Source organism: Delphinapterus leucas, chromosome 1, assembly GCF_059928025.1.
Source record: "Delphinapterus leucas isolate spDelLeu-1000000601 "Yukka" chromosome 1, BTC_Dleu_Yukka2, whole genome shotgun sequence".
NCBI classification, from domain to species: Eukaryota; Metazoa; Chordata; class Mammalia; order Artiodactyla; family Monodontidae; genus Delphinapterus; species Delphinapterus leucas.
In genome coordinates this window covers 40,941,218-40,994,393 of record NC_143129.1, presented here as the reverse complement: position 1 = coordinate 40,994,393, position 53,176 = coordinate 40,941,218, and the positions used below count along the sequence as shown (strand labels likewise).

General features: G+C 42.7%; 2 protein-coding genes and 1 long non-coding RNA gene across 3 annotated transcripts; 2 read left to right on the top strand and 1 right to left on the bottom strand.

Annotated features, from left to right (window-relative positions):
- Positions 1–2,173: 2,173 nt before the first annotated feature.
- On the bottom strand, positions 2,174–12,377 carry LOC149750482 (uncharacterized). The gene is made up of 4 exons (XM_089919274.1): positions 11,633–12,377; positions 3,121–3,279; positions 2,593–2,645; positions 2,174–2,332 (listed from the first exon to the last, which is right to left on the bottom strand). Exons 1-4 carry the CDS (start codon positions 11,874–11,876, stop codon positions 2,174–2,176), a joined length of 615 nt encoding a protein of 204 aa, XP_089775400.1. The 5' UTR covers positions 11,877–12,377.
- Positions 8,795–9,962, top strand: LOC149750483 (uncharacterized). The gene is made up of 2 exons (XR_016392563.1): positions 8,795–9,174; positions 9,796–9,962. It is a non-coding gene; the product is annotated as an uncharacterized LOC149750483 (long non-coding RNA).
- A 26,962-nt stretch (positions 12,378–39,339) lies between the features above and the next one.
- Positions 39,340–48,683, top strand: CTSE (cathepsin E). The gene is given in 7 exon segments (XM_022593276.2): positions 39,340–39,354; positions 42,623–42,819; positions 45,142–45,264; positions 46,439–46,479; positions 46,482–46,578; positions 46,617–46,716; positions 48,443–48,683. Coding segments are annotated over 7 exon segments (735 nt in total). The 3' UTR covers positions 48,605–48,683.
- The last annotated feature ends 4,493 nt before the right edge of the window (positions 48,684–53,176 follow it).

Here is a 53,176-nt window from a genome sequence, read left to right as displayed (position 1 = left end):
AGTCCCCAACAAACCAGGGTGTGTGGTCACCCTACATCTGTGCTATAACAAAGGACTCTCTGCCCTTGGACTTGCCCAGTATCAACAGAAAAGAGGGCAGAGGCTTAGAAATCTTTGTGTTTCCTTTCTACTTCCTCCTCCCCTCTCCACTCTCTATGAGTGGAAGGAGCCATAAAGAATGTGTTTTCTTACTGATGTGAACCAGTATGGCATACCCTCCTTCGAAGACAGAAGTGGCTTCTATCATGTTTGGTTTTAAATGAAAAATTATTTTTCTCCATTACTCTTTACTTATTCATTATTTCCCAAACTTATCTGGTCATAGATCTCACCTACTCTCTACATCCCAACATCCATTAACATCTCTCATAACTGGAAGAACACACTTTGGGAAACTTTAAGCTCAAAGGTAGGGAGGATCATCTACACTGCCACGAAATAACCTTGAGTGATGACAGGATCAGGGTGGAGCAGAGACCAGGAGTCCCCTATAAATGAGGAGAATATCTGGAGATTAACAAATGTGAGCAGCGGGAGTAGAGAGAGTGGTGCAGCCAGAGGCATGATCCCCAAAGGACCAGGGGTCCCTGTACTCCCACTGCATGGAGTATGCTGTGGGAAACACTGCCTTAGACCACTGATTCCCAAACTCAGGTGCTGATTTGTTGCACACACCTCATCTCCCCATACTGCCCCCGCCCCCACCCCGGCCAACTCCAGACACACTAACATCCTCGATATTCTTTGACCATGTAAAGTATACTTCCACCTCAGGGCCTTTGCACTTGCTGTCCCTTCTGCCTGACATGCTCTTCCCCATTTATCCTCAGGTCTCACTTTCTCACTGCCTTCAGGTCAAATGTCAGCAAGCCTGTACCTGACCATCTAATACAAAATAGCAACCCACTCCCACCTGGTGTGTCCCTACCTTCCAGGACTTGCTTTATTTTGGTCCATAGCACATGCTACCATGTGACAGTCTGTGTACTTTCTTGTTTATTTGTTCACTGCCCCCCTCCTAGAAGGTAAGCTCCATGAGAATAAGGTTTTGTCTGTTGGATTCACTGCTGTATTCCCAGGGTCTAGAATATGGTGGTGTTTAATGCATGTTTTATTTATTTTTTTTTTTTTTTAGGATTTTTTTTTTTTTTTTAATTTTTGGCTGCATTGGGTCTTTGTTGCTGCGTGCGGGCTTTCTCTAGTTGTGGCAAGCGGGGCTACTCTTTGTTGTGGTGCGCAGGCTTCTCACTGCAGTGGCTTCTCTTGTTGCAGAACACAGGCTCTAGGTGCACGGGCTTCAGTAGTTGGGGCACGCGAGCTCAGTAGTTGGGGCTCGCTGGCTCTAGAGCACAGGCTCAGTAGTTGTGGTGCACGGGTTTAGTTGCTCCGCGGCACGTGTCCAGGACCAGGGCTCAAACCCGTGTCGCCTGCCTTGGCAGGCGGATTCTTAACCACTGTGCCACCAGGGAAGCCCTAATGCATGTTTTTAAATGAAGGAAAGAAGGAATGAATCAGTTGCAAAGTTCCAGACATCTTCCGAAGTTCCCACGGAGCAGACACTTGTTGGTGGTGACATGTACCCACTTCCACCAGGTGATCCTTCCCCAGCTCCTGTCCCAGGTGGTCCCGAATTCTCTGCGTTCACTCCCTCAGGAAGAAGACTTTACACATACTTGTAGCTCTCCCATGCCTCCTCTCCCCACACTTGGTACATAGTCCAGCAAAGCTGCTGTGAAGACATAGACACAGCAATCAGCCATTCACGTCTCCAGACGTGAGTGTGACTCATGAATTAACCTCTACAGGGTGTCAATTCCTGACAGGGCAGAACAAGAGAGACAAAATACAGAAGCTGGTCCTTGAGTGGTGCGAGCCCCACTCCTCAGCCCTTGCCTCAGGAAGGGCAAGGGCAAGAAAGGGCCGGAGAGAAATGGCTGGAATGATTGTGTCCCTTGTCTCTCAGATGTCATTCCTTTCCATTATAACTGCACTTTGTTTCCAATAAATTAGAAGAAATACCCAGTCGTTTACCTCCATCAGAATATGGTTTATGCACTTTAAACACACACACACACACACATACACACACACACATCTAAAGGAAAAGCCGTTTCAGGATCTAGCTGGGGCACAGGTCTGACTTTCCTCTCTGAAGCATCTCACTGGCTTCCCATCAGTGGAATACAATGGAGGCATATTCCACTTGGTCTGGTGATGTCCTTCTGGGGCGATTGAAAGGGGGCATGTTGGCATAGACAGCGAAGTCGTCCGCTTTCCTGGGGGCCAAGTTGATCACGTTGGAATATATGGCATCAGCATGGCAGTAAAGCTCCTTTAGAGATAGGACACAGGTTAGAAGTACCAGCCACTTCCAAAGATAAAACCAGCTACTGGGGCCCCTATAGGACAGCAAGTGGAACATTGGGTTTTTGCTGAGCAAGCCCTAGATCTGCCTTGATTTTCGAGAACATTTCTTTCAGGGCTGTTCTCTGCCTTATCACCACCCCTGTATGGGGTCTACCTAGGAACAGCATGAAATCCTGGCAGAGATAACCAGGAGCCCCTCTAGGTATGACTCCACTATTTCCTTACCAAGGATTTGTGGAGAAGGTTGGTCTGATGCTTCAGTTGTTTCTTAGATAGTCCTCGAAAAATTAATAAATTCAGAGTCAGCCTGAGTTGAGGTAGTAACCATCTCTCCTTGATTGATTACTGGGCTTAGGGTTGGACTTCAGAATGCAAAATCCACCATGTTCAACCCATTGGGCCTCTGAGACTGAGCTAAGTGCCCAGGAAGAGGCAGGGAGAGTAAGCACTGTTGGTATACTTTATAATTTTGGTTAGTATTTAGATGAGCTTGGCATCTATATTTATTTTAGTTGATGCATATAAACCATATCTATACAGATTGCTTATGTATGGCTTTTAGCATAAAGAATTTGTACCATAAATAAATCTTGTTGCTATGTGCTGAGTCCCTGGCAACTCCAGAGAACAGACCCTATAGCCTGCCCTCTTCTACCCTCCCCCAAGGCTGCCCCATAGGAAAGACATCCCATCTCTGCCCTTGGTTTCTCCTCTTTCCTGGTTCCCAGCTCCAGGGCCAGCCGTTCAACTCACTCTCATGCCTCCGTTTCTTCAGAGTCATGGACAAGAGCCCCACCAGCAGCAAGATGAGGGCCACGGCACCGATGGAGCTAGAAACAGCTGTGGCTGCTGTGCCTAAGCTGAGGGAAGCAAACAAGACAATGAGGATGGCCCCAGCTGGCTGCGGTGATCATCCACAAAATTGCCCTGGGGCCTCCCCGCTTCTGTGGGAGCTCTCTCACCTCTGGGCTTCCACATCCCCAGTAGCCAACCATCCCCTGCCCCCATTTTGAGCCTCTCTCCTCTGCCCCAACCTCCATGGCCATGGTCCCACCCACACCAGTCCACAAATGGGGGCCAAGCAGACCGTCTTCCAAGATCCCTGATACTCCTGCATGGGCCACCCCTTCTCTCACCCACCTGCTGAGTTCTTTAGGGTCAGTGCCTGTCTTCAGGGTGGTGATGTTCTCTGCAGAAAGGGATAGAGAAGTTCTTTTATTTTGTTTTGTTTTGTTAGTTATTTCTGAGATATACATTTTAAAGTAATAACTAGAATTATGACTTATAACATTATACCAGAAGATATAAGATTTTTAGAAATTTCATGTAATGTCTGAAACATTTATATTAACATATCTCCATACAAATAACCCAAAGAAAGTTTAGTATTAGTTGTTTTTTTCTGTTTCTTTGTTTGTTTTTTTATACTGCAGGTTCTTATTAGTCATCAATTTTATACACATCAGTGTATACATGTCAATCCCAATCGCCCAATTCAGCACACCACCATCCCCACCACACCGTGGTTTTTCCCCCTTGGTGTCCACACATTTGTCCTCTACATCTGTGTCTCAACTTCTGCCATGCAAACCGGTTCATCTGTACAATTTTTCTAGGTTCCACATACATGCGTTAATATACGATATTTGTTTTTCTCTTTCTGCCTTACTTCACTCTACATGACAGTCTCTAGATCCATCCATGTCTCAACAAATGACTCAATTTCGTTCCTTTTTATGGCTGAGTAATATTCCATTGTATATATGTACTACATCTTCTTTATCCATTCGTCTGTTGATGGGCATTTAGGTTGCTTCCATGACCTGGCTATTGTAAATAGTGCTGCAATGAACATTGCAGTGCATAAGTCTTTTTGAATTATGGTTTTCTCTGGGTATATGCCCAGTAGAGGGATTGCTGGATCATATGGTAATTCTATTTTTAGTTTTTTAAGGAACCTCCACACTGTTCTCCATAGTGGCTGTATCAATTTACATTCCCACCAACAGTGCAAGAGGGTTCCCTTTTCTCCACACCCTCTCCAGCATTTGTTGTTTGTAGATTTTCTGATGATGCCCATTCTAACTGGTGTGAGTACCTCATTGTAGTTTTGATTTGCATTTCTCTAATAATTAGTGATGTTGAGCAGCTTTTCATGTACCTCTCGGCCATCTGTATGTCTTCTTTGGAGAAATGTCTATTTAGGTCTTCTGCCCATTTTTGGATTGAGTTATTTGTTTCTTTAATATTGAGCTGCATGAGCTGTTTATATAATTGTGAGACTGATCCTTTGTCCATTGATTCGTTTGCAAATATTTTCTCCCATTCTGAGGTTTGTCTTTTCGTCTTGTTTATGGTTTCGTTTGCTGTGCAAAAGCTTTGAACTTTCATTAGGTCCCATTTGTTTATTTTTGTTTTTATTTCCATTACTCTAGGAGGTGGATCAAAAATGATCTTGCTGTGATTTATGTCAAAGAGTGTTCTTCCTATGTTTTCCTCTAAGAGTTTTATTGTGTCCGATCTTACATTTAGGTATCAAATCCATTTTGAGTTTATTTTTGTGTATGGTGTTAGGGAGTGTTCTAATTTCATTCTTTTACATGTAGCTGTCCAGTTTTCCAAGCACCACTTACTGAAGGGACTGTCTTTTCTCCATTGTATATCTTTGCCTCCTTTGTCGTAGATTAGTTGACCATAGGTGCATGGGTTTATCTCTGGGCTTTCTATCTTGTTCCATTGATCTACGTTTCTGTTTTTGTGCCAGTACCATATTGTCTTGATTACTGTAGCTTTGTAGTATAGTCTGAAGTCAGGGAGTCTGATTCCTCCAGCTCCATTTTTTTCCCTCAAGACTGCTTTGGCTATTCGGGGTCTTTTGTGTCTCCATACAAATTTTAAGATTATTTGTTCTAGTTCCATAAAAAATGCCATTGGTGATTTGATAGGGATTGCATTGAATCTGTAGATTGCTTTGGGTAGTATAGTCATTTTCACAATATTGATTCTTCCAATCCAAGAACATGGTATATCTCTCCATCTGCTGGTATCATCTTTAATTTCTTTCATCAGTGTCTTATAGTTTTCTGCATATAGGTCTTTTGTCTCCCTAGGTAGGTTTATTCCTAGGTATTTTATTCTTTTTGTTGCAATGGTAAATGGGAGTGTTTCCTTAATTTCTCTTTCAGATTTTTCATCATTAGTGTAGAGGAATGCAAGAGATTTCTGTGCATTAATTTTGTATCCTGCAACTTTACCAAATTCACTGATTAGCTCTAGTAGTTTTCTGGTGGCATTTTTAGGATTCTCTATGTATAGTATCATGTCATCTGCAAACGGTGACAGTTTTACTTCTTCTTTTCCAATTTGTATCCCTTTTATTTCTTTTTCTTCTCTGATTGCCTTGGCTAGGACTTCCAAAACTATGTTGAATAATAGTGGTGACAGTGGACATCCTTGTCTTGTTCCTGATCTTAGAGGAAATGCTTTCAGCTTTTCACCACTGAGAATGATGTTTGCTGTGGGTTTGTCATATATGGCCTTTATTATATTGAGGTAGGTTCCCTCTATGCCCACTTTCTGGAGAGATTTTATCATAGATGGGTGTTGAATTTTGGCAAAAGCTTTTTCTGCATCTATTGAGATGATCATATGGTTTTTATTCTTCAATTTGTTAATATGGTGTATCACATTGATTGATTTGCATATATTGAAGAATCCTTGCATCCTTGGGATAAATCCCACTTGATCGTGGTGTATGATCCTTTTAATGTGCTGTTGGATTCTGTTTGCTAGTATTTTGTTGAGGATTTTTGCATCTATATTCATCAGTGATATTGGTCTGTAATTTTCTTTTTTTGTAGTATCTTTGTCTGGTTTTGGTATCAGGTTGATGGTGGCCTCATAGAATGAGTTTGGGAGTGTTCCTTCCTCTGCAGTTTTTTGGAAGAGTTTGAGAAGGATGGGTGTTAGCTCTTCTCTAAATGTTTGATAGAATTCACCTGTGAAGCCATCTGGTCCTGCACTTTTGTTTGTTGGAAGATTTTTAATCACAGTTTTAATTTCATTCCTTGTGATTGATCTGTTCATATTTTCTGTTTCTTCCTGGTTCAGTCTTGGAAGGCTATACCTTTCTAAGAATTTGTCCATTTCTTCCAGGTTGTCCATTTTATTGGCATAGATTTGCTTGTAGTAGTCTCTTAGGATGCTTTGTATTTCTGTGGTGTCTGTTGTAACTTCTCCTTTTTCACTTCTAATTTTATTGATTTGAGTCCTCTCTCTTTTTCTTGATGAGTCTGGCTAATGGTTTATCAATTTTGTTTATCTTCTCAAAGAACCAGCTTTTAGTTTTATTGATCTTTGCCATTGCTTTCTTTGTTTATATTTCATTTATTTCTGCTCTGATCTTTATGATTTCTTTCCTTCTGCTAACTTTGGGTTTTGTTTGTTCTTCTTTCTCTGGTTCCTTTAGGTGTAAGGTTAGATTGTTTATTTGAGATTTTTGTTGTTTCTTGAGGTAGGCTTGTATAGCTATAAACTTCCCTCTTAGAACTGTTTTTGCTGCATCCCAAAGGTTTTGGCTCATTGTGTTTTCATTGTCATTTGTCTCTAGGTAATTTTTGATTTCCTCTTTGATTTCTTCAGTGATCTCTTGGTTATTTAGTAACATATTGTTTAGCCTCCATGTGTTTGTGTTTTTTACATTTTTTTCCCTGTAATTGATTTCTAATCTCATAGCGTTGTGGTCAGAAAAGATGTTTGATATGATTTCAATTTTCTTAAATTTACTGAGGCTTGCTTTGTGACCCAAGATGTGATCTATCCTGGAGAATGTTCCATGTGCACTTGAGAAGAAAATGTAATCTGTTGTTTTTGGATTGAATGTCCTATAAATATCAATTAAATCTATCTGGTCTATTGTGTCATTTGAAGCTTCTGTTTCCTTATTAATTTTCATTTTGGATGATCTGTCCATTGGTATAAATGAGGTGTTAAAAGTCCTCCACTATTATTGTGTTACTGTCAATTTCCTCTTTTAGAGATGTTAGCAGTTGCCTTATGTATTGAGGTGCTCCTATGTTGGGTACGTATATATTTATAATTGTTATATTTTTTTCTTGGATTGATCCCTTGATCATTAGGTAGTGTCCTTCCTTGTCTCTTGTAACATTCTTTATTTTAAAGTCTATTTTACCTGATATGAGTATTGCTACTCCAGCTTTCTTTTGATTTCCATTTGCATGGAATATCTTTTTCCATCCTCTCACTTTCAGTCTGTATGTGTCCCTAGGTCTGAAGTGGGTCTCTTGTAGACAGCATATATATGGGTCTTGTTTTTGTATCCATTCAGCAAGTCTGTGTCTTTTTGTTGGAGCATTTAATCCATTCACGTTTAAGGTAATTATCAGTATGTATGTTCCTATGGCCATTTTCTTAATTGTTTTGGGTTTGTTTTTGTAGGTCCTTTTCTTTTCTAGTGTTTCCCACTTAGAGAAGTTTCTTTATATTTGTTGTAGAGCTGGTTTGGTGGTGCTGAATTCTCTTAGCTTTTGCTTGTCTGTAAAGCTTTTGATTTCTCCATCGAATCTGAATGAGATCCTTGCTGGGTAGAGTAATCTTGGTTGTAGGTTCTTCCCTTTCATCACTTTAAGTATATCATGCCACTCCCTTCTGGCTTGTAGAGTTTCTGCTGAGAAATCAGCTCTTAACCTTCTGGGAGTTCCCTTGTATGTTATTTTTCATTTTTCCCTTGCTGCTTTTAATAATTTTTCTTTGTCTTTAATTTTTGTCAATTTGATTACTATGTGTCTAGGTGTGTTTCTCCTTGGGTTTATCCTGTATGGGACTGGCTGTGCTTCCTGGACTTGGGTGGCTATTTCCTTTCCCATGTTAGGGAAGTTTTCGACTATAATTTCTTCAAATATTTTCTCTGGCCATTTCTCTCTCTCTTCTCCTTCTGGGACCCCTATAATGAGAATGTTGTTGCGTTTAATGTTGTCCCAGAGGTCTCTTAGGCTGTGTTCATTTCTTTTCATTCTTTTTTCTTTATTCTCTCCCACAGCAGTGAATTCCACCACTCTGTCTTCCAGGTCACTTATCTGTTCTTCTGCCTCAATTATTCTGCTATTGATTCCTTCTAGTGTAGTTTTCACTTTAGTTATTGTATTGTTCATATCTGTTTGTTTGTTCTTTAATTCTTCTAGGTCTTTGTTAAACATTTCTTGCATCTTATCGATCTTTGCCTCCATTCTTTTTCTGAGGTCCTAGATCATCGTCACTATCATTATTCTGAATTCTTTTTCTGGAAGATTGCCTATCTCCACTTCATTTAGTTGTTTTTCTGGGGCTTTATCTTGTTCCTTCATCTGGTACATAGCCCTCTGCCTTTTCATCTTGCCTATACTTCTGTGAATGTGGTTTTTGTTCCACAGGCTGCAGGACTGTAGTTCTTCTTGTTTCTGCTGTCTGCCCTCTGGTGGTTGAGGCTATCTAAGAGGCTTGTGCAAGCTTCCTGGTAGGAGGGACTGGTGGTGGGTAGAGCTGGCTGTTGCTCTGTTGTTCTAGTGGGCAGAGCTCAGTAAAACTTTAATCCTCTTGACTGTTGATGGATGGGGCTCGGTTCCCTCCCTGTTGGTTGTTTGGCTTGAAGCAACCCAACACTGGAGCCTACATGGGCTCTTTGGTGGGGCTAATGACAGGCTCTGGGAGGGCTCACACCAAGGAGTACTTTCCAGAACTTCTGCTGCCTTGTACCCACAGTGAGCCACAGCCCCCCCCCCACCTCTGCAGGAGACCCTCCAACACCAGCAGGTAGGTCTGGTTCAGTCTCCCCTGGGGTCACTGCTTCTTCCCCTGGGTCCCGATGTGCACACTACTTTGTGTGTGCCCTCCAAGAGTGGAGTCTCTTTTCTCCCAGTCCTGTCGAAGGCCTGCAGTCAGTTCCCGCTAGGCTTCAAAGTCTGATTCTCTAGGAATTCCTCCTCCCGTTGCCGGACGCCCAGGTTGGGAAGCCTCACGTGGGGCTCAGAACCTTCACTCCAGTGGGTGGGTTTCTGTGGTATAAGTGTTCTTCAGTCTGTGAGTCACCCACCCACCAGTTATGGGATTTGATTTTACTGTGATTGCACCCCTCCTACCATCTCATTGTGCCTTCTCGTTTGTCTTTGGATATAGGATATCTTTTTTGGTGAGTTCCAGTGTCTTCCTGTTGATGATTGTCCAGCAGCTACTTGTGATTCTGGTGTTCTCACAAGAGGGTGTGAGAGCCGAGAGTAATTCTTTAACACATGCTGTAGACTGAATGTTTGTGTGCTGCCAAAATTCATATGTTAAATCCTAACCCCAAGGTGATGGTATTTGGAGACGGGGTCTTTGGGAGGTGAGTAGGTCAAGAGGGTGGAGCCCTCATGTATGGGATTACTTCTTTTATAGAAGACTCCAGAGGGTCTCCTCATGCCCTTCCAACCTGCGAGGACACAGCAAGAAGACAGCCATCTAAGAACAAGAAGTGGGCTCTCACCAGACACCGAATGTGCCAGTGCCTTAATCTTGGACTTTCCAGCATCCAGAACTATGAGAAATAAATTGTTTATAAATCACCCAGTCAAACAGTAATTTGTTATAGCAGCCTAAACTGACCAAGACAACACATATACAAATGAGCTCTACAGGATCCTAAGCAGTAATATTAGCTGCCTTACACTGGGGACTTAATATATGCCAGGCACATTCATTATCTTATTTAAGCTTCATAAACAGGCAATAAGGTAGGAACAATTATTATTCCCACCTTACAGTAAGGAAACCAACTCTCAGGGATCAGGCTTGCTCAAGGTCATAGAGCTAGATAGTGGCAGAAATCAGACTTGAACCTGCATCTCTCCAACTTTAAATTGTGTGTTTATGAATACTACATTTTGTTGCCATTGTGCCATCATTTTACTCTTGAGTTCTGCCATTCTTACAAAGAAGTAAGGGTTACCAGACATGACAGGATATCCAGAAAAAAGACAACCAGGAGGGTGCAGGTGATCCATCCCCAGGGAGGGGCATGTGAGGGGGTGAGGAGTGGTCAGGATACCAGGTAATTGGGCTGGAACTAGGCAGAGGTGGCAGCTGTGAGAACCTGCCCATGCTCAAGTGAGGAGGTGATGGTGATATTATCCACACTGAAAAAAATTCTCCTACATCAAGGGATGAAGACCCCAAGCCCATCCCCTATCCAGCCATAATCTGTCCCTGGATTCTCAGGGTTAGAAGCAATCTTAAAAAACATTTCTAACCCAACCCTCTTTCTGTATAGATATTTAGGGTCAGCCACTGGCCCCTGCTGAGTGCTGGAGCCAGGACTGGAGTTTTCAATTCTAAACCCGAAGCGCTCTTGCCTACACTCGGGCCTCTTCCTATTCCTTCCCTCTTAAAATGGAGGTGAATGATTCAGCCCCTATAGCAGGTGGCACGTTCCAGACACACCTTGGGAGCTGGCTACTCAGACACCCGAACGCAGAGACTGCTGCTAGGGTGGGGTGGAGGGAACCTAGTGGATCACTAGGGCAATTTAATACCCACTGACGATACATAATATCTGAAAGTGGAAGTACCAATTACAGCCTCTTGGGGCACCAAGGCCAGTTGGAATTGTGTCAAGCACCTCAATGGCTCACTTCCTCTCTGCCTTCTTTCAAGTAAGATAGCTGACCTCACTAAGTTTTTCTTTAACAGCTCCTGCCCAACTTCTGGGCAAAGGGTAGGGAGGGGACTCGGAAACCAGATCTTTCTAGTGCCCATGGCACCAGCAGGGAATTACCCAAGATGAGGTACCAAGTCACAGGGCTTGGTGTTTTGTGGTGTTTTGCGCTCCAAAAGCCTGGAGCAATGAGACGGGAGCCTGGGGCTCTGGCTGGGGGTTGCTGGCCGGGGGTTGCTGAGAACAGGCCACACCTGTTCTCAGCAAGGATGACAGACAGCATGAGGGTGTCTACCTAGGGTCAGAAAGACAAGGGCCTATCCTGAAAAAGCAGAGGAGGGTTGGTGGGGGTGAGGAGAACAAGCATGAAGGATGATATCATGAAAGAGCCTGAGCTTTAGGGTCCCATGACCCAGTCTCAGGTACTTCTAACTGTGTGATCTTAAGACAGTCACATAATCTCATCTGTGAGATGGACATAGTATTCAACCCATAGGGTTTTTAAAGAACTAAATGGTGAGACAATTATTTAACAGTAATTAGTAGTCACTTTGCCCAGGGCTCACTTTCAGCTAATCTTACCCAAGCTGAACAACTGTGTGGTGTTGTCTAAGACGTCACCACTGGCTCTGGAATCCTGGAACCTATAGTTGGTCCAATTCATCTTGCCAAGGGGTCTACCCAGGAGGTTCTTGTCCCATGTACCGAGGTTCCCAGGATAGGTGGTCCTCGTTAGCTGGAAGCAGATTTTCTCAGAGGTACTTAGCAGCCGGCAGACTGGGAAGCCCAGGGAACTGGAACCTCTCTTCTCCTCCCTGTCTTTCATCCCTCCACGGGAACCTGTTGGGTGCAGAGAATGTTAGACTCTCACCGCTGGAAAGGAGGGCCTCAAAAGGCATTGAGATAGCATTTCCCTCTTAAAGAAGTCATCTTCAGATTGGTCTTCCCCAAGCACACGGTCCAAAGTTGGCTTCCCAACCTCTCTGCCACATCACCCTCTGATCTCTTAATTAATATGTGAATTTACCTCAACCATCTATTTGTTTGCTTGTTTATTGTCAGTTTCTCATCACACGAACGTAAGCTCCACAAGAACAGAAACCTTCTCATCACTGTATCCCCAGGGCCTAGAATAGTGCCTCACCAACAAATAGGTTCAACATACACTCGTCGAGTGAATGGAATAAATGCCAAAAACTCCTTCAGAGCACCCTGACCATGTTCTGTCAGAACCGTGGGGAGTCTCCACCACAGGATTTGAATCCCTTAGTTGATGACAAACCTTTATCCTTTGAAGGAGAAGTCGATTTTAAAAAGCCCACAGTCATCTGAACCAACCAAATTGTGTGACAGTTAGGTGACAATTGATCTGGGAAGTGCCAATTGTGGAAATAGAGGCATTATGCCAACCGAACACCAAGAGCAATGTCCTGGCAGAGCCTGGAGGGGGATGCTATACCTGGGCACATGGGGAGCCCTGGGGAAGAGAGTGAGGACGACGTAGCCCTGCCAGCCACCATCAGAGGCACATGTATCTTGCCTGGGCCTCCAGCCCCTGCTTCGGGTGGGAAGTGAGGAGAGAGGTGTGTTTAGGACCACGTGAAAGAGGATCTATCATCCTCTGTCCCCCACTCACTGCCACATCCCCACAGAGATTTGCAGGAGCTGTCAGGAAATCCCCTAATAAGGCGAGAGCTGGAACCCAGAGCCCAGATGACATAGATGAATCATTAAGCTCCCCTGGAATCAGTTTTCCTATTTGTGAAACAGGGCAAGGGTGAAAAAATTAAGGCATGACTATAAAAATGACCAGTTCTTTTCACAAATGTATCTCGTCCCTTTCTAGCGTCCTCTTCGCATATGCCCCCGTGTACATTGTGTATTTTTTCTGATAATCATTCTATTGCTCAAGCAATTCTAAGAACTCATTTATGGAGTATAGCCTTTGTAAGTGTTAAGAATTGTTTTTATTTTTAATTTTGGAAGAAGGAGGGAATGTCATAATATTTTCAGTTTGGGGCTTCTAAATTTTCTATTTTATTAGGTAACATTCATATGGTTTCAAACTTAAAAGGATAATCGTTGAAAAGCTGCTTTTCTACCCTTCACCCCAAGCAGCTAGTTCCTCTCCCTGGAGGCAACCAGCATTCTCAGTTTGCTGTATACCTTACGTATACATGAGCAAACACACAGACACACAGGCATATAGACACACACACACGATACAGTTTTTTTTTTTTTCTGTGGATGACAGCATACTATATATATTGATCTGTCTCTTCCCTTTTTACTTAATATACTTCGGAGTTAATTTGTAATCAATACGTATAGAACTTTCTCATTCTTCTTTTCAGCTGCCAAGTGTTCTATCCCGTGGGTGCCCATGGTTTATTGAACTGGTCTCCTAGTTGTGGGCACTAAGATTTTGTTTCCAATTTTTACTCTTCAAAGGATGATGCAATTATTAAACGTATTCAAACATCATTTGCACATGTGTGAATATACATGTAGAATTAGGGGAATGCTTGTTAAAGTAGCTTTGCAATCCAAATTTTAAGAAGTCAGTGTTACTTTTTAGAACTCCAAAAATGCAGTGCTACCCAATTGACTACCCAAATAATTAACAAGATTTCCCTCCACATAGCCTTAGGCTATTTCCAAGCATCAAACTGCTCCTAAAAGAACAAAGATCTGAGACCACTGAGGGTATTCCACAGAATTGCATCACCTCTGGAGGCTGCCTTCTGTAAGAATCCAAATGCCATCCGCAGCAGTAGCACTAGATGAAGTAGAGTGTTTCCCAGGGTGACTGTGAGGGTGGGATAACTCTCAATGACATAGATATTTCCAAGTATTTCAAACAAGATTTACTGGGTCCCAATCCATAGTCTGCTTAAAATAATGATGAACAGGGAATGGGCTTGCCATCAAGAAACCGATGGCCTAAGGCGGCAGGCAGTTCTCAAAGTGTGGTCTAGGGACCTCCTGGGGGTTCCAGAGATCCTTTCAGAGATTTGGTGAGGTCAAAACTCTTTCATAACAGTGCTGAGATGCTAGTTGCCATTTTCGCTCTCTGCCTTTCTCAAGGTCCAGTGGAGTTTTCCAAAGGCTACGTGATGTGTGATATGGCAACAGACTGAATGCAGAAGCAGATCTGAGAATCTAGCTCTCTTTTATCAAGCCAGGTATTAATAAGGAGATTGGCAAAAACATAAAGCAGCACCTTTCTTCTCACTAAATTTTTCATGATTTGGAAAATATGGTTATTTTTTATAAAAGCATGTTAATTATATTAATATGTAATAGTTATAGTACCATTTAAAAATTAGTTAAATACATATCTTTAAATTGTCTTAGTTTTAATCCCTAATGTGGTAAATATAAATAGATATAGCCTACATAAGCAATAGCTCTTTGGGTTCCTTAATAATTTTTTAAAATTAATTAATTTATTTATTTTGGGCTGCGTTGTGTCTTCGTTGCTGCACCCGGACAACCTCTAGTTGCTGCGAGCCGGGGTTACTCTTCGTTGCGGTGCGCGGGCTTCTCATTGCTGTGGCTTCTTTTGTTGCAGAGCATGGGCTCTAGGCGTGCGGGCTTCAGTAGTTGCAATGCGTGGGCTCAGCAGTTGTGGCTCGCGGTCTCTAGAGCGCAGGCTCTGTAGTTGTGATGCAAGGGCTTAGTTGCTCCACGGCATGTGGGATCTTCCTGGACCAGGGATCAAACCCGTTTCCCCTGCATTGGCAGGCGGATTCTTAACTACTGCGCCACTAGGGAAGTCCTCCTTAATAATTTTTAAGAGTATAAGGGGGCGCTGAGACCAAAAAATTTGAGAACTGCTGGGCTAAGTAATTTCTTCACCACAGGGTAGGTGAGGGGCACTTCACCAAGGGTGTAATCAAGCAGCACAAACCAAAAGACGCAGGAGAAACAGAAATGGGCATCTCAAATGGCAGTATATGTCAAGGAGAACAGGTAATCTCTTGGAAGCAAGAACTCTCTGGGGCCTCCTGGCTGGCAACATGGCAGCTGTAGACAGGCTCTGCCAGAGAGGACAGAGCCCAGATGTTGGGGAACAGGCTCTGAGGTGGAGGGAGTGGGGGGAGGAAGCAGAAATCCTGTGCCAGACCAAGCTGCTGACTGCCTCCCCCTTGGATTCCAAGGGCCACCTGCCCTGCCCCCAAACAAATCCACCCTGGCTGCTGGTGCCTAAAACTCCAGTGAAGTGTTTCATCCTCTTGGCCAAACGGCAAGTTCAATCCCAAACAATGCCAAGGGTTCAAGCCTACACGAATATGGTTACTTAGATGCATTAGAAGGTTGCATTTTATTAAAACAAGAGTGTGTATCAATGGCAGGGTGGGGTGGTTGGGGGCAGGGGGTGGGGAATAGGTATGGAGACCAAAAAATATTAAATATATAGACCATAAGAGCTATGCATGGACCCATGATGGCAGAGCGCCACCAACAGATGAGTTTGATCAAGCTAATTCTGGGCAACTAACATCAAAGAAAAAAATCCAATCCAGCCAAATTGTTTTTAGTGTTTGGTATGTATCCAGCAGCATAAGGCAGGCTGCTGGGGTAGAGAGGAATTAGACATGAGCCCTGGGCTCGGAGAGTGGTATCCCCTGTCCTCCCAGTCCAATCTGGCAGAAAAGGTCTCCACTGACCCCCAACAGCTGTAAGAAAAGGCAGGTGTGTGGTCAGTGCTAAAATGATGTACCAACAAAGGGCTATTCATCCAACAAAAGACAAAACATTTCTAACTTGGGCAATGAGGGAAGGCTGCATGGAGGAGGTGCCATTTGTGCTGATTCTGGACGATAGGAAGCCTTTCTATAGGCAGTGCTGAGACTCTGGACATACCAGGGTGCTAGGAGCAAAGGCAGGGCAGTTAGAACACACAGTCACTTTTCCCTCGGTGAACATCTGAAATCACGCATAAGAGGAGGAATCCTGGACACCTGAGGATGAAGGGAAGCTGTCACCTAGGATGGCAGAAGGAAGGAGGGACAGAACCTGGGGAAACAGGGTGTGGGGAAGACAGTTCACAAACGAGACCTCAAGAGCCCCATGTGGACCGAGATCACACCTGATCTGACTCATACCAGCCCATAGGCCAGTACCTGGAATGTAGCAGGCCCACAGTAAATGCTTAATGAGTGAGTGAAAGGTTGGACACACTCCTTTTTTCCAGGCTGGCCACAAAAGTACTGTTGTAATCAAGCGGGGCCATCAGGAAAAGAGCGGGAAGGATGTTCAACCAAACTTCCTCCTGGCTTCCTCTGAAGTAAATATTCTCACCATTTCTGGGACTTTAACTGCTTTTCTGTTTGTTTTTGCAAAATTTCATTTCTCAAAATAGAAACTCTGTGTCCTCTTGAGGTTTATTACAGAGCCATTTATTGGTTGGGGGTTGCTGTAAAGATCACCTTTAGGTTTTCAGTTTGCATGGTGGCTTATTTGCAAGCTTCCAACAATTGCCTTAATATTTGGCTTCCTAAGAAAATCAGAATGTCAGCCTCTCAGGCTCCTACAGAAGCTCACCTCCGGACATGTGAAACCAGCAGCTGTCCACAGGTGACTTAACAGGAACTGATTCCAAATTCATTGGTATTACTGTCTTTTGCTGGCTCTGCACATGTACTTCATTCAATTTGAAAAACATAATACAATTTATTTATTATTATTATTTTTTTGCAGTACGCGGGCCTCTCACCATTGTGGCCTCTCCCGTTGTGGAGCACAGGCTCCGGACACGCAGGCTCAGCGGCCACAGCTCACGGGCCCAGCTGCTCTGCGGCATGTGGGATCCTCCTGGGCCGGGGCACAAACCCATGTCCCCTGCATCGGCAGGCAGACCCTCAACCACTGTGCCACCAGGGAAGCCCAATACAATTTTTAAAGAAAGCACATTTTATCAAGTGCAAAATGGAAACCCCATGCACATCTCATGATTTCATTTACTACTCAGAACTGGGAACATCTCCCATGGCCTCCGTGTAGCAGTTTGAAGGATTAGGCATACTTATTCCCATTTGCAGATGAACTGATAGAGGATCCCTAGGGAGTGGTGAGTGAATTGCTCAAGGTCACAGCAAACCTCATGATGAGTATCCAAACACAGGTCTCAGGATCCCTTAGTCTTTCCTCCATTACCTACACAGGCTGTTTCTATGTATATGGGAGCACTTAATTAGCTGTAATGGCCACAGAAATGTTTAGAGTAGCCAAGGAGGGTTGTTCAGGTTGTTTATTGCTCAAGGGCATGACATCCAAGGGGACTATCCCCATCATAGACATTGTTATTATTTTGAATTTTTTCCACATTTTTATTTGACTACTGATTCCAAAGGTAGATGATTTATATTCTTACTACAATAATTTTCTGAAAAATAACAATAAAATATCTTATCTAACAAAAATCCATTTATTATGGTAATTTTCTGACAGATAGAAATAAAAAGACTTTTTCTAACAATGTCAACATTTATTTGCTTCATAAGTAAAGCAGAAAGAGGTTGATGAAGACTTTGTTAATTTAAAACATCTACAATGACTAGTGTTTCCAAACAAGGAGCTGCTTTTCCAACTGTTGTTTTGATTTTTATCTAGATTTTTAAAAATCCTCTGTAAGTATTTGTGTATTGGCTAAATTTAAAATTTTGTGTTATAATTCATATTGTCTGCCTGAACAGTAGCTCAGAGTTCCAAATTTAATCTACCAGATTTTCATTATGACATAACTTACTTTTGTAGTAACGGATGTTCATTTATCATTACATATATACAAAGTAATTATTTATATTCCTAAATTAGAGATTGTTATGTAATGAATTAAAGGAGCGCTACTGTTTACGGTTGTTAAAGGAATTTTTTCTTTCAGTTTTATTGAGATATAATCGACATACAGCACCGTTTAAGGTGTACAGCACAATGATTTGACTTACATACGTCATGAAATGACTACCACAGTAAGTTTAGTAAGTTTAGTGAACATCCATCATCGCATATAGATACAAAATTAAAGAAACAGAAAAAAAATGTTTTCCTTGTGATGAGAACTCTTAGGATTTACTTACTCCTTAACTCCTTAACAACTTTCATGTGTAACATACAGCAGTGTGCAGTTATATTTCTCAGGTTGTACATTACACCCTAGTACTTATTTATCTTAGAACTGGAAGTTTGTGCCTTTCGACTGCCCTCATCCAATTCCCCCTCCAGCCACCCCTGTCTCTGGAAACTATAAATCTGATCTCTTTTTCTATCAGTTTGTTTGTTTTTGAAGTGCAATTGACTTACAGCACCATGTTAGTTCCTGTTACACAACATGGTGATTCAATATTTCTATACATTTCAAAATGATCACAGTAAGTCTAGTCACCCTCTGTCACCATACAAAGATACTACATAATTATTGACCATAATCCCTGTACATTTCATTCCCATGACTCATTTACCTTGCACCGGGAAGTTTGTACCTCTTAATCTCTCTCACCTATTTCTCTCCTTCCCTCACCCCCCTCCCCTCTGACAACCATGTATTTGTCCTCTATATCTATGACTCTATTTTTGTTTTGTTATGTTTGTTCATTTGTTTTGTTTTTTAGGTTCCACATATAAGTGAAACCATACAGTGTTTGTCTTTCTCTGTCTGATGTATCTCACTTAGCATAATACCCTCTAGGTCCATTCGTGTTGTTGCAAAAGGCAGGATTTCATTCTTTTTCTGGCTGAGTAGTATTCCATTAAATTTCTTTCCTCCCTGTATAAAGGAAATTTCTTTATGACAAAAATTAACTGCAGTTACATTTCATAGCTTGCTACATAATATTTTTTAAAGCTACACATTCTAAAATAAAATACTAAGCTCATATGTTATTGCTCCCATGATATTGGAAAGAAAAAAGATATCAAACCAAAAACAGAAAATGAAAAGCTGCCTACAGAAGAAATGAAATAAAACCTTTTGTATTGTTGAATAAATTTGGGGAGGAAAAGGCGAAATGCCAAAAAGATAAAAATAAAAGTTCAGAGCCGTAGGTTTCAGTGAATGTGTCACAGAAACGTGAGTAGGATGTGAATTTACGTTTTCATTCCATCGTCAACCATGACTGATAGATTTCAAGAAAAACTAGAAAAAAATGCAAAGAACCCAAATATATGGCCAAGTAGTTTGAGTGTGAAACAAAGGCGCACTCTTGCTGAAAATTACCCATGTCAAGTATGAAATTTTTACTTTACATAAGATAACACAGGTTGGAAGTTTAGGGCAATATAACGGACACAAATTTTTCTAAATGGTGAGGGAAAAAAATCACTAGGTTCTGGTTACTTATTACACTTCAGTCAAAGGATTCTACCTTTTGCCAGCAATTTGAGAATGAAAAAAATCAACTGGAAACTAAGAAAGAGCACAAAGATTGAGAACATTTAGCACTATTATTTTTTGTAATCATGAAGAATCTAAAATGAACATTAATAGTAGTACCATATATTCAAATTTCAAATCTGATTTGAAAAATATGTAATTATTAATGCTGCAAAACAGATTCTGTATGATAAAGAAAATATTGACATTCTCTTGTTGAACACATAATAAACACAATTATGTTTTTAGCAAGATATTATCTAGCATTGAGGATGATCCAAGAAAATGTATGAGCATTCGTTTTGTGTGTGTGTGTGTGTGTATGTGTTGAAACCATCATTTTATCATTTCTTTTCCAGATAGTATAGTATCTATACTGGTTTTGTGGATCATATGCCATACTCTTTTCTTGTAGTTAGAAATAAAGTAGAGAAATTTACTCTGTAAAAAAAAATAATAATAAATAAATATATATATATATATATATATTAGTGGATAATTGAAGACACTCTTCTAAATTAAAACCAGTTCTCTTAACTTGCTGTTTTATTCTTGGGTCACATTATGAACTCTTCCCGAGGCCACATGGCATGTGTACTCTTTTTTTTTTTTTTACATCTTTATTGGAGTATAATTGCTTTACAATGGTGTGTTAGTTTCTGCTGTATAACAAAGTGAATCAGTTATACATATACTGTATGAGCATTCTAATGAGATTTTTCTCCACTTGCAGAAATCATAGAAGATTAATAATAGCAATGAAGCAGAACATTTATCCAGGATACAAACACCAAATAACATTACACATTATTTCGTGAATGAAAAACAAAAGTCGAATAATTAAAATATAGCAGATTTGTTGACCAAAATAGTTTTGAACATTGTAAGAAATGTTAAATGTTACACAATTAAATAATTAAGGCACATCTCTTTTTTTTTTTTTTTTTTTGCGGTACACGGGCCTCTCACTGTTGTGGCCTTTCCCGTTGGGGAGCACAAGCTCCGGACGTGCAGGCTCAGCAGCCATGGCTCACGGGCCCACCGCTCCGCGGCATGTGGGATCTTCCCGGACCGGGGCACGAACCCATGTCCCGTGCATCGGCAGGCGGACTCTCAACCACTGCAACATCAGGGAAGCCCGGCACATCTCTTGATGTAAGCCATGTGAAACAGTTATTTTTAGATTTTTAAATTTTCAAAATGCAAATATATATACATGAAAACATTAAAGAAATTTTTTCCACAGTAAATTTTATAGCCGGAGGAGGGTTTTTAGTAGATTTTTAGTAGACCGCCAACAAGAAAACACTGAAGCTAGGCCATAATAACAATTTGAGGGGGCAGGGTTACAACAATGACAAAAAAATTTATGACAAACTTAATGGATTTCAACATAAGATACCCCAAAAGTTCTAAGGCTGCCCATTATTTAAACCTAGTAGAAAGTAATATAGCAAAAAATTCTTTTGACATTGCCAAATCCTGTTATATAATCCAAGAACTGTTTGAATTCAGTGAAACATTGGAGAGTATTGAAAACAGAGTAATCAAACATAAATTTGAGACAACTGTCAAATAAACGATGGAAAAGTCAATTGAAAACAGTGTGACTGGAAAAACTCAATTAGAGGCAGTATGGAAAAGTCTTTTAGAAATCATTGATATTAGTAAAGATATAGATTCTAAAACACAAGCCAAAGCTATGCTTTTGAAAAACTATTTTTTAAAATACATTTGTTCAACACTAATTTGGCATAAAATTTATGACAACATATGACAAATTTATGACAACATAAATATGAAAAAAGCAAAAATCAAAAGTTAATGTACAGGAACTTCCCTGGTGGTGCAGTGGTTAAGAATCTGCCTGCCATATATGTGGAACCTAGAAAAATGGTACAGATGAACCGGTTTTTCAGGGCAGAAATTGAGACACAGATGTAGAGAACAAACATATGGACACCAAGCGGGGAAAGCGGCAGGGGGTGGTGGTGGTGTGATGATTTGGGAGATTGGGATTGACATGTATACACTAATATGTATAAAATAGATAACTAATAAGAATCTGCTGTATAAAATAAATAAATAAAATTCAAAACAAGAAAAGAATCCGCCTGCCAATGCAGGGGACACGGGTTCAAGCCCTGATCCAGGAAGATCCCATATGCCACGGAGCAACTAAGTCCGTGTGCTGTAACTACTGAGCCTGTGCTCTAGAGCCTGCGAGCCACAACTACTGAGCCCACGCACCACAACTACTGAAGCCCATGCACCTAGAGCCCGTGCTCTGCAACAAGAGAAGCCACAGCAATGAGAAGCCCACCCACCACAAGGAAGAGGAGTCCCCACTCGCTGCAACTAGAGAAAGCCCGTGCACAGCAATAAAGACCCAACGCAGCCAAAAAAAAGGTAATGTACACAATATATTTGAAAACATTACAGGAGATTAAAGCACTTTGAGGGACTTTCCTGGTGCTCCAGTGGTAAAGAATCTGCCTTCCAATGCAGGGGACGCGGCTTTGATCCCTGGTCGGGAAACTAAGATCCCACATGCCACGGGGCAACTAAGACCATGCCCCACAACTACTGAGCCCACGCGCCTCAACGAGAGAGACTGCGTGCCACAACGAAGACCTGATGCAGCCAAAAATTTTAAATAAATAAAATATAAAAAAAAAGAAGCACTTTGAAAAAACACAAAGTTTTACCCGGTTCATAAAACAGTTAATGAAATATATATTATTGATGCCAAACAAATTGTAGCCTCTTGACATTGATGCCACCTTCTCCAAAATAGAAAATATTAGAAAAAGGAAAGCGAAGACTCATCTTAACTGTGAACCCCAGGACCAGCCCTTTTACAATACAAAGGTCAATATCAAAATCAAAAATTTTTTTCTATATTGGAAACAGCAATAGCTCTTTAAAAAGTGCAGTATTCTAGATGACATGTGTAATTTGAAAACAATTATGATAAATATGAACTTCTACAACCATTAAAAATACATAATTGAGGGAACTCCCTGGCAGTCCAGCAGTTAGGACTCTGCAATTCCACTGCTGGGGGCATGGGCTCTATCTCTGGTCAGGGAACTAAGATCCCACAAGCCTTTGTGGCATGGCAAAAAAAAAAAACCATGATAGAAATGGAGGAACATGGTAGGAAATATGATAACGATGAGACATTGATGTCAGAAAAATCTAGTTGACTCATGTGAAATGCATCAATATATTTGCATCAATAATATATTAGACACATTTTACTAAAACCATTGTAGCTCTCAGGATACAATAACATTGGCAGTATCAGTCACCAGTGGAAAATGTAGATTCTCACATTTAAAATTATTTAAAAACTACTTAACACCCATGATATCACAAGAAAGACTGTCAAATCTAGTGACCATTTCTATGGAAAATAAGATATTGGAACAAGCAAGCATTGACATTGCCACAGAAACTTTTGTTTTCATGAAAATTACTTTACAACTGAAACTATCTCACAAGAAATTGTTATATCCCAGAAGTTTTGCGTTCCTAATATTTGTGACTAAAAACACTAATTTTCTACTATTTTGTATTCGATAATTTTGTGTATATAATTTATGGAGAATAAACTTTTGTTTGCTTTGTTATTACTGAGAAGTACATAATCTACTAACTTGAAAAGACTTTTCTTGAGAAAGGGGCACTTCTTTGTTATTCCCACAAAGGTACCACAGGAGACAGCAGAAACCCTGCACTTTCTCATGATTTGTTATAAAGTGACTGGGGCAGAGGCCAGCCAGTGAGGCATCCAGGTCTCTTCTAGGACCATGTTGCCTCACACATATTATTATTATTGTGCATAAATCTGCTTGCCAGGGGTCAGTGTCTCCCAACAACTGCCAGAATATTGTCCAAAGGCCTTACACAGGCATGTGAAGCCTGTCACCATCTGGCTGCCCACATCTCCAGTCTTGTCACTTAGTAGTTCCTATTATACCTGATGCTACCACAAAACTGCTCTTCTTAGTTTCCCCAGACCCTGTGTCCATCCTTGCCTGTATATAGGCCCCTGAACACCTTCCCTTTCTCCTATTCTTCCATCAGGACTAAACTGAGCTGTCCTCTCCTCCAGGAAGTCTTCCTTCTCCACTCCCCACCCCTCAAGGTTACCAGGCTGGGTGACTCTCCCACACAACATCTCAGACCATAGCACTTGTCACACAAAGCTGAAATCTTCTGTAACTTTGTCTGGCTTCCCCACTAGACTGAGACCCTTCCCGAAAGGAGGCATTGACTCACCAATCATTGCACACTGCTGTAAACCCAGCCATAGCACCTAACTGATGCTCAAGAAATGTTTGGACAAATATGCATGCAAATGGCCAGATGCATACATCTTTAAATAAGTTCCATCTCACTAATAATTAAAGAAAGTTAAAGCAACAATTTAAAAACATTTAAAAAAAAAAAAAAAAAGGATGAGGGACTTCCCTGGCAGTCCAGTGGTTAAGACTTTGCCTTCCAATGCAGGGGGTGTGGGTGCCCTGGTCGGGGAGCTAAGGTCCCACATGCCTCCGACCAAAGAATCAAAACATAAAACAGAAGCAATATTGTAACAAATTCAACAAAGACTTTTAAAAAAATGGTCCACAACAAAAAACCTTTAAAAAAATAAAAAAGGATGAAAATGCTCAGCCTTGGCAAGTGTTCTGTCAGGCAGGCAAGTTGTTGCAATCTTTGTGAAGAACAATTTGGTGGTATGCATCAAAAAACCCTGAAAACGTCCATACTTCTCTGACCCAGCAACTCCACTTAGAGGAATTTATCCTGAGGAAATTGCCAAGGATGTGTGCAGAGATTCGCACGTTAAGACAGGTGACTGCCAAGTCATTTACAAGAGCAGCAGTAAAGAAACATCCTCGGGATGAAGAAACAACCTTGGGATAGTGGATTGTGGTGTCAGTTGTGGGATATCCATAAAGCGGAATAAGATTTAACCATTAAAGTGATCTGTGGAAACAAATTTATTGATAGGGAAAGATGCTCACATCATACTGTCGAGTCAACAAAAGGCAGATAACACAATAGAATGTCAAATATTCTCCATTAAAATGAATACACTGTATGTGTACGTGTCTGCATGCATGCACTGTGTATTCTTTATTTCCCCACCTAGCAATATATTATGGCCATCTTTCCACGTCCACATCATTGGCAATGATCATTTTCTCTGGGTGGTGAGATTCCTCATGACTTTCATAGTCTCCTTTCTTACTCCTCTGTGTTTTCTAATTTTTCTTCAGTGAGCGTACATTGTACTGAAAGTGGGGAGGAGAGGAGAGAAAAGATAGAAGGGGAGAGAGCTGCTCCCACTCTCCAGTGCGTCAGGCCCTCATGAGGTTATGGATGAAAGGAGAGAATTGGAATTAGGAGAGTGAGGGGGAGGAGGTGGGTTGAGAACTCTGAGACCTCCAGTACCGCAATAACAGAAGCTTTGGAAAGTGAAGCTAGTTCTTTCAAAGTGTGCAGAAGCAAATGGAATTGCCAAAAGGCAGCCTGGGGATAACTGAAGCTGCCTGTGAACCCTGCAGCTGGAGGAGAAAAAAAAAATTCTCCTGACAGTAAAACTTCTTTTCACAACCCCTAATTTTCCCCTTCTATTTACGGAGCATCTCTCCTTGCATCTAACAGAGATCTAATTTATCTTGCCACTCTGACCTCTTTCTAGTAACGTCTGCTACTTCTAATGTAGGTCAGTGAAGCAGTTTGCAGTGAACCTGTTTTTTCTGCCAGGAATCTATTTTGATATGTGATGAGCAAGGGTTAGACCATCTCCATTTTCCTGGGATCTATTTTAAAACACATTTCAGTAAATGTCATCTTAATCTAGTGCACCCAGCGCCTACACCTCACTGGAGTCACTTTATATTTAGCTCATTTTGAAATTCAAAGCTGTATGCAGAGGAGGAGCCGCTGTGAAAGAGGGAGCCAGGGAGGGAGCCAGGGAGAGCACCGTGGGTGGCTTGGGAAGAATCTGCTGCCAGAGCGAGGACTCAGGTTCCAGTCCCAGATCCTCCGGGCCTCCACCCTCCATCACCCTCCAGACATTCCTGCCAGATTTACTGGCTCTCACTGTTGTGGCCTCTCCCGTTGCGGAGCACAGGCTCCGGACGCGCAGGCTCAGCGGCCATGGCTCACGGGCCCAGCCGCTCCGCGGCATGTGGGATCCTCCCGGACCGGGGCACGCCTGGCTCTTTTTTTATTTGTGCAGCTTGGAGGAAGGACTAGCTGCATCACCCGACGTGTTGTTGGGGACGGGGTGTCAGCCTCCTACCGGGCCCCTCTGAAGGCCCTGGAGCACCTGCAGCATCGCCCTCATGGCCAATGTCCGCTCTCCATCACCCTTCTCACTGCCTCCCTCATCTTCATCCCCCACCCGGCACACCCAAGGGCGTACTGCCAAGCTTACAGCCAAGACTGCTCTGTCAGGATTTCAAGATGCATCCAAATAGAGACATCACTGAGCCCTTAGGAAGAGGTGTTTTGCTGTCGCCCCATCATTCTGTGGACCACTGAATGGGCATGTGTGTGCCCCACTCCTTTCTTCTCTGTCTTTGAGGACGCAGAGCCCTTCCAGCAGCTTTAGGAGCAGGCGAGAGGGCCCGAGAATAGCAAGTCAGCAAAGGGCCAACCCCTCACCACGTCCTATTTATTCGGCATTTATTGAGTGTCTACTGTGTGCTCCCTGCCTTAAAAGGCTCTTGACCCAGTTTAAAGCACACATCAATTTCCCTCTGCAGTTTCTGAATGTGCAAAACTGTTCCCTGGAGTAATGACGTGCCCTTATAGCCTTGCTAAGATTAAGCTTTGTCATTTTTGCCTTTGTTTTTTCAGATGCTTTTTCCCTGTCTCTGAAGGTTGTGGTCTTTTGGGGTGTACAAATAACAAGCTTCAGCAAAACTGAAAAACATCTTTATCTTGTTCTTCCCATCAAAGCTGCTGCCTTACAAGTTTAGGTTACCCACCTGTGGTCTTTTCTTACAGATTCTCACAGAAAAACTTAATTTGAAGGTAACAGAATGCCTTGACCATTGCCATTGTCAACACGCTGAAAAGATCTTTTAAAAAGCTAGTTTGTGGTTTGTTTTCCAGAAGTAACTTAACAGGGCTTTTGCTCATATAAAACGTTTCCCTCATTTTATTTACAGCCACACAATGTCAGGCAAGGGTCCCTGACTAGTTAGCAGTCATGGAATGCGTTGAATAATAGTCACTTGTTGCTAATAATCACATTAAAAAAAGAAATAGGTTTTACTACTTCGAAAAGATACATGCACCCCAATGTTCACAGCAGCATTATTTACAATTGCCAGGAGAGGGAAGCAACTTAAGTGTCCATCAGCAGATGAATGGGTAAAGAAGATGTGATACACAGACACACACACACACACACACACACACACACACATATACATACAATGGAATACTACTTGGCCATAAAAAAGAACAAAATTTTGCCATTTGTAGCAGCATGGCTGGACTTGGAGACCATTATGCTAAGTGAAATAAGTCAGACAGAGAAAGACAAATACTGTATGTTAACACTTATATGTGGAATCTAAAAAATTCAACAAACCAGTGAATATAACAAAAAAGAAGTAGACTCACAGATATAGAGAACAAACCAGTGGTTACCAGTGGGGAGAGAGTGGGGGAGGGGCAGGATAGGGTAGGGGAGTGGGAGGCACAAACTATTGGGTGTAAGACGGGCTCAAGGATATTGTACAACACGGGGATTAGAGCCAATATTTTGTAATAACTGTAAATGGAAAGTAACCTTTAAAAACTGTATAAAAATTTTTTAAATAAATTTAAAAAAAGAAAGAAGTAGGTTTTGAAATCCTTACTAGCAGTTCTTTCTGTCCCTTTTCCCCACCCCACCTTGTAACTCCAGAGCCAAGTTTCAAAGGGGTTTAGATGAAGGATTTATTCCCTGGCCCATTTTTTTCAAACATCAAGGTCTCAAAGACTATCATTGAATTAATTTAGGGCTCTGCCAAGTTAGAGAGAGAAAAATTATATTCACCCTGAAATCCATTTAGAAGAACTAACTACTTCAGGACACTTCGATTTACCCTTCAGAGACTGGGAACAAGAAATGGCAAGTCGTTTGGAAAATTAGCCTTCCTAGGCCTTCTTAGCAGCAATCAGAGGGCATTGAATAAAAAGGTTTAAGGCCTGAGTTGGGGGGCGGGGGTGGCCTTAGGGAGCTTAACTGCCTGTGGATGCATCAGAGCTGCAGCTGGAGGAGCCCCCAGGCTGGACTTTATTTGCTCTTTCCATTCAGCTCTGACAAGGAGAGAGGCTGCTGTCAGAGGCCTAAAGAAAGCATTCCTTAGGGCGTCCCAGCTTTCATGCCGCTCTCATAAAACGGCTTTTCAGGGAGGATTAGTAAGCAGGTTTTGAAGAGATTGGCATTCCTCTCCGATCTGCTAAACAGATAATGAGGATTTCTAGTCATTAGAGCAATGATACCAGAGCAAAATTCCCATGACACGCACCAGCATGAAACCCCTCTGGAAAGTGCCTGCCGTGTGGGCGGGCATCAAAAGCCCCCTGATCCTTGAAAGCGAACTTGAGGTTTCCTGCCCACCCGCACAATGTGGATTCCCTTGTCTGGAATTTAGTTTTCAGCATATTCAACACAAATTTGGACATGAGGAAGTAAGAGGCTCTCACAGTGTTGAAAAGAAATCTTACATAGAAAAAAGTCCTCTAATTTCAGGTGTGAACCATTAGTGATGAAGTGACAAGGGCAGCATAATTCGGTGTCCCCAGCTGTCACAACTGGGATCACAGCTGTGAAGGCCCTCTTTGTTTTACAGAGGCGAAAGCTACCTGTCCTAAGCCACTTAGTAAGTTAGGGGCCACGCCAGGACTAGGATGCACCCAGGTGTTCTGAGACCCAGCCTTGTGCTCGTGCACAAGGGGTTACTGAGCCCCTTCCATGTTCAGGCAGGACCCACAGAAGCATGGGGGAACCCCTGCAGTCTCATTTCAAATGATGCAAAAATGAAGCCTGTGCTACTGGTCGGGGTGTGGGTGGGGGGCAACTTGCCCTTGAGCCAAACACACCAGGTTTCAAGTTCTGACTCTGCACCTCCTACTAGGTGGGTAATCTTGGGCAACTTACAGGAGCCCTCTGAGCCTCAGTTCATTTATCTGAAAAAGTAAATATGCCCACCACACAGAGCTGTCATGAAAATAAATGTAAAGGAGATTAACATCTGTGAAGTTGGTAGCCCTGGTGCTTAATAAAAGTTGGTCCCCCTCCTATCTGTTGCCACCTGAATTCCTTTATCCTAGAACAAAGGGTGTGGTTACAGACTACATGCATGAACAAAGCATTGCTAAAGTGCAATCAGTGACTTAACAAATAAAAAATACACAGGAGATCCTACCCTGGCCAATGAGAGTCTGAGGGCTTTAGATGTCCAAGACGAAGGGCATCTCTAGTCTGATTAGAGAGTTGAGGAGAACAGGAAAAGGTGGGAGAAACGAGGCCAGGGCAGGATAGACCAGAGATGTCCAATAGAAATATAATGCAAGCCACATGTGTGATTCCAAAAGTTCTAGTAGCCACATTAAAGAAAATAAGAAGAAACAGATGGCATTCATCTTAATAATATATTTTTTGAACCCAATATATCCAAAATATGATCATTTCAACTTGTACTCATATAAAAATTATGAATGAGATATTTTATGGGTTTTTTTTTTACTAAGTCTTCAAAATCAGTAAGCACATTACACCGACAGCACATCTCAGTTCAGACTAGCCGTCTTTCAAGAGCTCACCATATTGGACCACGCAGGTGTAGACAAATCCCCATGTGCCAGCCACTGTGCTGGGTTAAGAAGTCTAGGACTAGAGCATGGTTCCTGCCCTCAAGGGTCTCGCTGTCTAGTTTAGGATCTAGGACAAATGGGGGAAATTTGTACTCAAAAATATACATTTGGGGCTTCCCTGGTGGTGCAGTGGTTGAAGGTCCGCCTGCCAATGCAGGGGGCGCGGGTTCGTGCCCTGGTCCGGGAGGATCCTGCGTGCCGCGGAGCGGCTGGGCCCGTAAGCCATGGCCGCTGAGCCTGCGCGTCAGGAGCCTGTGCTCCGCAACGGGAGAGGCCACAACAGTGAGAAGCCCGTGTACCGCAAAAAAAAAAAAAAAAAAATATATATATATATATATATATACACATTTGTCTGCAGGTTCTCAAGCTACCTGTCATTAGGCACTAAACCTGCAGCTCAATCCTCTTCCTAAGAGCCTTAGACATACCTTAACCACAGGGACAATATTCTTTCCCATTGTCCGCATAAACAGCTGTCAGATTATGCATCTGATTTGGGGGTTTGGGACATACAGCACCCTAGGGAGCAGTTTAAGGGAAGGGGGAGGTGTCTTGTTCTCTAATCCCTTTAGGCTATACAGCACCCAGTTCATCCTTGTTGAGCCCAGATTCCAGGCAAGTAGGAAAGAAACGGAAAGCAAAGTCTCAGCCCTCCTTGAACCGGTTACCTGTCTCTTGGGCCAGAAGCAGCAGCAGCAGGAGAAGCCATCCATGCTGAAGAGGCAGCTGCTCTCACCCCCTGCTCTCTATCACCCTACCCTGGCCTCTTTCCCTTGCCCCTCCCTTGAGAGCCTCTTCATTTCCTCCACTGCCTGGCTGGGCTCAGAGGGAAACACACCACCCCCCCGAAATGAAACACCAGTGGCTGGCGCTGCTTGCAAAGAAATCTTCATGCTGTGTCAGTGTGGGCCTCAGCAAAACCACAAGCTGAGATTTGCTTTAGATTCCCTAGTGGTTTTTTGGAAACCTTTCTCCCTTTCTGCAATTCCACCCCTGCTCCCACCCTGAGGTCCTCCCTTAACCATTCCTGCTGAGAAACTAATTCATACTAAGGGGTTAATGATGACTCAGTGGGCCATCTTTCCCAGGGGTATTTGCATCACTAAAAGACCAGATAAAAAGAATAGCTAAAATGTATTGAGTGCTTGCTGGGTGCTAGGTGCTATGCTAAGAAGCTAATGACTTACCCTAGGGAATACGTGGACAATGGTGGAATTTCAAGCAAGCCAACACCAGGTGGAACAGAGGTATCTTCCTGGTTATTTTAAAATCATGCCTAGTAGACAACTGCTATGCAAGCCTACCTAGGGGCAATAGTCAGTGGAGGATATAGAAGGTCAGCACTGTTTTTTCCTTAACTTTGAAACTTTAGAGCCATCTTCTTTGTTTATGGATTGGGGGTAAATGTATGGATTAAGTTTGTTTGTTTTTATCCACTCATTCAATCAACAAGTATTTATTGAGTGCCTACTCTGAGCCAAGCACTGGGTTAGGTGCTGGAGATACAGCAGTGATCCAGACAGCCAGAGCCCTGCTCTCCTGGAGCTCGCAGGACAGTGGGGGGAGACAGACTATCAAGAAACGATAAAAGAGAATTACAGGGCTTCCCTGGTGGCGCAGTGGTTGAGAGTCCGCCTGCCGATGCAGAGGACACAGGTTCGTGCCCCGGTCCGGGAAGATCCCACATGCCGCGGAGCGGCTGGGCCCGTGAGCCATGGCCGCTGAGCCTGTGCGTCCGGAGCCTGTGCTCTGCAATGGGAGAGGCCACAACAATGAGAGGCCTGCGTATTGCAAAAAAAAAAAAAAGAGAGAATTACAGATTGTGCTCATCCCTGCAAACAAAATGGACACGGGAGGGTGATGGAGATAAACCAGGGAGTGGGGAGGAGGCCTCCGGGAGGGGGTAAGGTGGTATTTTCCAACATCATCCCTGTGCTCCTTCTTAGCCCTATCTGCTCCTTCTTCCTCCTTCACCCACCTGTGGCTCTACTCTTCTCCATCCAAGCACACTCCTGGGAGTTCTCAGCCAGTTTCATGGCTTTAACCACCTTCTATACATCTCCCAAATTTATATCTCCAGCCCCAACAAATCCTATGAGAGCACCAAACCCATAAATTCAACTGTCAACCTCATTATCACCCCTGGAAAGGCTACCAGCGTCTCGAAATTAATATGCCACAAAAGAGACATTGATTCTCCACCTCCCCCAACTTGTTTCTGCTCTCCTGATCCTGTACTCAGTAAAAGACACCACTATCCCCTCCAACAGCTCAAACGAAAAGTTTAGGAATTGTTTCTTTTCTGCATTTTTAAATATTTGGAATAGGTAATTATGATAGGCAGAATAATGGCCCTTAAAAATGTCCATATTCAAATTCCTGAAATCTGCGAATGTTACCTTACATGGCTAAAGGGACTTTGCATGTGGGGTTAAATTAAGAACCTTATGATGGGGAGATTATCCTGGATTGTCTGGGAGGGTTGAATCTAATCACAGGAGTGCTTAAAAGGACCTCTGGCTGGCTTAGCATCACTAATCATTAGGGAAATGCAAATCAAAACCACAATGAGATGTCACCTCACACCTGTCAGAACGGCTATCATCAAAAAGACAATAAATAACAAGTGTTGGTGAGGATGTGGAGAAAAGGGAAGACTTGTGCACTGTTGGTAGGAATGTAAATTGGGGCAGCCAATGTGGAAAACAGTATGGAGATTCCTCAAAAATTTAAAAATAGAACTACCATATAGTCCATCGATTCCACTCCTGGGTATTTATCCAAAGTAAGCAAAAACATTAATTAAGAAAGCTATATGCACCCCTATGTTCATTGCAGCTTTATTTACAATAGCAAGATATGGAAGCAACCTAAGTGCCCACCAGTAGATGAATGCATAAAAAAGATGTGGTATGTATACGTACAATGAAATATACTCAGCAATAAAAAAGAATGAAATCTTTGCAACAACATGGATGGACCTAGAGGGTACTATGCTAAGTGAAATAAGTCAGACAGAGAAAGACAAATACTGTATGATTTCACTTATATGTGGAATCTAAAAAACAAAACAAATGAACAAACATAAAATAGAAACAGAGTCATAGATACAAAGAACAAACAGGTGGTTTCCAGAGGGGAACGGGTAAGGGGAGAGGAGAAATAGGTGAGGGAGATTAAGAGATACAAATTTCCAGTCACAGGGTAAATGAGTCACAGGTATGAAATGTACAGTGTGGGGAATACAGTCAATAATAATGTAATATCTTTGTATGGTGACAAATGGTAACTACACTTATTGGTAACTACACTTATTGTGGTGATCATTTTGAAATGTATAGAAATATCAAATCACTATGTTGTGTAACAGGAACTAACATAGTGCTGTACGTCAATTATGCTACAAAAACAAGCAAACAAACTGATGGAAAAAGAGATCAGATTTGTGGTTACTAGAGACAGTGGGTGGGGGGAGGGGGAATTGGATGAGGGCAGTCAAAAGGTACAAACTTCCAGTTCTAAGATAAATAAGTACTAGGGTGTAATGTACAACTTGAGAAACTTAAGAACACTGCTGTATGTTACACATGAAAGTTGTTAAGGAGTTAAGGAGTAAGTAAATCCTAAGAGTTCTCATCACAAGGAAAACATTTTTTTCTATTTCTTTAATTTTGTATCTATATGATATGATGGATGTTCACTAAACTTACTGTGGTAATCATTTCATGACGTATGTAAGTCAAATCATTGTGCTGTACACTTAAACTTATACGGTGCTGTATGTCAATTATATCTCAGTAAAACTGGAAAGAATAAAAAGGACCTCTGGCTGTGGTCAGAGGGATATGACTATGGAAGGACATTGGAGACATGCAACATTGCTGGCCATGAGCCAAGGAATATGGACAGCCTCTAGAAGCTAGAAAAGGCAAAGCAACACATTTTCCTCTATAGCCTCCAGAAAGGAACACAACCTTTCTAACATCTTGATTTTAACCCTGTGAAACCCAGGTCAAACCTCTGACATACAAAACTATATGATAATAAATTTGGGCTGTTTTAAGCCACTGCATTTGTGGTAATTTGCTATAGAAGCAATAGAAAACTAAGAAAGTAACATAGTCACATGATTCAAAATTCAAGAAATACAAAATGATGTACAATGACAAGGCTCCTTCTCACCCTGCCCCCATCCACCTAGTTCCCCTCCCCAAAAGTACCCAGTGCTACCAACTTCTTGGTATACTCTTCCAGAGATATTTTATGCATATATAAGCAAATGAGACTAGATGTATTTTTCCCCTTTTATTATATGCCAATGGTAGTATACTGTACATACTGTTAAGACAGTTTTTAACGCAAAGATATATACTAGAGATTTTTCTTTGGAGTTTTTCATTGTTTTATTCTGTTTCTACCGCATTCCATTGAGTAGATATAGCATAATTATTTAGACAGTCCCTTTTTGATGTTTATTCCTAAGCTTTCCTATCACAAACAATGCTCAATGGAAAAAAAACAAAGAAAAACAAAAAAAAAAACAACCTTGAACTAGCAGCATTTTGCACAGGACTAAGTGTGTCTGTGGGACAAATTCCAGGAGTCATCCTAGATCCTTCCTTTCCTTCATCCCCATCCAATTCAGTGTCACATCCTATGAGTTCTATCTCCACTTCTTTCCTAGTACTCCATCTCTGTCCGTTTCAAGCCACTATCATCTCTGGCTGGGGACAGCACAGTGGACGCATCTATGTGAGAGTTTGGTATGGAAGACCCTCCATTCCCTAAGCTTGCATCTTGCCCTTTGGGGGAGGAGCTCTCTTAGGACCTTGGGTTTCTTGTTTCTGATATATGATCAATGAGACTAGGTGTCCCGATTTTGTGTGGATAAATGAATGGTGTTTGCCAAAACTTTAGTGATGGGGCTCCAATTAGAGGCTCTCAGATAAAAGAAACTTGTTAAACCTGAAAGGAAGATCAGACAAGTACCTTGGCATCCTGGAATAGACAACTTTTTTTCTTTTTGAATAACTACATTGGGAGCGGTCCATAAGCATTAAGAACATACATAAAAAGACACACCACTGTTGATAATGAAAAAAACAGCATTTGATCATTTCCAGCTTTATAAATTTTAAAAAAATGATTCAGTCACAACAAAAAAAGTTTAGATACTTTAGCAAGTATCACCTTGCAGGACCATAATCACATTTAAGCCACTGACTTACTCTTAACGGAAAAAAGTCACATTGCATCTAGTTACTGTAGTATTTCTAAGCATAATTACAGCAGATTGAATGCAATGTGATATACACCAAAATTCATATGGATGCCATATAATGACAGCATTGTACAAGTAACATTAATGACCTCCAACAAACACATTTTAAATTAGACTGGTCAAGCTAAATGGAATGTTGGAGCCAAACAGAAATGTAGCGGAATTCAGATTGTCTAGTAAGACTTGAAACTATACATTAGGATGACGTAAAAACTAAATACTGGTAGAACCCTAACAAAATACTAGCAGCGACAGTTACAGCCCTCTTAAAAGCTTTTAAAAATCTAGCAAATAAAGATAATACCATTTTTGAGAGAGTATAAAACTTTATATACTTCAGCATAACCTATTTGCTTTAAATCAGGCATTTTTAAGACTGGGAGTATATTCCAGCTGTTGCTTTTCATAAAAGTTTTAAAATTAAGCGGATTTAATGCTGGAATGCCGAATCCTCCTTGGGAATAAAACCCCCAAAATGAACTGTAAATATATCTTGGTTCAGAAAGCAAGATATTTGAATCACTTGAAGTTTGCAGTACTAAATAAAATAGCACCTTTTAGCTAAGCTGTTTGAAGGGCCAAGCAATGATTTGAAGACTGTCCTAATTCAGTGCCCAATGCTGAAAGTTATCTATGTATAAAACTCCTTCTTGTGGGCTTCCCTGGTGGCGCAGTGGTTGAGAGTCCGCCTGCTAATGCAGGGAACACGGGTTCGTGTCCCGGTCCGGGAAAATCCCACATGTCGCGGAGCGGCTGGGCCCGTGAGCCATGGCCACTGACTGAGCCTGCGCGTCCGGAGCCTGTGCTCCGCAACGGGAGAGGCCACGACAGTGAGAGGCACGCGTACCGCAAAAAAAACCCAAAAACTCCTACTTGTTACAGCAGGCCATGGAGAAAGTCAGAAATACTTTTCGATTTCAGGCATAAATTAAGGAAATAACACCTAATAAGCTCGCTTGCTTACAGCACAAAGAAACACTGGCAAAACTCTTAATTCCTAGATGCATGTGCTGTTCTCAGTTTTATTTTTTGTTTTAAAGTTCATTGAATAAGAGGAAGGGAACTGGGGAAAGGAGGAGGACTAAATGAAAACATTTTAAATGGAATGGAACGAGTTTGGCTCTTAAATATCTGAACAATAAGATTTTTAAAGGAGCTACATAGGTAGCCAAGCAGATTAAAACAAAGCTGCCTGCACGTAGTTCAAATACAGTTTACCTGGCATAAATGAAGACCATGGAACAGACATCATCTTTTTTTTTTTTTTTTTTGCGGTACGCGGGCCTCTCACTGTTGTGCCCTCTCCTGTTGCGGAGCACAGTCTCCGGACGCGCAGGCTCAGCGGCCATGGCTTACGGGCCCAGCCGCTCCGCGGCATGTGGGATCCTCCCGAACCGGGGCGCGAACCTGTGTCCCCTGCATCGGCAGGCAGACTCTCAACCACTGCGCCACCAGGGAAGCCCTAGACATCATCTCAATTGCATCTCTAATATGTGTTTTCCTCTTGTGGGTTTCCAAAACATCTAACGGACCAGGAACAAGGTAAGAGTTTTTAGGAGTGGAGACAAATTCACTTCGAATAAGACCCTGAGATTAAAATTCTGCCTTTATTCTATTTAGCTACAGCCTAAACCCTACCCTGAGGGTGCTTGGGGAAATTCCAGGATGGGAACTGGTTCAGAGAGTCCAGTCCTGGTAGAGGAAATAAAAGTAGTCAAGAAAGGAGTACTGCCGAGGTGAGGCCCCTGTCATTAGAAATCTGAAAATGAAAACCCAGGGAGATAACAAAGGAAGGCATCAGATTTATGTCACGTTTGCTTAAGCATAATCTCTCTTCCCTTATAATAAAAATTTTAGCAGGTATTTATTGATCATTTACTGCGTGTCATGCATTTTCACAAATGCTTTTATTTCATCTTCCTAACATCCCCATTTTCCCATTTTACAGATAAGGAAACTAAGGATCAGGGAGAATTTTCATTTTCTAGACTTTAAATGGTTGAGCCCCTGATCACACAGTAAAAACTAAGGACATGTGGAAACCTTGATAACATTCTTGAACAGTTACAATACACATAAGGGTAGATGATCTTCACAATGAATTTCAGTCTGTTAATACACACAGTAATATACACCTATGCTCCAGACAGCAGTGTTGTGTAAGATCGCAGACTCTATAGTGAGACTTCCTGGGTTCAAGCCTGGTTCCGTCATTACCAGCTGTGTGGCCTTGAACAAATTCCTTTACCTCTCTGGGACTATTTACCTTATGGGGTGGTTGAGAGGATTACATGACTGAAGATATTTAAAGCATTTAGAGCAGCACGTGGCACTCAGTTAATGTTGGGTACCTGTACCGGTTCATATGGTTTCGCCCGGGTACCAGCCCTGGGCTGGGTGACACATAGAAAGCACTCACCCCAAGGACGGTCTCCTGGAATCCTCACATCATCCAACAACGAAATCATTCTTCCTTTTCTACAGTAGAGGGGTCTGAAACTCCAAAACTACCCCAATGTCACACAATCATCTAAGCAGCAGCATTGAAATCCAAACCCTGCTTTGCCTGCTTTTGAAGTCTGGGCTCAGTAACACGCACAGAAGCTGGCGGTGCTGGCGTGTGTCCTGTTCTCTGCCAAATCTGAGACATGATCTGCTCTTCCTGCTTACAGGCACAGGGACCCGTGCATGCGCATGCACAGGCACACGCACATGCAATATTCCAGTGGGAAACTTCCCCCGCGCCTGTGCCTTTTGCTGACTATATACCCAACAATTTCTGGTCTGAAAGGCACTTTCCCAGAATGGAGTTGACAGCGGTTTGGGAAATGACTCAAACTAATTGAATTCTTGACATGGCGAGATGCTGGGGACATTGGATCCTTCTTATTTCCAGCTGCACGAAAGCAAGAAGCTTTGCCAAACCAAAGAAGAGCAAGCCATGGGAGAGAATACACGTTCAGTGCCAGATGCTCTTTATAGCAGTAAACAAATGGTTCGACCACCATAAACTTTTGATTTTCATAATTCAGTGTCCGGGTGGGGGAGGGTAACAAGCAGAGGCGTGCATGGGAGAATTTTTGCACCTGTCAACAATACAATAATGATACTGCTGAGAGGTCCCTTGAAGACGAAACAGAAACACTTGCAAAAAGTAAGCAATGACAAGATTTCTCGTCACACAGCTCCTTACCACCATACTCCATCCTGCACACACCCCTCTCTCTTACAGTGAAAAGGCCTCAAAATTTCCACCATGTAGGAAATTAGTCTCTCTCCCTCTCTTCCCCTTTCCTCCTCCTTCCCATCCTCTCTCTGTTTTTCTCTTCCAGGAAGAAACTCTTGAATGTCAAACGCTAGACATTATCTAGTACAGACCATCAACTTGAAAGTCAGGAAAACCTGGGTTTGAAGCCTTGTTATGGCACATTATGCAAGTTACTTAAACCCTCTGTGATTCAGTTACCTCATCTGTAAAATGGGCTTAAAAATAATACTTACCTGATAGGACTGGTGTGAGTACTGAATGAGCTAATGCTTGTAAGAGCCTTAGGGCAGAGGCTGGCACATAGCCTATGCCCCCAAAATGTTCCTTGTAGTATCACCCAACCCACCCTCTTCATTTTACAGACAAGGAAACTGGATTTATAGAAAAGTGATCTATCCAAAGTCATATGGTGAGTGAATGGCAGAGCCAAGTCTGGGTCCAGGCACCCCATCCAGGCCCTCTTCCTGCTGTACTACACATCGCATAGTATATTTCCCGCCAGTCATCAACTTCGAGCCGAACGAGGCTGGGACGTTTTCCAGTTGGTCATGTCCATGCTGAGCTGCTGACGTCAGCAGAGCCGGGGCCAAGAGCATCCTGGGTTGCTGACCCCACTGTGGCCAGGGGCCGGCTGAGCATGAGGGCAGGTGCTGCTTTTGTCTCATAATGACGCACAGTCTCCAGGACTATCAAACCCTGCTAAAGCCAATTTCCACAGAGCACTGAGCCACCAGCCTCTTATTATTAATTTACATTCTGGAAGCTGAAGCTACAGAAAAGTTGACTGCATAGTGTCACCCTCAACAGCTTTCAAATGTTCTGGTAACACAAAACCTCTGCTTCCAAAGCCTCCAATCCACATCCCTGAGGCCTGAGGTGCTGCATGCTCTCTGTCTCTCTGTCTCTCTCTCCCCCCGCTAGGACCCTCTCCCAGTGCTGACAGACTGCAGAGACCGGATCATTGTCTGTACTATGACCTGTTTTTGCCCACATGGTACCATTTCACCCCAAATGCTCTTCCCTCTCCCTTTTCGTAAAGAACACACATACATACACATGCGAACTCACACCATCACCCATGGGCCCAAGGGCTCTTGTTCCCTAGGGGAAGTGTTCAAATCGTCCACAACAATATTTGGTTCTAGCGTGGGAGGATCAGAAACCTGCAGCCGGGGCAGGTGCGGTTCTGGGTGTTTCCAGAGATAACAGACCCATTAGTTCTGACAAACGTTCCCACGTTCCTGCCTCTAATCTGTGCCAAACTTCCCAGATCCAGCCAGAGCCTGGAGCTCCTCGCAGGCCATCCAGGCTGTCTCTGATCTAGTCAGTGGCCGGGTGGCCACGGCTGCACAGACCAACAAACTTTTTCTCACGTGTCAGCCAGCCACACCCTCCACTCACAACAAACAGAGGCAAGGGGATATGGGAACTAACTGGCCTGGAAGATGGGAGGGAACGGAGGGATCATGGTGATGATGATGGTAATTCTATAGCAGAAAGATCACTGGCCTGGAAGGCAGGAGGCCTGAGTCCCTATCCTGGCCGCTGAGTGAAGTGCATGCTCTTGGGCCAGTCACTTAACCTCTCTGTGCCTCAGTGTTCTCACCTGCTATAGAAGTGGGCTTGCCTGGAGGGTCTGAAGGAAGTCTCTCAGGGTAAGGTTTCCATAGTGACCATCTTCAGTCCCGATGGCACATATGGGCAATTAGGGGCAAACCACGGCGGGGCTCAGTGCTAACCAGAATTCTCACCACTTCCAGCCATTTCTGGCTCACACTTTCTCCCCAATGAAAGGTCAAAAGGAAGGACTCATGGAAAGTGGGTAAATGCCAAAGAGGATTTGTTCACTTGGGGGCAGGGGTCAAGGGCCTGGGCTGGTCCCTGAGTCCTTTTGATGTCCTTTTTAACATTTTTGGAGCCCAAGGCAGGGCTCAAGTTATCTCCAAGCTCCAAGTTCATCTGCCTCTTGGGCTTCAGAGACGGAAAGCAGAGCTCGCAGTGGCAGTTAAGAGACTTGCCAGATCGCTGGCTGGTCATGGCAGAGCTGACCTAATCCAGGTCCCCTACCTCCTACTCCAGAGCTAGGAAGTGTTGGCATGTGTGACAGCAGTGGTGGCTTCTGTGACAGACAGTGTCAGCTTGTGCTGCAGGCTCCCCCATCACTGAGGCTTAGAGGCGGTGAGAGAACAGTGCAGGTTCCCGTTCCCCTTCAACCTTAAGGGTTCAATTCACCCTTCTTCTCCCACTTGACATCTGCCTTCCCTTGCTGACTGTCCAAACTGTAGACTTGACACTGCAGCACCAGGGCAGAAGCAACATCCTAATGTACTCTGTTAGCCAGGACCTACAATTGCATAGAGTCAAATATCTAGAATATAATCCTTTCTAGATATAGCTCCTAATGACTCTGTTTCTCTTATAAAAAACCTTGACTGATACAGATAATGAAGATATGACATGTCAATATTTGTGAATGCACCTAAGGCAGTCCTTCAAGAAACAATTACAGGCTGAAATGTGAGTATTAGAAAAGTTGAAAATCAATGGTCTCAGCAACTATTTCAAGTAACAAACAAATAAAAAAACAAGAGAACCACAAAGCAGAGCAAATCAAACCCAAAGAAAGTAGAAGGAAGGAAATAATAACTGGAAGAGTGGAACATTCATGCAATAGAAAAGTCACACAATAGAGAAAATCAACAAAGCCAGGAATGAACTCTTTACAAAGATTAATCAAACTGGTAAACCTCTAGCAAAACTGTTCAAGAAAAAGCAAGAAAATACACTTAACAATATTAGAAATAAAAAGTAATCTGTTACTAAAGACGCTACAGACATTAAAATGATAATAAGAGGATATCAAGAATAATTTTATTTTGATAAATTTGATAATTTTTTAAGATTGGCAAATGCCTTGAGAAATAGAGCATGTCAAAACTGACACAAGAAAAAAATTAGAAAATATAACCCTCCAATATCTATTTAAACATTGAATGAATACTCCAATATCTATTTAACACTGAATGAATACTCCAATATCTATTTAACATTGAATGGATACTCCAGTATCTATTTAAACGTTGACTCTATTATTAAAAACCTTTCCACAAAGAAAACTCCAGGTCCAGGTAGCCTCATTGGTAAATTCCCTCAAACATTTAAAGAAGAAATAGCACCAATCTTAGACAAACTCTTCCAGATAACTGATAAAGAAGAGACACTTCATAACTCATTTTATGAGGCCAGCATAAATTTAATAACAAACTTGAAAAGGACATTACAAGAAATGAAAATTACAGACCAGTCTCTTTCTCATGAACGTAGACACAAAAGTTGTAAACAAAATATTAGCAAACAGAAACTATTTGTGTTTCAAAAATCACTGAACTGTACACTTAAAAGGGTGAAATATTGTGTATAAATCATATCTCAATAAATCTGACTTCTAATAAAGAAAAAATGGATCTTAACTCACACATTATCAAACTTCCAATAGATTGTAGATATATATAAATGTGAAAAGCAAAACAATAAAGCTCTTACAAAAAGCGTAGGAAGATGTCTTCATGACCTTAAGGTAGGCAAAAATTTTTGTAACAAGTTTTTTAAAACTACTAATTATAAGGGGGAAAACTGATCAATTTGACTACACTGAAATTCATATCTTCTGTTCATCAGAAAGCACCATTAAGAGAGTAAAAACATCTGTCACAATCTGGGAGAAGGTATTTGTAGTACATATATCCAACAAAGGACTTTATTCCAGAATAAATAAAGAACTCCTACTAATCAATAAGAAAATTGTAGATAACCCACTTCACAAAAGAGGATATCCAAATGTCCAATTTTATTAGTCATCTGGAAATACAAATTACAACCTCAATGTAGCCCACTGCATATTCCCTAGAAGACTAAAGTGGAAAAGGTAGGCAAGAGCCGGTATTGGTGAGGATATGGAACAGCTGGACCTTTCAAAACATTGATATTGGAAATGTTAATTGATACAATCACTTTGGAAAACTGTCCGTATTTACTCAAGCAAAACACTTGCAAACCCATTATCTAGCAGTTTTACTCCTAGGCATATATCCAACAGTAATAAGTACACATGTTCACCAAAAGACAAGTAAAAGCTCTATTAGCAATAGTCAAATACAGGAGACACCCCAAATGTCCATCAGTGGTAGAATGGATAAATAATGATGATATATTCATACCACGGAATACTAAAGACAATGAAAATTCTACAACAGCATGCAATAACATCATGTTGAGTGACAAAAGCCAGATAAAAAAGAATTCATACCATATGATTCCATTCATATAAAATTCAAAAATAGGCAAAGACAGTATAAGCTGTTAGAAGCCAAGAGATGGGTTATCTTGCTGTTTTGTCTTTTCTTTTGAGATTGGTTACTCTTGAGGAAAGTCTCAATGACTGGCAGGGTAGTTGAAGGGGTTTCTGGCAATGGGGTTGTAACATCTTGTTTCTTGATTTAGGAGCTTGATTACATGGATGTGTACAGTCTGTGAAAACACTGTACACTTGTGATTTCTGTATTATACTTCAATAAAAAATGTTTACATAGAAAAAATTAAGTGGATGGGAACACGGCAAAAATTGTTGTATCCATTTAACCAAGGAAACTTGAGTAGGGGAAGAATTAGCTTTAGGACAGAGGAAGATTTCAAGAATCTGAGCCCATTTGCCAAAGATCTGTGTGATTTTCCTTCAGGCTCCACCTTTAGGTAGAAGGACTGACTGAGGTCGGTCAGCAATTTGAAGAGAGTGTCACAGAGACTGACCAGTCCTTTACGAATGCAGAGTCTTATGGCATTCTGGGCCTGGGATAACCCTGCTTGGCTGCTGAAAGGGTGACCCCAGTGTTCGACACAATGGCCCAGAAGCTGGTGGATCTACCCATGTTTTCTGTGTACACGAGCAGGTAAGGCCCATCAGCCCCACCAGGTTAAGGTTATGACTATAGGGAAACAACACGTCTAGACTTAGCAGTCACAACACCTGGGTTGGAGCTCTTGCTTGGTCTTGTATCAGCTGTGTGATTTGGGGCAAAACACTTGCCCTCTCTGAATATTGAGAAAATGGGGTTTGCCTCAAAGTCATTGAAAAAAGGACTTTTTAAACTATACCACACTGGAGTAATTAAAGAATCTCTGGGACTGGACATTCATTTATGCAGTGAATAAATATTTATCAAGCCCCTATTATGTGCTCACCATGCTGCTAGGCACTGGGAACACAATGGAACAAGAAAGACAGTCCCTGCCCTCAAAAAACTTAATTCTAGGGAGAGGAGTGGGGAGAAAAAATTCAAATGTTAGCTGACAATAAAATAATTACACATTAATGGCTGGAATAACAAAATGTAGTATATGCATACAACAGAAAATTATTCAGCCTGAAAGAGGAAGAAAATTCTAACAGTAGCGGAATTCATAGAGACAGAAAGTAGAATGGTGGCTGCCAGGGGCTGGGGAAGGAACAAGCAGGAAGTTATTGAACGGGTATAGAGTTTCAATTTTATAGGATGAAAAGGTTCTGGGGATTGGTTGCACAACCATGTGAATATACTTAACACTACTGAACTGTACACTTAAAAATGGCTAAGAGGGCCGATTTTATGTGTTCTTTGCCAATTTATACAATTTTTTAAATTGCATGTTGTGGTTGGAAAAGGTCATGAGACTCACCAGCCCTCGGACACGTTTACCTGGGGTCCTGGGAGGGTCAGGGAGGAGATTTCTTACCTCTCTGACTCCTTCCCAAGGAAACTTGGCCTGAGCTTACCCTGTTTCAGCAGAAGCGCATTTCTCTCTCTCTCCTCTCTCACATGGAGAGCCTTGAATCTCCTCCATCACATGGCTTCCTCTCCAGCCTGATTGTAGTGGAGACCAGGCCTGGACGGACCTGTGAGTAAGAGGGCAGGCGTCTGGACACCTCGCTTCTTCCCTTCAGAGCTTCCTGCTCCCTTTCAGCCTGGAAAGATGTGAATTGTGGTGGAAAACAGCAAAGCCTTTGCAGTCAGACTGACCTGGATTTAAATCCCCCTCTCTTGGGACTTCCCTGGGGGCTCAGTGGTTAAGAATCCGCCTGCCAATGCAGGGGACATGGGTTCGAGCCCTGGTCCAGGAAGATCTCACATGCTGCAGAGCAACTAAGCCCGTGCGTCACAACTACTGAGTCTGCGCTCTAGAGCATGGAAGACACGACTACTGAGCCCACGTGCAGCAACTACTGAAGCCCGCGTGCCTAGAGTCCATGTTCCACAACAAAGAGAAGCTACTGCAATGAGAAGCCCTCTCACCAGAACAAAGAGTAGCCCCTGCTCGCCGCAACTAAAGAAAGCCTGCGTGCAGCAACGAAGACCCAACACAGTCAAAAATAAATTAATTAATTAAAAAAAAAGAAATCCCCCCTCTTGCATTACTTCATCTCCATGAGCCTCATTTTTCTCAAATGGACACTAGGTTGACATGAGAATTAATAAGATGAGGCAGGGAAAATTCCTAGCACAACGCCTTGCATAAAGGCCATCAACAAACATCAGCTCCTCCCCCCTCGTGCCTTAAAAACTGTTTTCCTTGGATTCCCACAGATATCCACTTCCCTTCCCCCTTACTGCCCTGCCTACAGGGCCCCAAGTTTTGTCTTTCTCTGATCCTTTTCCTCCTGAAAACAAATCAGTTTTAGGTCCTATTTCTGCAGGATCCTGCTAGGTGGCAGAACATTTTCTGAGAAATCAACACAATATTAATAAATATTCAAGCTCCAGTAAGTCACTTGGTGTTCAATTAGCATCTTTGCCTAGCACAAAAGAGTGAATACTGTGGAAATTCCAGGCACCACCATAATAGTGGAGAAGATACTTGGGGCAAAGGAGTCTTTGGGGGTGCCTCAAGTTGCATGGTGAATGCACACCCCATGATGGTCCTGGCCTTGGTGCTGCCTGAGTTCTGCTTGATCAAATCTGTGGTCTCCATTTCTCACCTCCTTACCCCTTCTATCCAAGAAGCAGGAGGATATTCACAAATCACTGAGCAGAGTTGTTTCTATTGTTTGCCCAAGAGGCTCCGACTAATCAACTTGCAGCAGTCAGAAGCCCTGGTCTCAAAGCCCAGGCTGATATTTCTGCCTACCTAGGTACTTGGTGTGAGTGACCAGGCCAAGGAGCAGGGGCCTGGCTGAGGCTCGCCCTTGAGGTTTTCCAGTGGCCCTTCCTTGACAATCTGCCTTTCTTTCCATGTAGTGACACAGGAGGTGGTGCAGGTAGCAAGCTGATTTTCAGAGGCTAGGACCACTCCCATGTCTCTGGGAACATAGATTGAGTCCCAGTCACCAAACAAGTCTACTGGCAGATTGCAGTGGACACGTAAGTATCCTCCACAGAGTAGTTATGGAATGAGGGAAGAGCTCATAACAGGCTCAACTGAAATTGGATTAACTAAATTGACCTGAATGAAACTGCTGGTCACTGAGAGAGGATGCTGGGAGCTGGCTGCATGAGGCTAGAATATGGAGGTGCTGAGCAGAGGGGCAGGACGGGGCAGCAGACACATGGTACCCACTCTCAGCTTCCTTTCTTGTACATGTGGCGTATCTTCAATTCAGCAGACAGTGAATACTAACACTCGGCCAACTACTCATTCAACATTAATTAACATGCAAGGCAAGGGCTGAATGATACAGGGGTGCAAAAGCGAATTGGACTCAGATTTTGCCTTCACAAACCATTGCAGAAGATGACATCTATACACAAACTACTACCATGTAGAGTAGAAGGTGGTCAGTACTCCATGAGATGGACCACCAAAGTGGCCCAGACCAGAAAGGGCAAGACCACTTCTATCTGAAGAACTCCTCAAGGGTCTCATGGAGGGGGTGGCATTGATTGAGTCTACACACACACACACACACACACACACAGAGGCGCGGAGCAATCAGGGAAAGTGGAACTAGATTCCTGCCACATACCTAGCACTGTACTAGACAGTGCAGGAATTCAAAGAAACGTAATTCAAGTTTCAATTCAGCTGAAGATAAGTTCCTGCAAGGGGACAGGCATGTGCTAGGCACAGAGATACAGAAGCCAAAAAGGCTCCAATGTTTACTGTCTACTGAGGGTTTTTCAAACTGCAAGGATTTACCCATTTATGGGTCACGACATCATTTTAGGGGATCGTGACCTACATTTTTTAATGAAATGGGCTAAAGTGGAAAATATCAGAGTGCGCTCCACATATTAAGGTTAAGTACAGTGTCATGAAATTTTTATTTCCTGCGTGTGTGTGTGCATGTGTGTATGTGTACTGGGTCAAGAAGTAAATATATTTCCTGCTATGCATCTCAGTCAAAAAACAAAATATATATATAGAGAGAGAGAGAACCACTCATGTGGTGAGAGCGACCAAAATGCAAGTTACTAACGTGCTTCAGCAGATTAGAGAACCCAGCAGAGTGAGAGCTGCTGGGGTGCCAGGGAAGCTTAGGGGGAGAAAGGGGAAGGGACAGGTAGGAGTAGCTGACGATGCTTCCTTTGTCCTCAGAATCCAGGTGGGAGGCACCACGATGTTCCTCTCCGAAGGCTGCAGGCCACTGTGGACCCAGGGACCTCCCTCATCACAGGCCCCTCAGGCGGTAGCAAGCAACTGCCCAGACCACTGGGGCAGAGCTCATGGACGGGGAATCGGGAGGCCTCTGAATAGATCCTCTGGTTCTATTTTTGTACACTCTGGAGTGTGTCAACATCAGTGTCTTGCCGGATGTCACCTTCACCATCAATGGGGTCCCCCACACCCACCAACCAACTGCCTACACCCTGCTGGTGAGAACTGTTTCCTTATTCTGCAAGTCACAGGACCATCCTCACACGGCTGCCACTTCCCCTTTCCAAACAGTCGCCTGTACTCAGGGTGCCTTTACCCCTTGCCCCCCTCCCATCTTATCCAGCTCTGAAAGCATTCCCCCTGGGAGGGGTGGTACTGCCGATGGCGGAAACGCCACTGGGCTGGTTCTAGCTTCCTGTTCTGCCATGAAGCAGCAGCAGACCTTGGACAAACCATTTAATGAGGTTTTCTGACATTGTCAGGTAGGACTTTTCAACTGACAAAACTTAATCTCTTCAACCACCAAGTCAGACTGGGATATTATTAGCCCATTTGATAGATGAGGATACTCAGAGAGTTAAATGGTTCAAGATACGAGCTGCTAGAGGTAGGGGGATACAGAATAAGGTTATATCTCTTCTAACATTCAAGTTAACATTCTCCTCACGCAAGAAAATGTCTTGTTGCAGGCGATTGGTAAGTTTGGAGAATGAGGTAGAAAGGGAACTTCCAGGTGTTTTGGAAATCTACGATCCCAAATTTTCAATATCGCATTTTGTGGCGACACACTTTAACACACCAACTTTGCCCAAGAGTCACCTGCAGCATCAGGGTGACTGCACCAGGATGGAAGCACTAAGGTGTAGACAGAAGGCTTTACCTACCCCCATAACTTGATCTCCATTCACACCCCTTCCCAAAGCCACCAAATATAAACAGACAATGCAAGTGAAAACAAATGTTTTGCTTTAAAACACAAGCTTCATGTCAAGCCTCCTAAGCTCTTCCAACAAAGGAATGGTAGAGCTGCCACTGTGAACACGATGCTGAGGACAAGCTACACATTTCAACTGTGCTAAGTTCATTAGTCTGTACGCCTTTCCCCACTCCAACACCCCACACTCTCTCCCCTTCACCCTATGTGAGTCCCTGCTCACATGCACACCCTACCCTGTACACATTATGGTGCTATTGTCCTTTTATGCTAGCAGTTTTCAATCAGAGCCACCTTAATCCATCAAGGATGCTGTCATAACTTTGCATTTTTGTCCCCTTCCTCTCAAGAAGACTCTTGAAGCTCTCAGTGAATTTTCCCAAACCTTCATCGGCAACCTCAAATTTCAAATAGTTGCTGGAAAGACGACTTCTGCCTGTTAGACCCCAAGTCTTTACCAAACCAAATAAGGTTGGGAGAGGTTATACTCCTCTCACGGATCAATGGATACCTACTTGCCTTATAACTTGAAGGAGCCACTCGAATGATTCTTCCCAGAACTTAAACAAGAGAATGGCAGTGGCTAGCCACTTACAGAGCAATTACTCTCCCTTAAAAAATTAAGTTGAGCTTTGCTAGAAACTAACGAAACCAGAATTTAAGCCAAGATCTTCTAATGCCAAACCTCTTGCTGTTCCAGCCATGCAACAAGGTTTCAGTTTTCCCAATCGTTAAGATGGTGGTAAGGAGTGGAGGTGTATAACAGATGAACAATTATCAAAACTGTAGAACTTAGAAGCCAAGACCCACGTATAAGAAATTGTGCAAACACTTTTTTGAGTAAACGTGTATAGGTATATGAAACGGAAGAAAGAACCAACCAGCCAAAATTGTGAAGCGGCTGTCCAAGGCCATTTGGTATAGCTACCACTACTACACAGTACAGCCTCTAGACAGCACTACTTCCTTCTTTCCCTATACGTCATTTATATTCTTCTTTCCAATTCCAGAAATTCATGGATGGCATGAAGTTCTTAATCAGTGGCTTTCAAGGTTCTGACATCCAACCTCCAGCTTGGTCCTTCCGGACCCTAAGCAATGTATCATTAAACAGTTTTACTGCCTTTGACCATGGGAATAACCATGTGGGGCTGGCCCCAGCAGTCCCCTAAGCAGAGGTCTTGTGTCTGTGCCAGCCCCCCTGGAAATTCACCTGGGCCTATTAGGTTGGGACATTCCCCACAGCTGTCAAAGTTCTTTTCAATAGAATGCAGCTTTTCCAGAGCTGCAACCCAAATTAGAATGAAACTGCGAACACACACACACACTCACACACATACTTCATACACCCACATACACACCAACTCCACCAACATCATAATGGAAGAATTAAGTTGTATGCCCATACTTTTTATCGCTTTTTTGCTAATGTTTTATTACGGAAATTTCCGAACATGTGCACAAGCAGAAATTATAGTACAATAAATCCCTGTGCAGCCCCACTCAGTTTCCACAACCCATCAACACATGGCAGGGCCTGTTTTATCTGTTTCACCAGCTACTCCTCTCTTCAGCCCCACGTACCTGGATTATTTTGAAGTAAAATTCTTAGCATCACATCATAAATCACCACATCAAATATTTATCCATAAACCCTTCTAATACAGGTATCCCCTGCTTTGCAAAAGTTCACTTTATACCACTTTGCTTTTATGAAAGACCTACATTAGTACCTGTTTTCCCTAAACTAAAGGAATCCAAAGAGGATTTTTGCACTTATGAAAAAAAGACAGAAATCAAAAAAAGCAGCCAGTGTTTGTTTTGCAGCAAAGCTTTTATAGAGGCAGGGCATGCCCCAGCAGCGAGAGTGGTACCAGCAAGCTCCTTCACGGGAACTATACTCAGTATCTGGGCATCAAGCCTCCATAGCTTTGAACTGTATCTGTGAGCATCTGAGCTTTATCTTGATTTAATTTGTGTGTCCATTAGCAAGGTGTGTCCATTAGCATAGTTTCATAGGAAACTTCTACTTTCAGATAGCAAGGGAAACCAGTATTCTTTTTTTTTTGTTGTTAATTTTATTCAAGCATAGTTGATTTACGATGTTGTGTTAATTTCTGCTGTACAGCAAAGTGATTCAGTTATACATATATATATTCTTTTCCATTATGATTTATCAGAGAATATTGAATACAGGTCCCTGTGTGGGAAACCAGTATTCTTAAAGGTGCTGTCAGTGTTCAGATGTTTCCTATTGCCTCATAAATGTTTGGTCATTTTTACGGTTGACTTGTTTGTGTCAGGGTTCGAAGGTTCACAAAGTACATTTGTTTGAAATGTCTCTTTTCATCCATAGTTGCACGTTCTGAATTTCACTGGTTGAAATCCAGAGCTGTCATGTAACATGTTTGTGTGAGTTCATTGTTCCTATAAAGTGATAGTTAGATCTAGAGGCCTTATTTCGTGGAAAGAACACTTCATAAATGGTGCTGGGTACCTCTACTGTGTCCCATCGGGGACAGATAATGCCGGGCGCCGCTCAATTTGTAACGTTAGGACTGATGGGTGGGTTCCCGAGTTGTCAGCCGCATCCACCCACGATAACGTTCCCTTCAGCATTTGACCCAAAGGTTTCAGCAGCCATTGATGATCCTCACTTAGATCCACACTATGACTAGGGGCTGAAAACAGGGATTTTTCTAATTCTATTTTTCCTCCTGTATTTGTTAGCTGGAACTCTTCTATAAAAAACAACCCTTTCATTAACTATTGTCCACTACGAGGTACAGCTCATACAAGAAGGGCAAGATTACCTGCTTCTTTCCCTTTATTTACCAGTTTTCAGAATAATGAGTATGTTTCAACTTTCCTGCCATTTTTTAATGCTCAGATCACCCCATGTTTAGCCAGTGGGCGCCCCTTCAATTTAGCTCCTGTGAACTTTTGACTTGACCTCAATACAAAGAGATGTTCTGGGCCCATTTTCCCACAGTTCTGGTTCCTTGCAGTGTGTTCATGTGTTTGTTGTAAATGAAAATATTTCACAGTACGTGGGAGGGGTGTGGTTGGAGAGGAAGAGAGAGGGAGAGAGAGGCTCTGAACAAACGCTTTTCACCTTTGGGAACCAGGGCCCATCCTAAGGGAGCTGATATGGGGAATCTGGGTCTAAGGACCATCCTTTGCCACTAGGAACAACTTGTCTTTCTTTTCCTTCCTTTCAATTTTGCTTTTTTCAAAATGGAAATATCTTCAGTGTTTTTCTTATTCTAAAATATGTGAAAGTCCCCCGTGAGCCTCCTCCTCAGAGATAAGCATTACTATCAATCGGAAGTTATCTTATGCAGACATTTTTCCTTGCATATGTAAACAGAGATGGCTATGGGTAAGGAAACCTTTTTCTTTTCTCATTTAACAGCAGATTTCCCATCAGTCCATTCTTCTAACTCATTCAGCACAGTGTCAATTTATTTATCAAACCCTCTCTTAACAAATATTTGTTTTGTGCCAGGTGCTAAGAGAGACACCCCAAGACCTGCAAGACAACTGGGGCGGGCCCTGGCTGTCACTTCTGGCAGCAGAGGTCCTGGAAAACACACCAGGCTTAACCCTAACCCTAAGCCTGTATCCACCTCTGTGCTCCACCCCTCACCAATCTGGCATCCTTGGCTAATTACTTTGTGTCTCTGGGATATTCTCCCTGCAGAGCTCTTGGGAAGAGTTGAGCTTATCTGGATGGAAGCACTTGGGTCATAATGTTAGCATCCCTTCCCTCTAAGCATCAGGATCCAAGAAGTTCACAGCTACACACATGCACACACTTTTTTTTTCTTTGTTTTTACTCTTTTTTTGCCTATATATATATGTATATATATATATATATATATATATATACACACACACATTTTTTTAACTAAATTATTGCTTTCAGAGCAATATTTAAGCAATTAAGTCAAAAGCAGCATAGTGGGGCTTCCCTGGTGGCGCAGTGGTTGAGAGTCCACCTGCCGATGCAGGGGACACGGGTTCGTGCCCCGGTCCGGGAAGATCCCACATGCCGCGGAGCGGCTGGGCCCGTGAGCCATGGCCGCTGAGCCTGCGCGTCCGGAGCCTGTGCTCCGCAACGGGAGAGGCCACAACAGTGAGAGGCTCGCGTACCGCAAAAAAAAAAAAAAAAAGCAGCATAGTGGAGCGATCAACAACACAAGCTCTGTGAGGGCGGGGCGCCAACCTTTAGAGGGCACCCCTGCAGACTTTCTCCTCAAGGGTGACTTCTACATGGGCAGCAACCCTGATGTGCTGGCCTGGAGCCTGAGGGTCCAGGAGCCTGAGTGGTGGAGGCTGAAGTATGAAAGTGATGCTTTAATCACATCTGTAGGAAGTGAAATCAGGCTCAGTCCCAAGGCTGCCCGACCCCAGTTCTGCTCTGAGCACTCTGGTCCCTCAAGGCAGAAGTGGTGCTTTCAGTCAATGTGGACTAAAATCCTGCTGCCTGTGTAAACCTACTTAACCCTAATAGCTGCTTTGGGTTTTCCACAACTGACCTTGACTCTTTGTGACCTTCACATCAGTGGTTATTACCTCTGAAATCCAGGACCGTGTCCCATGTCCCACGTCTGATACTAGCTCACCACCTCTCAGGGGTGGGCCAAGAAGTTTGGCCAAAGCTTCACTGTGCCCTGGGAGTTGTTAAAGGATGCTGTATTCATTTCCTAGGGCTGCCATAACGAAGCACCACAAATTTAGTGGCTTAAGACAACAGAAATCTATTGTCTCACAGTTCTGGAGGCTAGAAGACCCAGATCAATGTGTCAGCAAGGCTATGCTCCCTCTAAAATCGTAGGGGAGAAATTTTCCTCACCTATTCCAGACTTCTGGCTGGAATCCTCGGCATTCCTTGGCTTGCAGCTGCGTCACTCCAATCTCAGCCTCTGTCATCCCATGATGCGTCCCTGTCTCTGTGACTCTTCCCTCTTATAAGGACACCAGTCACATCAGATTAAAGCCCCATACTACTCCAGTATGAACTCATCTCAATTTTAATTGCACCTCCAGCGACCCTATTTCCAAATAAGATCATTCTGAGGTACAGGGGTTCAGACTTCAACCTATCTTTTAGGGAAACTCAATTTAACCCATAACAGATGCTCTGCTAACTAATTGCTCTTATATTTGACTTTTGGCTTCTTAAAATCCTTTTAGGAGTTTTCGATGTTTTGTTGTTCTTTTCTTGTCTTTTCTCTTCTTTTCTTTTCTCTTCTTTCCCTCACAACAAATCTGTAAATTAAGCAGAGGAGGTTTTCTTACCCTGTTTTGTAGATGGGGAAATTGGGTTATAAAACAATGAAACCATTTGTCAGAAGTAGAGATGGGGCTTCCCTGGCGGCGCAGTGGTTGAGAGTCCGCCTGCTGATGCGGGGGACACGGGTTCGTGCCCCGGTCCAGGAAGATCCCACATGCCGCGGAGCGGCTGGGCCCGTGAGCCATGGCCGCTGAGCCTGCGTGTCCGGAGCCTGTGCACCACAACAGGAGAGGCCGCAATAGTGAGAGGCCCGCATAGCGCAAAAAAAAAAAAAAAAAAAAAAAGTAGACATGAAGGTAGAATTCATGTCTCTCAGCTCTTAATCCACTGCTTCTGATTCATCCTCCTCCCCCACCCAAGTAGTTGCCAGTTCAGGATATCTCAAAGGCAAGGATGAAAGGTAGATTCTAAACAGTCCCCCTAATAATGTTTACTTGTTAAAATA

Bases quoted from the DNA above. Each gene is read 5' to 3' on its own strand.
- LOC149750482 (XM_089919274.1), bottom strand. From the start codon at position 11,876: ATGAAAGACAGGGAGGAGAAGAGAGGTTCCAGTTCCCTGGGCTTCCCA. The intron at 3,280-11,632 runs GTAAGATTAGCT...AATTTTGTGGAT, and splicing joins CACACAGTTGTTCAGCTTGG to GATCACCGCAGCCAGCTGGG. The intron at 2,646-3,120 runs GTGAGTTGAACG...TAATTTTTCGAG, and splicing joins GAAGAAACGGAGGCATGAGA to GACTATCTAAGAAACAACTG.